General features: G+C 39.6%; 1 pseudogene; it reads left to right on the top strand.

Annotated features, from left to right (window-relative positions):
* Positions 1-20,270: 20,270 nt before the first annotated feature.
* On the top strand, positions 20,271-47,438 carry LOC123460238 (annotated as a pseudogene).
* Positions 47,439-72,089: the final 24,651 nt, after the last annotated feature.

Raw genomic sequence — 72,089 nt, 5'->3', positions numbered from 1 at the left:
ACAAAAAAGTGAGAGTAGCATTGATATATGGGTATGAACATTAAGAGAAGTGCTTACTGGGTAGTTTGGTGAACATAGTATATACTTTTAGCCAGACAGCAGCAGAGGTTACACCCCTAGGGCTCATGACTACCCCTGTTGTAGGCTTTCAGTATCAGGGATGTATTCCCTCCCATCGAGTGGGCCTCCAGTCAATTTAGAGGGCAGCTGGTTTCTCCCATAACAGACATGTTGCTATTTCACCCATTGGCTCATTTGGCCTGGCTGGCCAAATATAAGGCTTGCAGTGTCCACTATTGAGTATCTTCACTGGTGATTTCTCTCTTTCCAATTGACCTGTATGCAGTGTGGCTTTTCCCAGCTTTCTGTCAGCTGGTCTACATGGAGGAGCTTTTCAGCTCAGTTCCAACAGGATTTCTCAGTTATCTTGCAGCCCAAGTATGAGGAGTCATAAGCAATAGGGTCTTACCATCTCTTCCTGGTGGGAGACCAAGGGCCTTGGCAATGGCCTATAATGTTTTATGGGCATCAGGGACCTCCCTGGCCATCAACTCACTGGAATTATCCCATCCCTGGCACTAAAAATTTTCTAGTAACAATCTATGGCTCCTGAGTGTTCCATTGTCCAAAAAAGCAGGTTTCCATATGATTTACTTATATCCTCTTAGATTTTGATTAGCCCTCCCTCCACCTTTCCTTTACTCAATCTCTTCCCCTGACCTCACTTAGGCCTTTTAAATCTGTTCTTCTCCTTACATATATACAATACTATCCTATTAAGCTCCCCTCCCTTCCTTTCTATTTCCTTCATATCTCCTTTATAGCTTACTTGCTTCTTCTATTTTATATTTTTATGATCTCTCTGGGGTAGTCTGTTTTCTGTTACTATAATGATATGCCTAAAGCTGAGTGAGTACCATACAGAACAGAAAAAAAAAAATTTGTCTGTGTGGGAGGAGTTTTGCTGTTGGGTCTCATTCTAGCCCAGACTGACCTGAAATTGATTATGTAGTTCTGAGGGGTAGGGGAGGGCTTGAACTCACACTTACCTCTGCCTTCCAAGTGCTGGGATTAAAGTCATGTGCTGTACCACGAAAAGAACTTTATTTATGTCATAGGTTCCAGAGGGTTACCTTGGCTCTGGTGAAGACCTTTAAGAAGACAGAATCAACCTGGTGCATGGGGATGGTACCTTAAGAGACCACCTTGCCTGATAGGAAGTTAGAGCAAGGGTGGAGCCATATGAATTTCCTCTCCAAGGACAGTGTTCTCTGAACCCTGAGCATGTCCTACAGTCCTGTGTCTTTATGGCTCTGCCACTTCTTATATCAGCCACTGAATACCAAACTTCCAGCACATGATCCCTGGAGATAAATCATATCCAAACCACAGTAATGACTCTGCCTTTCTTGAAAAGTAAGTACAGGGCAGCAGGGTGGAGATATGCATGATGGGGTAACTGCAGAAATGTAGGTGTGGGATAGTGGCTCATTTCATACTGTGGAGTGAGGACAGTCAGAGCAAAGCCATGTGCCTGCTCTAGAGATATCTTCTTTTACTTGAGTAGAAATTCTATGTATGTTTAGGGTTCACTATGGCTGTGCCATGCTCATCAGAAAGATGCTTCAAAGTACATTCTGAGATGAGAGATTATAACCTAGTTCTACTGACAATCTTGTAATGTGCCTTTTCCAAAAATTGATGAAATATTTCCTTAATTTAGCATTTTACATTTGAAACATGGAGAAATAGCGCTATGTGATAGGCATCTTAAAACCAAATCTTGTATCTGAATTCATGTTCTTCTCTAAGAATAAAATGATTTTTTAAAATTTATAGTAGAGTATGAACTTTATGTAATGTGACTCCTCCAAGCAAAAGATTGGAAATTTTGTGTGTTTTAGCGTGAGGGCTTGCTTCTGGCTCCCCACTTACAAGCTGTGGGTTAGATATGTTGCTGTGAGTAGTAGAGTCATGTGGAGGAAGCTGGAGAGATGGCTTGGCGGTTAAAGGACTTACCTGCAAAGCCGAATGCTCTGGGTTGGACTCCCAAGTACCCATGTAAAGCCAGATACACAAAGTGGTACATGAATCTGGAGTTTGTCTGCAGTGGCTGGAGGCCCTAGTGTGCCCAATTTCTCGTTCTCTGCTCCCCCCCCATCTCCCCATCTCTCTATATATGTATCTATTATCTATCATATTTCTATCTATCTCTCTGTATATATAAATCTTCTAGCATTAGTGGCTTAGATGTAAAGCGAACTATTTAACAGTGAAAAAATACGGCTGTTCAGCTTCCAACAAAATATGAAAACAGAATGTTATTTTCCTTCCATAAAGTAGAAGAATAACAGGGCATTTCTTTCTGTCTCAGAGAAGCCTAAACATATTTGAGGATCTTTGTAATTTTCTATGGTAACATAGGGCTTCTACCAAGTTTGTAGATAGGATTTTCCCCATTACATGAAGGCTATGTAAGTATGTGGGTCCTCAAGGCCTCTGAAAGCTATATATACCTCTGAGTCCTAGTTTGCTCAGTCTCTTCCAATTCAGTCAACTTGAAATCTTCAAAGAAACCCTGTGCAAGTGCTGTGGTTCCAAAGCTTGTGTTCACTCCTAACAAGTAACTGTTGAAAGCTAATGTCCAATATAGTCATATTAAGAGTAAGGAACTTACCTACAAAAGCAAGCCCATCAGGATTACAGCAGATTATTCAACACAAACTTTTAAAGCCAGAAGGGCTTGGAGTGATATATTCCAAGTTCTGAAAGATAACAACTGTCAACCAAGGTTACTTTATCCTGCAAAGTTATCCATCCAAATAGATTGAGAAATAAAGACAATCCATGACAAAAGCAGGTTAAAGGAGTATCTGAAGACAAAACCAGCTCTACAGAAAATACTTGATAGAATCCTCCATGCTGAACAAAAGGAAAAGCACACATATAAGGAACCTAGAAAAAACCAGCTATACTCAAATACCAGTTAACAGAAGAGAGCACAGGTAGAACAAGTATCACACACACACACACACACAAATGGCAAACATAAATACACAACTTTCAAGAATATCTCTTAATATCAACGGTCTCAATGCCCCAACGAAAAGACATAGATTTGCAGACTGGGTTAAAAAGCAGGATCCTACAATTTGTTGTCTCCAAGAAACTCACCTTTCTACAAAGGATAGACATTATCTTAGGGTGAAAGGTTGGAAGACGGTGTTTCAAGCAAATGGGCCTAGAAAACAAGCAGGGGTTGCTATCCTAATATCAGACAGGGTAGACTTTAGTCCGACGTTAGTCAAAAAAGATAAGGAAGGTCACTTTATATTGATTAAGGGCACACTCCAACAGGAGGACATTACAATCCTAAACATATATGCACCTAACATGGGGGCTCCCAAATTCGTCAAACAAACACTATTAGAACTAAGGTCACAGATAACACCAAACACAGTGGTGGTGGGTGACTTTAACACCCCACTCTCATCAATTGACAGGTCATCCAGGGAAAGAATAAACAGAGAGGCATCTGGACTAAATGAGGTCATAGAAGGAATGGACCTAACAGATATATACAGGACATTTCATCCAAAGGCTGCAGAATATACATTCTTTTCAGCAGCACATGGAACATTCTCTAAAATAGACCATATATTAGGACACAAAGTGAATCTTAACAAATTCAGGAAAATTGAAATAATTCCTTGCATTCTATCTGACCACAATGGAATTAAACTACACATCAGTAGCAAGAAAGGCTATAGAGCATACACAAAATCATGGAAACTAAACAATACACTACTAAATGATGAGTGGGTCAATGAAGAAATCCAAAAGGAAATCAAAAAATTTATAGAGTCAAATGATAATGAGAACACAACATACCAAAATCTCTGGGACACAATGAAGGCAGTTCTAAGAGGTAAATTTATAGCCTTAAGTGCCTATATTAAGAAATTAGAAAGGTCGCAAGTAAACGACCTAATGCTTCGCCTTAAAGCCTTGGAAAAAGAAGAACAAGGCAAACCAAAAAGTAGTAGACGGGAAGAAATAATAAAGATTAGGGCAGAAATTAATGAAACAAAGAGTTGGTTCTTTGAAAGGATAAACAAGATTGATAAACCCTTAGCAAATCTGACCAAAAGAAAGAGAGAAGAGACACAAATTAATAAAATCAGAGATGAACAAGGTAACATCACAACAGATTCCAGAGAAATTCAAAAAATTATAGGGACATACTATAAAAGCATATACTCCACAAAGTATGAAAATCTGAAAGAAATGGATGATTTCCTTGATCTATATGACCTACCTAAATTAAATCAAAATGAGATTAATCACTTAAATAGACCTATAACAAACATGGAGATCCGAGCAGTTATCAATAATCTCCCAACTAAAAAAAGCCCAGGCCCGGATGGATTCACTGCTGAATTTTACCAGACTTTTAAGGAAGAGCTAACACCATTGCTTCTTAAGCTTTTCCAGGAAATAGAAAAAGAAGGAATCCTACCAAACTCCTTCTATGAGGCCAGCGTCACCCTGATACCAAAACCAGGCAAAGATAGAACAAAAAAAGAAAATTACAGACCAATCTCCCTCATGAACATAGATGCAAAAATTCTCAACAAAATATTGGCAAACAGAATACAAGAGTATATCAAAAAGATCATTCACCCTGACCAAGTAGGCTTTATCCCAGAGATGCAGGGATGGTTCAACATACGCAAATCTATAAATGTAATACATTACATAAATGGGTTGAAGGACAAAAATCACATGATCATCTCATTAGATGCAGAGAAAGCATTTGACAAGATCCAACATCCCTTCATGATAAAAGTCCTACAGAGACTGGGAATAGAAGTAACATATCTCAATATAATAAAGGCTATTTATGACAAGCCTACAGCCAACATATTACTAAATGGGGAAAAACTGGAAGCTTTTCCACTAAAATCAGGAACAAGACAAGGGTGTCCACTGTCTCCACTTCTATTTAATATAGTTTTGGAAGTCTTAGCCATAGCAATAAGGCAAGAGACACACATAAAAGGGATACAAATTGGAAAGGAAGAAATCAAGTTATCATTATTTGCAGATGACATGATTCTATACATAAAGGACCCTAAAGACTCTACTAGCAAGCTGTTAGAGCTGATCAAAACCTACAGCAATGTAGCAGGATACAAAATAAATACACAGAAATCAGTAGCCTTCGTATATGCTAACAACAAGCACACAGAGGATGAAATCAGAGAATCACTCCCATTCACAATTGCATCAAAAAAAATAAAATACCTTGGAATAAACCTAACCAAGGAAGTAAAGAATCTATACAATGAGAACTTTAAAACACTCAAGCGAGAAATTGCAGAAGATACTAGAAAGTGGAGAAACATCCCTTGTTCCTGGCTTGGAAGAATCAATATCGTGAAAATGGCAATCTTACCTAAAGCAATCTACACATTTAATGCAATCCCTATCAAAATTCCAAAGGCTTTCTTCATGGAAATAGAAAAAACAATCCAAAAATTCATTTGGAATCACAAAAAACCTCGAATATCTAAAATAATACTGAGCAACAAAAAAGAGGCTGGTGGTATCACCATACCTGATTTTAACCTATATTACAGAGCCATAGTAACAAAAACAGCATGGCACTGGCACAAAACCAGACATGTAGATCAGTGGAACAGAATAGAGGACCCAGATGTAAGCCCAAGTAGCTATAGCCACCTGATATTCGATAAAAATGCCAAAAATACTCATTGGAGAAGAGACAGCCTCTTCAGCAAATTGTGTTTTGAAAACTGGATAAATATCTGCAGAAGGATGAAAATAGATTCTTCTCTCTCGCCATGCACAAGAATTAAGTCCAAATGGATTAAAGACCTTAACATCAGACTGGAAACTTTGAAACTGCTAGAGGAAAAAGTAGGGGAAACCCTTCAACATATTGGTCTTGGCAAAGACTTTCTGAATACAACCCCAATTGCTCAGGCAATAAAACCACAGATTAACCACTGGGACCTAATGAAATTACAAAGATTTTGCACCGCAAAGGACACAGTGAAAAAAGCAAAGAGGCAACCTACAGAATGGGAAAAAATCTTTGCCAGCTATATATCTGATAGAGGATTAATATCTAGGATATACAAAGAACTCAAAAAGTTAACTAATAAAGAATCAAACAAGCCAATCAAAAAATGGGCTAAGGAGCTAAATAGAGAGTTCTCAAAGGAAGAAATACGAATGGCATATAAGCACCTAAAAAAATGTTCTACATCACTAGTCATCAGGGAAATGCAGATTAAAACTACATTGAGATTCCATCTCACTCCTGTCAGATTGGCCACCATCATGAAAACAAATGATCATAAATGTTGGCGGGGATGTGGAAAAAAAGGAACCCTTCTGCACTGCTGGTGGGAATGCAATCTGGTCCAGCCATTGTGGAAAACAGTGTGGAGGTTCCTAAAGCAGCTAGAGATTGATCTACCATATGACCCAGCTATAGCACTCCTAGGCATATATCCAAAGGACTCATCTCATTTCCTTAGAAGTACATGCTCAACCATGTTTATTGCTGCTCAATTTATAATAGCTGGGAAATGGAACCAGCCTAGATGTCCCTCAACAGATGAGTGGATAATGAAGATGTGGTACATTTATACAATGGAGTTCTACTCAGCGGTAAAGAAAAATGAAGTTATGAAATTTGCAGAAAAATGGATGGACCTGGAAAGTATTATACTAAGTCAGGTAACCCAGGCCCAGAAAGCCAAGCGCCACATGTTCTCTCTCATATGGGGATCCTAGCTACAGATGACTGGTCTTCTGTGTGAGAATGAAAATACTTAGTAGCAGAGGCCAGTAAGTTAAAAAGGAGACATAAAGGGTGGAGAAAGGAAGGGAGGAGGATACTTAATAGGTTGATATTGTATATATGTAATTACAATGATTGTAATGGGGAGGTAATATGATTGAGAATGGAATTTCAAATGGGAAAGTGTGGGGGTGGGGAGGGAGGGAATTACCATGGGATATATTTTATAATCATGGAAAATGTTAATAAAAATTAAAAAAGAAAAAGAAAAAAAAGCTGGACGTGGTGGCGCATGCCTTTAATCCCAGCACTTGGGAGGCAGAGGTAGGAGGATTACTCAGAGTTCAAGGCCACCCTGAGACTCCATAGTGAATTCCAGGTCGGCCTGGGCTACAGTGAGACCCTACCTCGGAAAAAAAAAAAAAAAAGAGTAAGGAACTGGGGAAGTGATTGGGTTAAGGGGGCAGAGTCCTCCTGAATGGGATCATTGCCCTTATAAAAAAGGTCTCAAGATGCTTCTTCAACACATCTGCCATGTGAAGATGCAATGAGAAGGTCCCATTTGCAAAACAGACAGAGCCCTCAGGCTTGTGTGCTCTAGAACTGTGAGAAATAAATTTATGATGTTTATAAAGTACCCAGTCTAAAGTATAGCTATAGCAGCCCAATGAACCAAAATAGTTGGATGTCATAAAATTCAGACCTGCATCTATCCTTATAGCTACATATATGTGCAAGTATGCAACAGACTTGGATAAATAAAAACAATGCTTTTAATCTTTAAAAAAAAAAAAAAAAAACTTTTGGCCAGGCGTGGTGGCACAAGCCTTTAAGCCTTTAATCCCAACACTCGGGAGGCAGAAGTAGCAGGATTGCCATGAGTTTGAGACCACCCTAGAGTACATAGTGAATTTCAGATCAGCCTGAGATAGAGTGAGACCCTAACTCAAAAAAACAAACAAACAAACAAAACCAATCCTTTGAAGGAGGAGAGCACAGACAAATAGACAATAATTTTTATATTTTCAGGTCATAACTGTAAGTTAAAATTGATCTAAAAATTACAAGATATTAGTTAAAGACTTAACAGCACAGCCATATCTTTAAAAAAAAAAAAAAAAACAACAAATAGGCCTACACAGAGTTTGCATGCCACTGCTTTCTGAGATTTCATCTTCTGTAATCTCCACTGTAGAAAGATTTAACATAACATAATCCCCCCAAAACACATAAAATGTAAACTATACATTTATTTGGAACTTGGACATCAATTCTAAAAAATAAATCCACTGTAATCAATCTAATTAAAGGACCTTCAGAGTATATTATTTATAGGTATTTTGATGTATTATTATTATTATTGTTATTGTTTTTTCAAGGTAGGGTCTCAATTTAGTCCAGGCTGACCTGGAATTCACTCTGTAGTGTCAGAGTGACCTGGAACTAATGGTAATCCTATTACCTCTGTCTTCCATATGCTAGGATTAAAGGTGTGCACCACCCCTTCTGGCTGATGTATTGTTTTTATCAACTGAAAAATGAAATAGAATTGTAAAATCTTTTTTTCTTTTGTTTGGTTTTTCAAGGTTGGGTCTCACTCTAGCCCAGGCTGACCTGGAATTCACTATGTAGTCTTAGGGTGGCCCTGAACTCATGGTGATCCTCCTACCTCTGTCTCCCTTGTACTGGGATTAAAGGCATGCACTATCATGCCCAGCCTGTAAACTCTTTTTTTAAAGTGCACTGATTTTTGAATATTTTATTTATTTGTTATTTATTTATCTATTTGACAAAGAAAGAGGGAGAGAGAGAGAGAGAGAGAGAGAGAGAGAGAGAGAGAGAGTGAGAATGGGCATGCCAGGGCCTCCAGCCACTGCAAATGAACTTCAGATGCATGTGCCCCCTTGTGTATCTGGCTTACGTGGTTCCTGGGGAATCGAACCTGGGTCCTTTGACTTTGCAGGCAAATGCCTTAAACACTAAGCCATCCCTCCAGCCCTGTAAACTCTTTTTGGAAGGAAATCACCGTCAAAATCTATGCATCCAATGCTAATCTCTGTAGCTTAATGAAACTTCTGTCTTAAGATTCCAATGACTATTATGTCACCCAAACAAATAGCACTTAGGGTTTCATGAAACATTTGCTGGATCTAAAAATAACAGTTTTATAGGTTTTAAGACATCAAGAGTACTTAAGCTTATAAATATGTACCTATAAGGCCCTTTAATATATCATCAAAACATTCACATTCACACTCTAAATGGATATACCAACATTACATTAAAGCAAAAATAAGAATAATGAAAATTGGAGTGGCCACAAGTTATATATATTTGTAATTTTATGTTATCTTTCTGTTTCTTTGATCATGAGTTGCTGACTCATGCTTATTGTATCAGGAAAATTAGGAGAAGCTGTTGAGTTCCTCATGTCCTAGGAGCTCTACACACAAGACTCACAGTTGTCCATGTCCCCAGGCTTAGCTTGTGCAAAGATTAACCTGTTGTGGACAAGTATAATTTCCACCTTGGAGGACACTTTATACTTATACCACAAATGGCATGAAAACAAGCAGCAAAATTTCTGCTTCAGAGCAACTTTATTTACAGCACCATCCAGAAGGTTTGGTTTGAACGATTGATTGTTTCTCAGTGAACCCAACATTAGATCACTGCTGCACTAAGTACTAGCAGGAAAGCTGGACGGGTGACAGAATTGATTGGCTTAACTCGTTTTGTGCCCCATTCTCTTCTAAGGTACTGAGAACATGGGGTGAACAAAATACCAATTTCTGTCCACAGGCATTTGTTGTTCTAGGAAAATTTAAAATACAAATGCTACCATATACTTTATATATTCATTAGGAAAGGGAGATAAATAGGTTGATGTGGGGAAATAGATACATAATATGCATTTTAGGGGGCTGAGTAGATGAGTTAGCCATTAAAGGTGCTTGCTTGCAAGACTTCCATCCTGAGTCAATTCCCCAGCACCCATCCATGTAAGGCTGAGCACAAAGTGATACCTGTGTCTGTAATCGCATTGTGCTTATAGCAATGGGAAGCAGAGCCAAGAGAATCCAGAAGCCTGTGGGCCAGCTAGACGAGTATACATACAGTGGCAAAAGCAAGGGAGGCCCTGACTCGGGAAAGACAGAACAGGATAAATACCTTCTGATATTGTCCTCAGACCACCACATGTGCACCATGTGCATACTCCTGTATTCCCACGTACATAACAAACATCCACACATGCATACATATATACACAAATAATCAAAACAGAATATGCCTTTTAAGTTAGAATTGTGTGAAAAGCACAGGGTTGATTAGGACAGATTCTGCTTTATACATTGACTTGTTTTTCAGTCCATAAATCTATGTTGCAATGCTGCTTTCTGCCCAATGCAGTAATAATAAAGTAATCAGTATACCTAATAAAATATTTCCATATGAACCATCTGAAGCCTCGGTCAGAAAATTAATTTGTACTGGTTGAATAGTGTGACCATACAGTGAACTGTACAAGAACTACATAATAAATATCATAAAGTGGTGCTTCTTTTCATCCATGGTAAACATGAAGCTGTTCCTCTGGGTCAAATGGTAATGGTCACCAAAATGATGGTGTGATTTCCTCTCTTCCTATGGGAGATGGGAGGGGATTTCAAGTTATTAGAAACATTTGATTGCTTCTTTAATGTTGAGCTTCGCCAGTATTCTGTTGTGTCTGGCCTTACATTTAGGCTGCCAGGTAAGGAAGGTGCTTTATCATGAGTAATTAGGAACAATAGGGAAATAATGTAATAAGAATGTACAGGAGGCTTGTTTCCAAATGTGGCATATATTGTGGGTATGAAGAAGATTAACCATGTAAGATGATGACAAGCTATGACCTGTATGGAAAGAGAGAGGACTGGCAGTCAGCTCTGTGACCTTTTCATCCCCTTGGCCACATCCAGAAAATAATTGCAGGCTTCATGATTGTTCTTCAATAAGCCTACAATTTATTTTATATAAAACATTGCTGTGTGTGGTGGTGCACACCTTTAATCCCAGCACTAAAGAGGCAGAGGTAGGAGGATCTCTGAGTGTTTCAGACCATCCTGAGACTACATAGTGAATTTCAGGTCAGCCTGAGCCAGAGACCCTACCTCAAAGAACAAAAAACAACAACAAAAAAGAATCAACAAAAATATTCACTGTTAATGATCCAAGATGGAGTCCACCTAACCTCATCTCACTTCAAGGGGAAGAAAAGGCAAGACCCCTAAGGTTTGGGGTGGGAGGGGATATTTTTTGTTTATGGGTTTTCTAATCCTAGTAGGCTTCAGTGGGAGGTTTATGGAGGAGCAAAATAGGGAATCCCCTGATTTCCACATTCTCGGGTAGCCCACCAGTCCACCCTCAAGCAGCGGTCCTAGCCACAGTCCCAGTAGGAGGTCCCTCCTGCACTAACTGCAGGCCAAGGGGACCTAAGCCAGCAGGCTAGGTCCTCTGCCCTAGGCTTTTCTGCCACCGGGCACAGTGCCACAGGCACGATAGATATCCCATCGGTACCTCCTAGCCTTGCTGACCCTTGCACATGATCACTGTTAACACCAAGCCTTGCTGTCCCTCGCCCATGCACATGATAGCCATTCCCACTCAGTCTTGCAGTCCCTCACCAGCACCGTGATTGCTGTTCTGCCTCCAGTCTTACTGTCCCCCAGCCGTGTGCTTGATCGCTGTTCCACCCCAGCCTTGCTGTCCCCAGCATATGCACAATAACCATTCTCCCCAGCCTTTCTGTCCCCATTGGCATGTGTGTGATTGCTCTTCTTGCCCAGGCTTGCAATCCCCCATTCATGATTGGGTGGCTCAGTTGCCATTACCACCCAGCCCATCTGAGCCCAGCATGCAATTGCCATCCCACTTGCTGCTGCCCCCTCCCACCACTGAACAGGGACCAAGCTAGTGTCCCACCCTAGCCTTTCTGAATTCCATAGGTGATCAACATCTCACTCACCATCCCCCCACCCCTGGTGAGCAGGCTAGCATCCCACTCCCTAGGCTTTCTGAAACATTGTGATGGGCAGAACACAGAAAAAAGGAATAGCATGAAAAATCAGATGCAAGTAAATCCAGCTAGATTGCCCAGTCCCACAATGGAGGTCTCTAATCAAAACATGCAAGAGACAATGGGATCAGAACCCCAAAATGAAAAAAGAAACTATATAACCCTGGTCAAGCAAATAGAAGAACTTGTCTAATCTAGTGACATACTAGAGAAGAACTAGGAAGGGTTTTGAAGATAGTTAAAATATCTGAAGGAGAGTGATAAAAAAGAGTAACCAGTTGGCTAAGCTCAATGAAGACACAAAAAGAAAAAAAAAAAAAAATAGAAGGATGAACTCCAAGAAGCATTAAGATAATCAGAAAATGATGTGAAAGGGAACTTGACAGAGGGTTGGAAACTATAAATAAAAAAGTAGAAAATATGAACCAAATGGAACAAGCCCAAAACTCTATAAATGCTCTCCAGAATAATAAGCCATGTGGAGGAAAGAAACTCAGAAATGGAAGACAAAACAGAAGAAACAGTTCATGAATCCAAAAGTTTCAACAAGTTCAAAAATTTCTATGAACAGATCATCAGGAAGCTGTGGGATACCCATAAGCATCCCAACATTTGATCATGGGAATGATGAAGGGAAAGAAATTCAAAACTTATTCAACAAAATTATTGAAGAATATTTTACCCAAACTCTCAGGAAAAAGTCCCATCAAGTTACAAGAAGCTAGCATAACTTCAAACAGACTGGACCAAAGCAGAAATCCTCCAAGACATATTATCATTAAGACTCTAAACATCAATCACAGAGAAAGTCCTAAAGGCAGGGAGAAAAAATACATTACATATAAAGGAAAACCCATCATAATTACTTCAGATTTCTCAATGGAAACCCTAAGTGCCAGAAAGGCCTGGAATGGAACACTGCAAACTAAGAACTTATGGCTTCCAACCCAAACTACTCTACCCAGCAAAAGTATCCCTCATAATATATGGTGAAAGAAAATCTTTCCACAATAAAACTCAGCTATACAACTATATGAGCACAAAGCCAAACCTACAGAGAGTTCTTCAGGGACTGCTCCACACAGAAGAATCAAATAACCAACCTCAAGTGCCTATGAGAAGCAGACCACAATAACCAAACATCAAGAAGGCACAAAAACTACAAAGGCCAAGAAAACACCAAACCACATAAACCAAGACATTATGGCAGATAGTAAATCAAACCTCAAAGTTATTACCCTAAATACTAATGGCCTTAACTCACCCATCAAGAGAAATAAGCTAACAAGGCTGATCATGAAATTAGACCCTTAAATCTGCTGTCTTCAAGAAACCCACCTCACCAAAAAAGAAGACACCTCCTCAGGGCAAAGGGGTGAAAAATGATATTCCAAGCAAATGGAAATAAGAAGCAAGCTGGTGTAGCTATACTTGTATCAGATAAAATATACTTCAAACCAAAAGTAATCAAAAAAGTCAAAGAAGGCCATTTTTTACTTATCAAGGGAATGATCGCACAAGAAGATATCACAATCATTAATCTTTATGCACCAAATACAGGTGCACAACAATTTATAACACAAAACATACTTGACAATAAAACAGAAATAACCACCAACACCATCATAGTTGGGAACTTCAATACTCCACTATTATCAGAGATCATCCAAACATAAAATTAACAGGGAAGTAAGAGAGCTCAATAATGCCATAGATCAAATGTGATGGACATCTACAGAACATTCTACCCCAAATCCACATTACTCATTACACACAGATTACACATTTTTCTTAGCAGCCCATGGAACCTTCTCTAAAATAGATCATATGCTGGGTCACAAAGCCTGCCTCCATATATTTAGGAGGATTGACAAAATTTCCTGCCTGATATCAGATCACAATGTTGTATTGTTAGAAATCAACAACAAAAGATGTGCCAAGAATACAACCAACTCCTGGAAAATGAACAACACACTCTTAAACAATAAGTGGGTAGTGGACAAAATTAAAAATGAAATTGCAAAATTTGTAGAAATGAATGACAATGAGAACACAACATACCAAATCTTATGGAACACTATGAAGGCAGTTATCAGGGGAAAATTCATTGTGCTAAATGTCTCTATAACAAAGACAGAGAGATCTCAAATCAATAATCTAACAATCCACCCACAGGCATTGGAAAAAGAAGAAGTATCCAACTACAAAAGCTCCAGATGGAAAGAAATAATGAATATTAAAGCAGAAATTAATGAATTAGGAACTAAGAAAACAATTAAGAAAATTGATGAAACAAAGAGCTTGTTATTTGAAAAAATAAACAATATTGATAAACCCCTAGGCCATTTGATCAAGCAAAAAAAAAGAAATGCTTCAAATTAACAAACTTAAAAATGAAAAAGAGAGAGCACAACAGACATAAGCAAAATTGGAAGAATCATCAGGACTTAACTACAAAAATCTCTACTCCATAAAACTGGATAATATGGATGAAATGGATGAATTTCTGGACACATACCACCTACCAAAGCTAAATTCAGAGCAGATTAATCTCCTAAACAAACCCATCATATACACTGAGATTGAAAGGTTAATCAAGAAACCTCTCTAAAAGGAAGAGTCCAGGACCAAATGGCTTCTCAGCTGAATTCTATCAAACCTTCTTGGAAGAACTGAAACCAATTTTTCTTAAATTTTTCCCACATAGTTGGAGAACAGGGAAAGCTCCCCAACTCCTTCTATGAAGCTAGTATCACTCTAATACCAAAACCAGGCAGAAATGCCACAAGAAAAGAAAACTACAGGCCTATTTCCCTGATGAACTTAGATGCAAAGATCCTGAACAAAATCCTCACAAACTGAATTCAACAGCACATCAAAAGCATTATCTAACTGGATCAAGTAGGCTTCATCCCAGGAAGACAGGGATGGTTCAACATATGGAAAAATGTCAATGTAATACACCACATAAATAAGCTTAAACACAAAAACCACATAATCATCTCAATAGATGCAGAAAAAGTCTTTGACAAAATACAACATCACTTCATGATCAAAACATTGGAGAGAATAGGCATGTGTGGTCTATATCTCAACATAGTAAAGGCTATATATAAAGTTCCTAAAGCCCAAATAATACTTAATTGGGAGAGACTGGAAGGAATTCCCATTGTGATCAGAAACAAGACAGGATGTCTACTCTCATGTCTGCTGTTCAACATAGTACAGAAAGTTCTAGCTCAAGCAAGAAGACAGAATAAAAAAAGTAAAAGGGATACAAATTGGAAAGGAAAAAGTTAAGTTGGTCTTATTTGCAGACCCCAAACCCTCCATCTCAAAACTCTTTAAAGTGATTAACTCCTTCTGTAAAGTAGCCAGATACAAAATCAGTGCACAAAAATCAGGAGTCTTTCTCTATGCAAAGGATAAAGATACAGAGAAAGAAATAATTGACATTGTCCAATTTTCAATAGCATCAGAAAATAAATAAACAAATAACAACATGGTGCTGGCGTAAAAACAGGAATATAGACCAATGGAACAGATTTGAGGACCCAGCTTTGGATCAAGTAACCACAGCTACTTGATGTTTGACAAAGGCCCTAACGATGTAGGCAGGAAAAAAGACATCATCTTCAAGAAATGGTGCTGGACAAACTGGATTACCACATGCAGAAAATTGAAACTCAATCCACACATCTCACCATGCACAAAAATCAAGTCCAAGTGAATCAAAGTCCTCATTATAAGACTGGAAACTCTGCTACTACTGGAAGACAAAATAGGAGGAACTTTCCATGATATAGGAGTGGGAAAAGACTTGCTGAATGAACCCCACCAATCCAGGAAATTAAACAATCACCCAGACATTGGGATCTCAGGAAGCTGAAAAGCTTATTAGCAGACAAACAAATAATAAGCAGGGCCAATAGATTTCCCACATAATGGGAGAAAATATTTTCCAGATACACATTGGACTGAGGCCTAATTTTTAGAATCTACAAAGAATTCAAAAACCTAAGCAATAAGAAGTCAAACAACCCACACAGAAAATGGGGCAGAGAACTGTACAGCAACACAGGAAGAAATACACAAGGCAAACACACACTTAAGAAAATGTTCATCATCCCTAATCATCAGGGAAATGCAAATTTAAGAAACTATGAGATTCTACCTTACCCCAGTAAGGATAGCAAACATTAAAACATCTAATGACAACAAATGCTGAGGTTGTGGAGAAATAGGAACCTCAATTTATTGTTGGTGAGAATACAAGCTAGTATAACCACTATAGAAAGAAATATGGAGACTCCTGAAAAGGATGACTATAGAGGTACCAACAGACCCAGTTATTCCCTTACTGGACATTTATCCTAAAATCTCCAAACCTCAGCTAAGAGAGATTTTCTCAACCATGTTTATTGATGCTCAATTCATAATAGCTAAGAGATGGAATCAACCCAGATGTCCATCATTAGACAAATGGATAACTAAGATGTGGGATATCTACATGATGGACCTCTATGCAACAGTAAGGAAAAATGACACAATGAAATTAGAAGAAAAATGTTCAAACTTGGAATAGATCATTCTCAGCCAACTCACCCAATCACAGGAAAATAATTGTCACATGGTCTCACTCATCTGTAGCTCCTAACCTATTCTGCCCATGATGATGACATACCTAATAAACCTTGAGAGGAATGGACAATAGGGATGATGGGGCATAAGGGATGGTAAGGTGGGGGGGGGGGACAAAAGTATGGACCCAAATGTAAATGATACAATAATGGCCTACATCATGAAAGACATACTAAAGAGTCAAACCTTCATTAGGTGCTAAGAGAGAATACCTGACTCACAGTATCCTGGAGAGGGTATGACAAAGACTATCTTCAAGCTTCTCCTGTTTCCCCCTCTCTCTTTTTTCTCTTTCTCTTTTATATTACCTATATTTTTCTTACTTCTTCTCCCTTGGCACTGACGTGTAACTCCCAGTACCAGCATGTGGGTAACATCCACAATGAGCTGTTAATCAGAGAGACCTATAAGATTTCCCAAAAGAAGACAGAATTCTGTCAGTGTACTTGATGACTCATAAAAGGTTTATGGTAGGACCCTACTGCTGAAGACACCATATGTTGTTGGGATGGAATATGGAGAGACCTGGCTGGCAACTGAAAGATAGTTGATCCTCAGACAGCTTGTCTAGTGACAGAAGGTTAGTGTTACATGAGTGATTGTAAGAAAATGACCAACATCTGTCTAAGCAACTCATGGTCTAAGCTACTCAACAGCAAACTGCGGGGCTCCTTCCTGGTCAGGTAGTGCCGAGGGAAGGACCAGGCCTGCTGGTTCCTCCCTAGGGGTTGAAGGAGGATGATGAATGTTGGACAACTCAGAAACCTCTCCTGGCCACCAGAGAAAAACCACACTGAGTTGGGAGTCTTTTCAATGCAGAAACTCGCAGAAAACAACTCGCTTTATTACTCTGAGCAGTTGCCTATATCATGTTGGGGACGAAGGCGGGGATTTCAGGATGGGGGAAGAGGTAAGGGCCAATAGTAAACTTTTACTATTGAAATGGTAATTACGATTGCCATGCAGAGGTAGCAGGCCAGAAGCCATTAGGTGTCTTGCTGAGTCCTAGCTGGCCAGAGACAGGTCGCCAAACTTTAGCTAGGCTCAGAAAATTCCACTAGGCCTCACAGCTGGGCCTTTCAGAGCCCAACACCTCCCCCTTTTGTTTTTGTAAGAGCATTAGTTACCATGGCCCCTGTCTTAGGTTGTTCCCCTCTGGGGATCTTACCTCTCATTGGTCACATGGAGGGTAAGGGAGGTGGCAGTGGGTCATCTGAGGAACTTAATTCCTGAGTTGCCAGCCTGTGGTAATGTATTTTGACCTGATGAAGTTTTATTGCCTCTAGCCGCTGGTGAATAAATTGTGTAATTTTGTTAATTACATAAGGCCTGACAGTGAGGATAAGGAGGAGGGGAAAGAGAAGGAGGGGGAGGGGTCCAGGTAGAGGGAGAAGGTAGGGTAAGAAGTCATGTAAGCCCATCTGCAGCAGATTATCCTGGGGGGTCCCATCACCTTCTCTCCAAGTCTTCCTGGAGCCTCTTTATCATGTCCTGGACAATTCCTGATTTATTGGCGTAAAAGCGACATTTTTCCTGTAAAAAACATACGCCTCCCTTTTTGGCCATTAATAGGTCTAGTCCTTTCCTGTTTTGTTTAGCCAGGAAATCTAGCTTCCAGGAATGATATCTACATCTGGGATTAAGGTGGCTGGGACACAAAGGTCCATCCAATTGGTGGGCAGAAAGTCATAGGCCATCTTGTCTCCACAAGCATAAACCATTTCAGAAGGTGGGCAGCATTGAGCATTGGGCTCAGTTGTATTAAAAGTACAGAAGGAAGGATGAATGTATCTCACATCTATACTGGAATTATTAGGGGAAGGTGGGGCCCAAATGCCCAGAGGAAACATTGGGAAAAGCTGGACAGGGATAGGGAAGGTGGCTGAGTAGTTTTTTAAGGTTGTATGGACAACTGTACTGTAATTAGCCATGGTGGCAAAGCCAGCAATCCTCTGCAAGGGAGGGAGTTATTTAGTTTAGCAGGGTGAAGAACCATTTTAGGAACAGTCCTCAGGGGCGGGACACTCCCTAGAAGTGATTGTCAGTGTCCCCTTGTTGGTGCAAATATTTTAGGTCTCTTGCTGGTACCCAAATGAGTCTTTTTTTTTTTTTATAAAGTTTTTCCATGGACAAAAATTTTATGAGTTTCATACAAGTTTCTATCAAAAAAAAAAAAAAAACCTCCTTTCTGTTACAGAGCTTTTGTATTTTAATTACTTCTCAGTACAAAAGACTATTAAGGCCAGCCAAATGGCTTCCGGCACTGAATATAAATAATCTTGCTTACTGTAGGTGCTAGTTTTGCTAAAGCCTTGCTATAGTTTTGCTAAAGTGTTGCAGCCGAAAGCCCAGAGCTACGGATACAAGTCCAGCCAAAATGGCTCCTGACAATTCCCCCTTTTTTATTTATTATTTGTTATGAACTGGGCCCTTCCGGGCCTCGGTGCAGAAAGACTGTGTCTGTCTTAGGTTGTTCTCTATGATATTTAGGCCTTACCCATCATTGGTACATGAATTCCATCATTCATGCCCTGTCTTAGGTAGACCTAACTTGAGAGAATCTTGCCTGTCTTTGACTACCAGCCTCTGCAGGGGCTTTAAGATAATGTCTCAGGAAGCTGGGGTCGGGTCTGTAGCTGTATCCCATGTATTTCTGTATGGATATCCATAAGGGATCTTAAAAGGCTTTTAACGAGTATGGGCAGCAGACACAGAATGAGCAAAAGACAAACACCTGTAGCAGCAAAGCTTCCTATCCAAGAAGTGAGAGAAATTTATCTAGGCAAGGCAGACTTAAAAATAGATATTAAGTCATCAGCAGCTTTAGCTGTATCAAAAGTAAGATGATTATTTTGTAAAGACAAAAATCTCTGAATATAACTGAATCAGATCTAAGGAAATATTATCATTGTGCAAAATATCTCTTAATGTATTTTCCCAACGCTGTTAGCTATTATTATATTTTTTTGGAAGTAACACAAATCCATTGAAAATCTACATGACACTCCAAACAAGTTCTAACTTTTAACCCTAGTATATAGAGCATTTAACAGGTATCTATGTATGTATCTATGATAAGGATCAAGCCGAAGATCCTAAAGGGAGGTACAGTTTGAACTTTCTCAGGAACTACTTTAAAGCTTGAGTATGAAGGATAGTTAGACATTAAAAGTACAAGCCTAAAGCCTAAAGCCACAGCACACTTTAGGAACTCATTATAGGCACACTTTGTATATCTTTAGATTGAAATCTGAAACCCACCATCACACCTTAAGATAAACAATTGAATATATTGGGGTCCATTTATTTAAATTATCACATTCTGCCCCTGTAGCCCAATAGATTTATAACCATTACACATTATAAATTGTTAGAAAAAACTAAAAATATTTAGGGTAAATAAGGCCCTTTTTAGTTGGTCCTGTGGGGTAAGGATTCCTCCTTTTGTTTTTGTAATTGAGACTTGAGAGTTTGATTATGTCTTTTAACAATAGCCTGGCCCCAGGGGTTGTATGGGATGCCAGTGGAATATGAGATTTTCCAGGTCTGGAGAAAATCTACAAAGGCCTTGCTTATGAAGTAGGGGCCATTATCTGTTTTAATTTGATCAGGCAGCCCAAGAGTGGCAAAACATTGAAGCATATAACTAATGGAATGTTTAGATTTTTTTTTTTTCTGGCATGTGCCAATGCCCAGTAGGCATGGGAAAAGGTCAGTGAGCCCAGTCACCACGAGATGGCGGACGTTTCCCCTGTCCCCACCTGGGTCAGTCCAAGGGGGCCACATGGAAGTCTCCCAGAAGGTGGATTGCCAGCCATTTTCCAGTAGGGGAGGGCTGGGCGCAAGCTGCCAGGAGGGGGCATCTATTTAAATTACCAAATTCTGTCCCTGGCTCCCAATGGATTTATAACTATCATATACTATAAACTGTACTTAGTTTAATTTTAAAGGTCCCCACAGTCTTCACCAATTTAAGATATTGAGATTTGTAAAATTAAACAAGTTAAACAGTTTTAACTTATAAAGGCACAGAGTAAATATTTTTAACTGGTATAAGGCATAGCAAGGAGAGACTAAAACAATGTAAATTGAACCATTATAACCTAAAATTAGTCTAAGTGTCTGTAATTTTAATTTGCTTGCGGATTTTAGCTTAAAATCTTAAGTCTTAGCCGGGCATGGTGGTGTACACCTTTAATCCCAGCACTTGGGAGGTGGAGGTAGGAGGATTACTATGAGTTTTAGGCCACCCTGGGGCTCCATAGGGAATTCCAGGTCAGCCTGGGCTAAAGTGAAATCCTACCTCAAAAATCCAAAACAAAGAAAAAACAAATCCTAAATCTTTTAATCCAATATCTCTAGCTAAGCGTATCAGTCTATTACAAATTTAACCTTGATTAAACTCTTTGGGCCTGGGCAGCAGGATGTAGCCAGCCCTTATGCCAGTAGCCCAGCTCCAACAAAGTTCCCTGTAGTCTTTTTTTCCTCTTAGAAAGCTTATAAGCTAAGCCTCGAAGTTTAATGTTGTCTGTATTTAGAATTTTTTAAATTTTCATCTGAATAGTCCATAAAATTTGGCTTACCACTCCAGAAGACACCTTCAGTTGTAGGCATCAAGTCCATGTCTATTTCCTTAAAACAAAGATTCCAAAAGATTAACATCCACATGGTCAGGTTTATCTCAGCTCATTAGACAGCTTTAGGTTTGCTGAGATAAACTTCCAGACCAGGTACAGTTATGGAGGAAGGAATATCTATTGTGAAGCTTACAGATCCAGGGGAAGTTTCATAATGGCAGAAAAGCAGGCCTACCTTCACAGGCCCAAGCAGAGAGAGAGAGAAGCACAAGCCTTTAGAAATACAAAAGCTGCCATCGAATCACAGGTGAAGGGGAAGAGAAAGGGAACGAAGAGATGTCGACAAGAAGTACAGGGTATAGGAGCAAAATTTAGTGTATTAAATATGAAGACTGCTTCATAACTCATGAGGGTATGCTCACCCGCACACACCGATTACCTCCTCAATGACTGCCTCTCACAGGGTGCAGTAGTCAGTTGGGGTCTTAGAGCCCCACATTGGGCGCCAGATGCAGGGCTCCTTCTGGGTCAGGTAGTGTCGAGGGAAGGACCAGGCCTGCTGGTTCCTCCCTAGGGGTTGAAGGAGGATGACGAATGTCGAACAATTCAGAAACCTCTCCTGGCCACTGGAGAAAAACCACACTGAGTCAGGAGTCTTTTCAATGCAGGAACTCACAGAAAACAACTCGCTTTATTACTCTGAGAAGTTGCCTATATCATGTTGTGGACGAAGGTGGGGATTTTAGGATGGGGGAAGAGGTAAGGGCCAATAGTAAACTTTAACTATTGAAATGGTAATTACAATTGCCACGCAGAAGTAGCAGGCCAGAAGCCATTAGGCATCTTGCTGAGTCTTAGCTGGCCAGAGACAGGTCACCAAACTTTAGCTGGGCTCAGGAAGTTCCATTAGGCCTCACAGCTGGGCCTTTCAGAGCCCAACAGCAAACAACCTGACATGATGCTTACACAAGTGCAATAGTGGCACACAGCCATGGTGGGTTACCAACCTCTTCTTGATTTGGCTAACTCAGTGGAATGGAAACAATATCTGAAATGGGGAAACACATCATAGCCATATGCAAAAACAAGCTTGCTCACCAATATCAAGCTCCCAGTAATGGTGGGCTATAAGAGGGCCTACACCTATTAAATTCGCTCTAAAATAAGAATGGATATCCATAGATCTTTCACTGACCTCACTCTCCATTGGAGAATTTGCTTCTCTTTTTCTTTTTTTTTTTTTCTCAATTTTTATTAACATTTTCCACGATTATAGAGAGTAACCCCATGGTAATACCATCCTTCCCCCCCCCCCCAACTTTCCCCTTTGAAACTCCATTCTCCATCATATCCCCTCCCCATCTCAGTCTCTCTTTTATTTTGATGTCATTGACCTTGAACTTTTTAACTTTTTTCTTTTTTTTTTTTCTGTTTTTTGTTTGTTTTTGAGGTAGGGTCTCTCTAGCTCAGGCTGACCTGGAATTCACTAAATAGTCTTATGGTGGCCTCAAACTCATGGCGAGCCTCTTACCTCTGCCACCTGAGTGGGAGTAAAGGTGTGCACCACCATGCCTGGCTTGCTCTGTCCTTTTTACTCTTCTCTTATATTTTCATGAAGGCCAGCGATGCACCAGATACTGTCCCTCTTTAATCTATTTTGAGTGACCTCTGCAGCCTCAAGGTAACGTCCAGGCAAAGTCAGAGAGGACCGGACAGAGGACCACGGGCTGCCTGAGGTCAGGAGGCTTCCTGCAGGCAGTGCCAACCCCTGCTGGCATGGCTCATGGCTGCTCCTTGCTGCCTCGAGTTATGGGGTCTTCAAAGCCACTTTTCCTTGATGCGTCAGTGGGATCTGTCCTAGAAACCTTTGTCATTCCGTGTGGATCTAGGGTCTGGGAAACCACCTTTCCTTGCTTCCTCAGATAGGGCTGGAATCCTGAAAACCGCTTTTTCCTTGGGGTTCTGGAAAGTGCCTTAGGCGTGGGCGGAGGGCCCAGGTGGGAGGTTGAGTCTGCTGCCTCCCCCAGGTTCTACTGGGACTTCACCATGCTTCTGTTCATGGTGGGAAACCTCATCATCATCCCAGTGGGCATCACCTTCTTCAAGGACGAGACCACAGCGCCGTGGATCGTGTTCAACGTGGTGTCTGACACCTTCTTCCTCATGGACTTGGTGCTGAACTTCCGCAGGGGCATCGTGATAGAAGACAACACGGAGATCATCCTGGACCCTGAGAAGATCAAGAAGAAGTACCTGCGCACGTGGTTCGTGGTGGACTTCGTGTTGTCCATCCCTGTGGACTACATCTTCCTCATCGTGGAGAAGGGCATCGACTCCGAGGTGTACAAGCGCGCATCGTGCGCTTCATCAAGATCCTCAGCCTCCTGCGGCTGCTGCGCCTGTCGCGGCTCATCCGCTACATCCACCAGTGGGAGGAGGTGAGGGCGGGGCCTAAGGCACGGGACGTGAAGACCAAAGGTAAAGGGACCTGAGCACAACTAGTTGTGGTGGCGCACGCCTTTAATCCCAGCGCTCGAGAGGCTGAGGTGGGAGGAGCGCCATGAGTTCGAGGCCAGCCTGGAGCTACGGAGGGAGTTCCAGGTCAGCCTGGGCTAGAGTGAGACCAGGAATCATGGATCCCATGTCTGCCGGGGACCAGGCTGTGAGATGTGGGTGGAGACCTGGCCAGGGGCGGGGTCTTGGGAGAAATGGAGCTGTTTATAGGTGGGCAGAGAACTCTGCTTCTCTTTTTCAAAAGGAAACAGAACCTGAAGAGAGTATCAGCCCATCACAACCTACCTGAGCACCGGGTGAAGCCATAGAGTTAGTGGGGTAATGAGCAAGAGATGCTTTATCAGTGAACCTAGTACCAGCACAAGGGTGAAGGAGACACACATAGAGAACACTCAACTCCTATCAAATCAGATATCCAGAGACACAGAGACTCCCAAGACCCCCTGTGACTAAAATAGACCTAAAATGAACCAAACATAGCTCAAGGAAATTTGCAGAAGAGGGGGCAAAAAGATGGTTGGAGCCATAAGTTGGGTCATTATGCACAGAGACTTTACCTCTCCCCCACAACTAAAGGGCACCCTCACAATGCAACACCTATAGCCTATATTGGGAGCAACAGGGAGAAGGCTAACAATGGTACCATCATGGCTATATACTCACTATATATATAACTAATACAAAAACATCAAAATAATGCAACATAGTCTGCCACTTCTCTGATAAAAAAAAAAATCCTTTAAAATTCTTTTTTTTTTTAAATTATTTATTTATTTATTTGAGAGCGACAGACACAGAAAGACAGATAGCAGGAGAGAGACAGAATGGGCGCGCCAGGGCTTCCAGCCTCTGCAAACGAACTCCAGATGCTTGCGCCCCCTTGTGCATCTGGCTAACGTGGGACCTGGGGAACTGAGCCTCGAACCGGGGTCCTTAGGCTTCACAGGCAAGTGCTTAACCGCTAAGCCATCTCTCCAGCCCCATCCTTTAAAATTCTTAGTGGCAGTGTCCAGGAATAAGAGGGTGTTATTCCTATCTGGTTGCAGGATTGTTATTCTTCTTGGGTGCATGTGTGTGTTTAAATACATAATTCAACATAGGATGTGTGTGTGTGTGCTTTCTATGTTTTCATCTTAGAAGCATTAGCACATTTCATTAGGATTTTGTTAATGTGACTCAAGGTTCAAGAACAGTGCAGAGCATGGGGAGAATCTAAGTCTGTCAGAGCTCTCTACAGCAACAAAGTATGTCTCCAGATGAGTTGGTCTCCATGAAGGCCAAACAGACCATGTTCTCTGAACTTACATTTTCAGTGTGAGGGAAACCAGAGAAAGCTTTCTTTTACCCAGCAATTATTCTTTAGTTGCATTATTTTAAATAGCTGCTACCCATACTATATGGGCAGTTAGAATTCAATATGAGAGACTTACACCTTTCTAAGGAGAGGGATATCCACAAAGACAGAGGTGGAAGAATTTCCCTGACTGGGAAAGGTCCAGAGTAAAGAACTAAGATAAAATCTATTGCTATCACTGTTACTGCTGGTTGGTATCCAGTATCTGCTCTGTTTTCTTTTCCTAGCAGAACACCAATTTGTTGAAGCATCCGTGCTTGCCTTCAATGACTCAGAGGAGCTGACCTCATCTCAACTCAGTTTTGGATTGTGATACATCTACAGGATATCTACTGATTAGAAGACTCGCCTGAGAAGCAGTTGAATATTATCAGACTCTTCAGAAATGCCCAGTCACTTTGGCTCAATTGGGCTTTCAGAAATCTATGATTTTACTAAATGCTGCAGATATTTCAAAGTATTAGGGAAGTTGCAATGAACACTGATTCAGGCTCACTGGTGCATGGCAGAACTGGTGGCTTATAATCATTTAGAGGTGAACTACTGACTTAATTGATTCATGCTGATTGATGGGAAAGTGATTTATTTCATGGTTTTTGCAAGAGGCTTTTTTCATTATTGAAAGCAAGGGTAATTAGGCTTAGGATAAAGCCAATGTTTGTTTCTGGAAGTGGAAAAGGGAAATGAACCTGGGATCTTAATCAAAATAAGCCATCAATCAACTGACCCCCAAACCTGTCCTGCCTCTGCACTTTGTTATCCGCCCATCAATATCCTTATTTCTTAAGCAAGTTGCATTGCTTGTTCCTTGCATATGGAAGCCTTCTAATTTCTCCTGTTTGTGATGTTTCTCAAGAAGCATATTCACACCATTAGAAGAAAAAATCTTGGAAAATTATTTACCAAATGTTATGTGTGTGTGTGTGTGTGTGTGTGTGTGTGTGTGTGTGTGTGTGTATACATATGTTCAAGTGTTTGTGGAGGCCAGAAGACAACCTTAGGTGACCCAATCTCAGTGGTTGTAATCTCTCATACAATTATAGCTGAACAAGCAGATGTGTCAGCCCAAAGATTTTCTTCTGTGCTATATCCATCTGCTCACACCAGTCCATTTCTCTGCAATGCAATCCTCCACAACTTCTCGGGACATGGGCATAATAGCAAGCCTCTCACACAAACTACTTTTAGCCCAGTGCAGGAATAGCTCTGTCTCACCCTCAGTAGCCAAACTTCACAGTCCATAGTTTTTCATTCAGGTCTTTCAACACTGACCAGAATAGTCCATCAAGCTGTACTTACAACACTGCAAGGCATCGCTTAGTTGTCAAGGTTTCAAATCCTTCAATATTCCTCTTGAAAATCAGCTCCAAAAGGCCAAAGCCACAAATTCAGGTGTCTAGCAGCAAATAACCCCACTCCTCAGTACCAACTTTACTGTTGCAGTCAGCTTCACATTGCTGACAGAAATCACCTAACCCAAGAGCAGCTTGTGGGATAAAAGAGTTTATTTTGGCTTATAGACTCAATGGGGAGCTCCATGATAGCAGGGAAAAAGGATGGCATGAACAGATGATGAATATCACCTTTTGGCCAACATCAGGTAGACAACAGCAGGTGAGTATGACAAATACTGGCAAGGGGAAACTGGTATTAATATCCATAAGCCTGCCTCCAAAAATACACTGCCTCCAACTATTGATTTCTGAATCTCCATCAGGTGGGAACCTAACATTCATAACACTTAAGTTTATGGGGGACACCTTAATTAAACCACCATACTTCTATAAGTATAATTTCAGTAAACTATCAATTTATATAATTTCTCTCTGATAATAAATTTGGAACTCAGAAAAAATGAATAATTGGGCTGGAGAGATGGCTTAGCAGTTAATTGCTTGCCTGTGAAGCCTAAGGACCCTGGTTTGAGGCTCGATTCCCCAGGACCCACATAAGCCAGATGCACAAGGGGGCGCACACATCTGGAGTTCTTTTGCAGTGGCTAGAGGCCCAGGTATGCCCATTCTCTCTCTCTCTCTCTCTCTCTCTCTCTCTCTGTGTGTGTGTCTGTCACTCTCAGATAAATAAATAAAAATAAATTTAAAAAATGACTAATTATTTGTACTATTGTGATGAGTACCATTACAAGATCAATAGCTAGAACACTTAGGTCTTTCATAGTAGAGACTATGTAAAATAACTTATTGGTTAAAAAATACATGAAAGTGTGATAAGAGCTAAAATATAAGACCTTATTGCTGAAGCCACCACAGCCTGTGTCCACAGGACATCAAGTGACCATGCTGGAACTGAGGAAATCAATTTTCCTGCCTTCCCAACCCCCACTGGCCCTCACAGTACTATAATATGCTGTGAGAGCTCCTGGATAATTACTTACTAATAGAGTAAATAAACAGGGGAGCCTACCAGATTAAAAAAAAAAAAATCAAACAGCCTAGCAAAAGTACACACATGCAATAGTGGCACACAGTTGATGCAGATAACAAACTGCTCATGGATTGGACATGAGACCCACTCAGGGCAGGAAGGGGTAACTCCTATCTAGCTTTTGAAACCACCTCATATGCCCTTCGAAAAGATACCAACAGGCTTGAGAGAAACTTTCACTGCTCTTTAAGAAGAGTGCGTATGCACATCAATAATTCTCTCTAATAACTATACTTATCTCTTTTAGATCAAACTGCTCTTACTTTTTTTTTTGGTGAATCCATTTTCTTATAGATGCTGGAGAACACTGGGAAGAATCAGGTAACATCAATTCATCATAACTGGCTAAATCTATACCATGAAATGGGTCACCTTTACCTAATCTGCCTGAACCTAGAAGCCACTGCATGGCTAGACATGAAGCTTTCCTGAAAACCAGTTCCAAGGAAATGAAAACAGACACTATAGTCACTCAAACCTCATCAAAACAGCGAACCACAGCCTATAGAGAGCACAACACTAAATGAGATCTCTATCTTGTCTGTCACAGCTCAGGAAACATAGCAGAAGAAGGGACAGAAGGATTTTAAGAGACTTAGGGTAGGTTGGAAGAGCCTGAGGTACCATGTGCCCCTCCACATAGAGACTGATTGACAATACTTAGTCCCCACAATGAATACCAATAACCCCACTGAAGAAGACCCTCAGCATAATTGAGGAAGAAAAGAGAAGCTATCACAGTAGAACCTTTTTATAAAAGATTAATTAAAAAGTGCTCAGTAGGGCTTGCGAGATAGCTTAATAGTTAAGGTGTTTGCCTGCAAAGCCTAAGGACCCAGGTTCAATGCCCCAGGACTAATGTAAAGCCAGACTCACAAGGTGATACATGCATATGGAGTTCATCTGTAGCAGTTAGAGACCCTAGTGTTCCTATTCTCTCTCTCTCTCTCTCTCTCTCTCTCTCTCTCTCTCTCTCTCTCTCTCTATATATATATATATATATATATATGTAATTAAATATATATATAATATATATCCAAAAAATAAATCATAATAAAAACTCTCAAATAAATAAATAACTTCAGTAGACAGAACTTCCCAATGTTAACATATTAAACATTTCTAGCCTACAGTTTTAAATACTAGAATTAATTTTCCCATGGAAAAATGAAATGACATATTTTATATTATTATCCAAATATGTGTGACACTCAGTTTAGGTGTGGGGTAGCCTTCTAGGGATGAACATCTGTTGGCTCAGAACATCATAATTTTTAAGGATATTTGGTTGAATTGGGTGTGTATTTGCTGCTAGTAGGCAGGATTTTTGTGTCCTTCCTTTGAAATACCCTTTTATATGAAATAGGTTATATATAAGACTTGTAAGTTTCTCTGAAAATAGCATGGTGCTGCAAATTTGGTCCCTTCTCCATCTGTTTATGTATAAATAGTATACATGCTAGACAGGAGTGGCTGCTGCTGATTGTACACAGTTTACAAGAAGGACAAAATAGGTCTTTGCAAAAGGATTTAAACTATAAGAAGATTGGGAAGTAATGTTTGCAGTCTGTTTCTTGTTTTATATGAAGTGGACACCATGACTTACCTTGGTTGATGTGACTGCAACAGTGCATCTTAGGGGAAATTGTGTGTGTGTATGTGTGCGCGTGTGCATACACATGTGCACTTTTGTATCCAGAGGTGTCTCATAACACTTTGGAGCCTTTGTTACAGGGGCCTTCCTGGACTGGGTATGATATGGAGGGAGTGTTCTAACTCATTTAGGATCAGTCTTCATAGTTAACTGTTGCTGAGATACTTCCTTGAAATTGTCTTTGATGCTGTTGTTTTGGAAATGTTTTCTAGAAGGATAGATAAATTCCTATTCTCTCAATACTCACTTTTGTGAAAACTTTTTCTCTGGGTCTACTTCGATGAACATCCATTTATCCCAGATAAGACACATATGACAGACAAAAGTATGATTACACCAAAACTAGCTTTAGTGAACCAATGATTTTATTGGGGTTACTTACAGAGCAGGTTGAGGACTTGTTTACAGGAGCAATGACTCAAAGTCACCACCAAAAAGCCTACCCAAGTATAGATGATGATTCACAGATGCTGCATCTCTGGAGCATATTGAAAAACTTGCAGGTAGCTTGGTTAGACAGAGACTTTTGCACACTGCACCACTTGCAGGCAGCTCCAAGAGCCTCCTACTCAAGTAGTTGTTTTTGTCCCTTAATATCGCCTTGTGGAGAGGGGTTGTAACCTTCTCCCCAGACTTGTTGATTTCCTGAATCTCCGGACATTCCTTCCCTTATGTCCGAGCCCAGGAAGGCATGCTTCAATTCCTAAAGAATATTGGTCAAAGTCTGCCTTAATCTTTCCTATAAGCTCAAGGAGGAGTTGTCATGTGACTGTTTAAGTTTCTGGTCTCTCAGCCTTGACTTCCTGAATCCCTGGAGCCTCCTTCCTCTCTTTAGGCTGGAGTATTTCAATTTGGAGGAATCTGCTATACAACAGCACTGAGAAAGACTAGAAATGATTTATAGGCATGAGTTCTGAGAAAACACTGAAAATAAAAATCTTAAGCAAATAATGGAACATCAAACTCTGTAAAAGTAAAAGAAAAGATTCTGAAGAACTGCTATCAGTATGATATATATGAAGTAAATATTATCACGTTAACCAATAAATCAAGAATTTAATAATTATGCTTACAGCACAATGTTGTTGTTATGACTAAATACCCCTTATAGCCTTTTAGCACTTTCACTGTCCTTCAACTCAGACCTTCACCCTGGCGTTGCCCCTAGGAGTGAATAATATACGAGAATCCACTTACAGGGTTTGAGAGCACAGCTCCTTACACGGTTGGGTCATGACCCCATATGAAAGTCATGTAAATGAATGTGGTGGTTGTGAAAAATTCGTCATCAGTAAAAGCTTCCTAAACATGTAATAACTAAGAATAAATTCAAAATCAAACACATGTTGAATCTGAGGCACTTCTGTCAGCATGCACTCACGCGTGTCACATGACATCATGACAGCTTTGCTTGTGAGCACGCAACATGAGCACTTTGCACTGCACATGCCCTCATGCCACTCAACATTGTTGGAAAAACCTCTGCTAAGATTTAAGACTGTTGTCTGTAATGAATTAAAGAGTCTTTATTGTGCATACAAAGTTTTCTACTTTTGTAGAAACATAATGGTTTAATTACAGAAAGCAAAGACTTTCTATATCAGCAGGAATCTAGTTAATATCTTTGGGTTGCATTGTGTTACAATGTTTGATTTTAAAAACTGTGTTACTGATTGAGTTTCATTTAAAAAAGAAGTTAATTGAGTTTTGGCTTGGGAATAGAACAAAATTTCCAACAATTTCTGGAAAAGCCATAAACTTATTTCTGGGACGCAGTATTCTAAACACTGAAGATTATAAAATCAAAATATCAAACACGTCTGAAAATGTTAGAGATGCATTATATGCTCAGTACCAAATATTCATCCATTATTTAAGCATTTATGTAAAAATTAACAAGCATATCATGTCACTAGTATATAAGTTTGCTTGTGTCTTTATTAAATGGTAAGAATCTATGTATAATAAAGAATTGGTTGAATGAAATTTCTTCATGATTTATTAACATTAAATGTTTAAGTTATATAAATTTATATACTCAGAGTCGCATATAAGTTTTTTAGGCAAAAATAGGTAGAAAACAGGTTAAAGAGTTCTTTTCCAGAGGGCCACACACAGTTTTAAGTGTGAGGAAGGTAAGATTGACAGGTGATATAAGCAAGCAGGACAGGAGATCCCACTGTGATCCCTGAGTTAAGGAAAGAGAAAGCTACTAGAAGGGAAAAAATAGAAGCAGCATGTGATCAAAGCATATATATATGTATATATATATATATATATATATATATATATATATATATATATATATATAGTGTTCAAATACAGAGGAACACAAAGATGGCACTTAGGGAATTTAGTTTGAGCTTGACATCTTCAAAGGCAACTTTTGCACACACAAATGTTTATCTGGAGTCAGGTTCTTTTTGGAAAAAATCATTACCTCTTTTATTGATATTTGAAATTAAATCCTATCTCTTTTTATTAAAAATATTTTATTTATTTATTTGAGAGAGAGAAAGAGAGGCAGATAGAAAAAAAAATGTGTGCTCTGGGGCCTCCAGGCACTGCAAATGAACTTCAGATACATGTACACTCATGTACATCTGGCTTACGTGGGTCCTGGGGAATAGAACCAAGTTCTTTTGGCTTTGCATGCAAATGCTTTAACAGCTAAGCCATTTCACCAGCCTGAGGGCTAGCCATTCTTTTTTTTTATTTTAATTTTCTTATTAATTAGTTTTGTATTCTAAATCTCATTTCTTTCAACTATGAAATCCTAGTTTAAAGTCTCATAATTTTATTTATGTTTACTAACATTAAAATTTTTAACAGCACATTTAAGGTAACATTTACAATGTGGCTAATTAAATTTTCTCAAGTACTGCAATTTAAATTTATAAATTTACTATATGAAGTTATATTTTTAAGTAGGCTTTAAACATATTTATTTATTTGCAAAGAGAGGGGGCACAAGGGATTTCTGCTACCACAAATGCACTCCAGATGCATGTACAACTCTGCACCTGGACTTATGTGGGTACTGGAGAATTGATACCAGGCCATCAGACTTTGAAAGCAAGTACCTAAACCCCTGAGCCATCTCTGCAGTCCAGCCACTTAAAAAGGAAATAATAAAAGAGGAATATATTTTCGTTTACAGACTTGAGCGGAAGCTTCTGGATGGCAGGTGAAACAATCACATGAGCAGAGGTTAGACATTACCTCCTTGCCACCATTAGTTAGCTAACAGTAACAAGAGAATGCCAAACAATGGTGTTTCAGTAAGGTCTGCATTGCTGACAGAAATCACCTGACCAAGAGCAGCTTGTGGGGAAAAAACAAAAGTCTTATTTTGGCTTACAAACTTGAGGGGAAGCACCATGATGGCTGGGGGAAATGCTAACATGAGCAGAGGGTGGACGTCACTCCCTCACTAACATCAGGTGGACAACAACAGCAATAGGAGTGTGTCAAACACTGGAAAGGGGGAACTGGCTGTGGTGGTTTGATTCTTGTGTCCCCCATAAACTTAGGTGTCCTGAATGCTAGGTTCCCAGCTGATGAAGATTTGGGAGTTAACACCCATAGAGGCAGTGCTATTGTTGGGGGCTGGCTTACAGGTATTATAGCCAGTGTCCCCTTGCCAGTGTGTGGCAAATGCTCCTGTTGTTATTGTCTACTTTATGTTGGCCAGGGTGTGATATCCACACTCTGCTCATGATATCACTTTCCCCTATTATCATGGAGCTTCCCCTTGAATCTGTAAACCAAATTAAATCCTTTTCCCCACACAAACTGCTCTTCGGTTGGGTGATTTCTACCAGCAATGTGAAACTGGCAGCAACAGTATAGTGGTACCGAGGAGTGGGATTGCTGCTTCACACCTGACTGTGTGGCGTTGGCCTTTTGGAGCTGATTTTCAAGAGGAATATGGAAGGATTTGAAATATCAGCCTAAGATATGCATTATAATGCTGTAACAGCTGGATGGACTATTCTGTTAAGAGTTGAAAGGCCTGAATGCAGTAAGAACTATGGACTATGAGATTGGGCTTCTGAGGGTCAGAAAGAGTTTTGCTTGTACTGGGTTAGAAGCAATTTGTGCGAGAAGCTTGCTGTTATGCCCATGTCCTGAGAAGTTGGGCAGGGTTGCTTTGCATAGAAATGAACTGGTGTGAGCAGAGGAATATGGCACAGGAAAAATCAATTACTTGGGCCTAAACTGCTCGTGTTTACCTGCAAATTGTTTGAGAGAGTACAACTATTGGGAATGGGGCAGCTGACCTGCACTGGGGAAACAGGAAGAATGTAGACTCTTTTGAAGGGGCCTGAGTGCTCAAGGAGTGCCCTGTTCTTCAAAGTTGGCTTTATCTCCCACTGAATTAACAAATTGGCACCCTACCTGGTATCGTGGAGTATAAGAAATGCAAGAAAGAGAGGGTCATTGAGTTTGCAACATGGTCTTTTGTTTTGGAAATGGCCGTGAGCAGTGTGAAACAGGTTTGTTGGATGCCTCCATGGAGACCCACCCCATGGAGCCATGACTATGAACCACCGGTTGCAATGAAGACCCAGTGGAGATGCTGGGCCCACATGATGGCTGCTAAGCAGAGCTGCTGGCCCACACAAAGTTTTCTGGGACTGTGAGTAGCCTAGCTGGAGGGACAGAATTGGATCTCCAGAGACTTGTTGCTGGTTAGAATTATCGGACTTGGAGATTTGTCACTGACTAGAGTTGTTAGACTTGAAGCTACCGAGTTTGATGTTTGCCCTGATTATTTTAAATCTTGTATTAGATGAATATTTGGTCTACCCAATACCATATTTTGCAGTGTGAATGTTTATTCTGTGCTATTATGAATTTTGGGGGAGATTATTATTATTATTTTGGTATTATGGCTCAGTTAAAAGACCTTGGACTATAGGGATGTTTTAACATCATTGGGATTGATAAAAACAAAAATGTGGGGACTTTTCAAGTTAGACTGAATGCATTGTATTTTACATGATGTATGGTTATTAATTTATGGTGGCCATGGGTGGAATGTGGTGATTTGATTCAGAGGTCCTCCATAAATTTAGGTGTTCTGAATGCCAGGTTCCCAGATGATGAAGATTTGGGAGTGGGCAGGCTTATGGGTATTATAGCCAGTGTCCCCTTGCTATTGTTTGACATATACTCCTGTTGCTATTGTCCACTTTATGTTGGTCAGGGGGTGATTTCCACCTCTGCTTATGTCATTGTTTTCCCCTGCCATTGCAGAGCTTACCCTTGAGCCTATAAGCCAAAATAAATCCTTTTTTCCCCACAAGCTGCTCTTGTTTGGGTGATTTCTACCAATAATGTGAACCTGATTGCAACACTGGCTATAACACCCATAAACCTGCCTTCAAAAACACCCTGCCTTGAAGTGGTATTAATCCCCAAATCTCCACCAACTGGGAACCTAGCATTCAGAACACCTAAGTTTATGGGGGATACCCAAATCAACACACCAAAATTGGTAAGGGGAAGCTGGCTATAATACCCACAAGCCTGCCCCCGATAATACATTAGGTGCCACCTATAAATTTATGTGTTCTGAATGCTAGGTTCCCTGCTGGTGGCAATTCAGGAATTGGATCCTCCTGGAGGCTCTCATAAAACACAAGCATACATTATGTAAAATGCAATGAATTCTTCCAACTTTAAGTCCCCATCATTTTTACCAATCCCTAGGATGTTCAAGCATCTCCATAGTCCAAGTTCCTTTAACTAAGCCATAATACTAAACAATAACAACAGAAATAAAAAAAATGCACAGAATAAACATTCACATTGTAAAAGATGGTATTGGTTATGGCAAAGAAATATTCAACCAGTATAAGACTTGAGCAGGGCAAATATCAAACTCTTTAGCTCCACATCCAACAACTCTGACCAATGATGAGTATCCAAGTCAATTCTAACCAGTGATAGTCTCTTGAGTTCAATTACACCACTCTAGATAGGCTACTCATAGTCTTGGAAAAATTCATCCACTGATGGCAGCTCTCCTTGGCAACCATCCCATAGTTTGGGAATCTCTACTGGGTCTCCAACTGCAATCCATGGCTTATCTTCATGGTTCCATTGGACATCCATGCAGGTAATAATCCTACTTCACACTGTCCATGGCCATTTCCAAAAAAACCAAAACCATGTTGCATATTCAATGACCCCCTCTATAGTCCAAAAATTAGGTGGGCTATCAATTTCTTAACCCATGGTGGTGAATAAAGCCTATTTTGAAAGCCAGGACCCTCCTTCAACATTCAGACTCCTTCAAAAAACTACAGTATTCTTGTTGTCCCAATGCAGGTCAACTGGCCCAATCTCAATGGTTGTAATCTCTCAAACAATTGTAGCTGAATGGACAGCAGTTTTGGCCCAAAGCTTTCATTTCTCCCATGCTATATCCCTCGGCTTACACCAGTCCATTTCTATGCAATGCAACCCTGAACAAGTTCTCAGGACACAAGCAAGCAGAACAAAGCAAGCCTCTCCCACAAACCACTTCTAACCCAGTCCAGGCAAAGCTCTTTTCATCCTCATAAGTCAAACCTCACATGCCATATTTCTTACTTCATTCAAGTCTTTCAACTTTGACCAGATAGACAGAACCTTAGGGTAAAAGGATGGAAAAAGCTGTTCCAAGCTAATGGAAATAAGAAACAATCACAGGTGGCTATACTGATATCAGACAAAGAAATTTCAACCAAAAGAGATAAAGAATTTCATACTTATCAAAGGAACAATACAAGAGGATATTGCAATTATAAGACTATATGTACCAAAAAAAGAAGTACAAAATATTATAAAGCAACTTCTCTTAGATAGTGAAACATAACCCCAACACAACTATAATAGGAGACTTTAATACTCTAATACCATCATTAGATCATCTAAGCAAAAAATTAGCAATGTAATAAAAGAGTTAAATAATACCATAGATCAACTGGTCTTAACATACATCTATAAAGTATTCTACAGAATACACATTCTTCACAACAATTTATGGTACATTCTCTAAAACAGATCATATATTGAGGCATAAAACATGTCTCAACAAATTCAGGAACATTAACATAATTCTATGCATTTTATTGAATCATAACACAATAAAGCTAAAGATTAAAAACAAGGAGAATGGTGCTGGTTAAGTGCTTGCCTGTGAAGCCTAATGACCCCTGTTCAAGGCTCAATTCCCCAGGACCTACATTAGCCAGATGCACAAGGGGGTGCATACATATGGAGTTTTTTTTGCAGTGGCTGGAGGCCTTGGCAGCCCATTCTCTATCTGCCTCTTTCTCTCTCTTTCTGTCACTTTCAAATAAATAAATAAAAATAAACCAAAACATAATAAATAAATAAAAGCAAGGAAAACAACAGGGACTCCACCAACCCCTGGAGGCTGAACAATTCACTATTACATTAGGCATGAATAGCCAAAGTAATCAAAAAGGAAACTAAAAATTTTCTGGAATGGAATGTTAATGAAAATACTACATATCAAAACATATGAGATACAGTGAAGGCAGTATTAAGAAGAATGTTTGCTTTCATTACAAAAACAAAGAGATATCAAATCAACAACCTAACTATCCATCTGAATGCATTGGAAAAAAGGGAACAATCCAAACTCAATAGTGTCAGATGTAAAGAAATAAAGAAACAAGACATGGTGGCCCATGCCTTTAATCCCATCACTTGGGCGGCAGAGGTTGGATGATTGCTGTGAGTTCGAAGCCACTCTGAGAATTCAGAGTGAATTCCAGGTCAGCCTGGGCTAGAGTGAGACCCTACCTTTAAAAACCAAAACACCAAAACACCAAACAAAAAAAAAAAAAAAGAAAGAAAGAAATAAAAAGAAAAGAATCAAAATCAGAGCAAAAAAAATCTATGAATTGGTAATAAAAAATAATTTAAAATTGAAAAATCAAAGAGCTAGTTCTTCAACAGAGAAATAAGCAAGGTTGATAAACCCTACAAAATGTGATCAAAAGGGGGAAAAAAGAGAAGGCTCAAATCAAGAAGATCATAAACGAAAAGGGATATGTTAAAACAAACCTTAATGAATTTGGGAGAATCATCAGGATGTAGTTCAAGGATCCATACTCTACAAAATTGGAAAACCTGGAAGAAATGGATGAATTCCTTAACTAATGCCACCTACTAAAACTAAGTACAGATGAGATAAATCAACTGAATATATATATAACATTAAATGAGACTGGAGCTGTGATTAAAACTCTCCCAAGAAATAAAAGTCCAGGCCCTGATGGTTTCACTACTGAGTTCCACCTAACCTTCATCAAAGAACTAAGCCAATTTTTCTCTTTATTTTACCCAATCGAAAACATGGGAACACTCCTTGATTCTTTCTATGAAGACAGCATTGAACTAATAACAAAACCAGACACACAAGAAAAGTGAACTACAGACCAATATTCATGATGAATTTAGATGTAAAAATTCTCAATAAAATTCTTGCAAACTGAAATGAAGTACTTATCAAAAACATTATCCACCTCAATCAAGAAGGTTTCATCCCAGGAATATAGGGTTGGTTCAACATATGAAAATTTATAAACTTTAAACATCACAAAACAGATTCAAAGTCAGTAACCACATGTTCATCTCAATAGATGCAGAAAAGGCCTTCAATAAAATTCAACATCCATTCATGATTAAAACACTGGAGAAAATTTGGATAGAGAGCACATGTTTCAACATAATAAAGGCAATATACAATAGACCAAAAGCCTATGTCATGCTAAATAGGAAAAAACTTGAAATGTTCCCATTAAGGTCTATATCTTTGCAGGGGTGGCCACTCTCATCACTGCATTTTAACACTGTTAGCTCAAGTAACAACAGCAAGATATAAAAGGGATACAAATTGGAAAAGGAGAGATCAAACTAGCCCTATTTGCAGATGACATGATTCTATACTTAAGAGATTAAAAACCTCTTAGAAGTGATAAACCCTTTCAGCAAAGTGGAAGGATACAAAATCAACACACAAAAATCACTAGTCTTTGTATATATGACTGTCCTATTTTTAGTAGCCACAAACAAACAAACAAAAAAAAACATCAAATACCATTGAATCTTCCTAACCAACGAAATAAAAGACCTTTACAAGTAAACCATAAAAACATTGAAGAAAGAACTGGAAAAAGATGTGAGAAGATGGAATTATCTTCTACACTCATGGATTAGAAGAATTAATATTTTTAAATGGCCATCCATGGGTTTGGAGTGATGGCTCAGAGGTTATGGCACTTGCCTGAAAAGCCAATGGGTACAGGTAAAATTCCCCAGTACCCACATAAAGCCTTGTGCACAAGGTGGTACATGTATCTGGAGTTCATTTGTATTGGCTAGAGACCCTAGGATGCCCATTCTCTCTCTCTCTCTCTCTCTCTGTCTCTCTCTCTCTCTCTCTCTCTCCCTTTCTCTCTCTCCCCCTTTCTCTCTTTTTATTGCTCTTTGCCTCTTTCTCTTTCTTACTCTCTCAAATAAATAATAAATAAAATAAAAATGAAGTGGCCACCTACCAAAAGCAATACATGGATTAATCAAAATCCCAGCAGCATTCTTAACAGAATTAGAAAGAAAAATAGTCCCAAAAATTATAAGGGGGCTGGACAGATGGTTTAGCAGTTAAGCGCTTGCCTGTGAAGCTTAAGGACCCTGGTTCGAGGCTCTATTCCCCAGGACCCATGTTAGCCAGATGCACAAGGGGGCGCACAGAGTTCGTTTGCAGTAGCTGGAGGTCCTGGTATGCCCATTCTCTCTCTCTCTCTATATATATATATATCAGTCTGCCTCTTTCTCTCTGTCTGTCACTCTCAAATAAATAAATAAAAATTAATTTAAAAAATTTTAAAAAAAATATAAGGAAGCACAAAAGGCCCTGGATAGTCAAGAATATACTCAGCAAAAGGAACACCTCTGGTGGTATCATCATACCTGATTTAAGGTTATAATATGAGCCATAGTAATAAAAATAGCATTATTCTGGCATTAAAAGAGGCACCTATATCATTGAAATAGAACTGAAGGTCCAGGTATGAGTTTGAGTAACTACAGTTGCCTAATCTTTGACAAAGGGGCCAAAAACACTCACTGGAGCAAGACAGCATCTTCAGCAAATGGTGCTGGAGAAACTTGGTAGCCACATGTAAAAGACTGAAGTTGGACTCTTCATCTCACCTTGCACTAAAATCAACTCCAAATAGATCAAGGACCTCAAAAGAACTGAAAATCTAAATCAAGTAGAAGATAAAATAGGGAGAAAACCCCAAGATATAGGCATAAGGAAAGATTTTTTTTTTTTTTTTTCCTGAGTAAAGACTCCAGTAGCCCAGGGAATTAGGCAAACTCTCAATAATAGGGACCTCATGAACATAAAGTTATTGCACAAACAAGCAAACCATCAACAGGGTCAATAGGCAACATACTGAATGAGATAAAATCTTCACCAGCTAACTCTCTGACAAAGGTTTAAGATCTAAAATCTATAAAGAACTCAAAAACTTAAACAATAAAATCAAGTATTCCACTTGAAAAATGGGGCAGGAAATTGAACAGAAAGTTTTCAAAGGAAGAAATACAAATGTCCACTAAACACCTAAAGAGATGTTCAACTTCTCTACTTATCAGGGGAATGCAAATTTAAAACCACTATGAGATTCCATCTCATTGCTATCAGAATGACAATCATCAAAAAATCAAATTACAGCTTATTCTGGTGAGGATGTGGGGGAAGAGCAATGCTGGTGAGAGTGAAAATTTGGAAAGGCACTATGGAAATCAATATAGAGAATCCTCAAAATGCTGAAAATAGTACTACCATTAGATCCAGCTATAGCACTTTTAAGCATATACCCTAAAGACTTTACTATATATCACAGAGACATTTGCTCAACCATTTTTATTGCTGCACTATTCATAATAACCAGAAATGGGAGTTATCCCAGATGCCCACCAACAAAAAATGGTTAATAAATATGTGGTACATATTCACAATGGAATTCTACTCAGCAGTCAGGAGAAATGGAATAATCAACTTTGTAGGAAAAGGGGGAGGGCTTGGAAAAAGTCATGGTAAGTGAGGTTACACAAGCTCAGAAAGAAAAAATGCCTCATCATGTCTCCTGACCTAGAACAGCATCAGTTAACTGTAAGCCACAGTAAATATCAACAATATGGACATGGTACTAGAATGAAGATAGAAAAAAGGCCAACTAGGGAAGGAAAGGACAAATGGCTACTTGATCAAAAGTTGATGGTCAAAATAAGAAAGAGAGATCGAGAGAAGATATGGAAAGATCTTGGGAGCATAGGAGGGGGTTTAGGGGAGGGGAATACATAAAATAATAGCAACATGAACCAATTCCATAGAAACATTCTTCCTGCATACCATTATACAAGTCATTACCTTTATTAAGGGGGAGGGAGACCAGAACAGAAGAGCTCCATAAAAGAGGGAGAAAGCATAACCCTCAAACCATGAGCTCTGGCCAGAATTTGGTACTCCCTACACAAAGAGCTCTTGGCTAGGGAGACATGAAGTCCCCACAATAATATAGGCCATTGCCTAAACAATTGTTTACCTGTAAGAGTAAGGAACTAAAAGGTAAGTTTCTATTGCTGAAAACACCACCAGCTCTGGCCAAAGGATGTCATATGACCATGCTGGAACTGAAAGGGAATCCAGGTTAGCACTCATGGTATTGGGAGGTGCTATGAGAGTGGCTAGAGAATAATGGTTATCAACAGATTGAATAAGCAGGAGATCCTGCTAGTTACAAAATCAACCATCTGAGCAAGAAGTATACACTTGTTCAATAGCAGCAAAAAAGCTGATGTAGGTAAACAACTGCTCATAGACTGGACATAAGACCCATTCAGTGGGGAGAACTCATATCTAGCTCTGGAAACCAAACCAGACTCTCTAGGACAGAAAACCAATAGGCTCAAGAGAGAATCCCACTGCTCTTTAACTAAGAAGAATGGTTATACACATCAATATATCTCTCTACTGACTAGGCTTATCCTTTTTTATTCAAACTACTCACTTTTAGTTGGAGAATCTATTCTATTTTACAGATGGAGGAAAGAGTATACTTTCAGGGGTCATTTCTATAGTTCCTTACAGATGGAGGAGAAAATTGGAAAGAACCAGGATATGTCAATATCAGTGTGGTAGTTTAATCAATGGCCCCCAATATATTCATGATTTTATTATAGTTTGTGATTTAGATCTGCAACCACATGGGTGAAGGAGGTGTTGCTAGGTGGATCTTAGGGTCCACCCCTATGTCATGGTGGTGGATTTGAAATTCCAGTCTAAACATATGCAAAGTGCTTAAATAATTCCTGCTGGAGTTCCTGAAGTGTGCTATGTGGTGTGGCTTTTTGTTTTTTTGGCTTGGGGTTTCTGTTTGGACCTGTGAAAGCAGGCTAGCTTCTTCTGCCATTATGGAACTTCCCATGGATCTGTAAGCTTCAATAAATATTCCTCCTTCCATACCTGTGCCTGGTTTGGAAGTTTATATCAGTGATCTGAAGCTGTTTATTACAATCAAAAACAGAGAATCCACTGTCTACCATGAGATAGGTCACCTCCACCTCAACTGCCTCAGCCCACCTGTATTACAAAGGAAGACATGAATGTGAAACAACTACTCTCATGGATAGCCTGAAAAACAGTTCCAGGGAAACAACAACAGGCACTGTGGTCACTCAAACCTCATCAAAACAGAGATCCAGAGCATACAGGGAAAGCTACACTAAATCAGATCTTTATCTTACCTGCCAAGGCTCAGGAAACCTTGCCAAGGAGGAGATAGAAATACTGTAAGAGCCTCAGGGAGGGTAAGAATGACCTGAGGCCCTAGTGTTTCCCCACCCCTGAAGAGACAGACTGAGGCCTCTTGGTCTTCACAATGAATACCAATAACTCCACTGATAAAGAAAATTGGGGCAGGGGAAGGGGATTTAAGCACACAACAATTTCATAAAAGTTCAACCAATAAAAATACATCATGTAAGTGTAATGATTTGAGTGTATAAATGTCCTAATAATTCAATATAACATTTTTAAAGTCACTTAAATATCTCAATACATTCATACACATATGTTAATACTTGTATTTAATAACCTAAGACTGTCTAAATTAGTAAGTTAATATAATAACTCAATTACACATTTAAATTAAAATGTAATCCTCATCTTTCAGGTGCTCTAATATTCTAATTCTCTTAAAATAAAATCATTGCTAAAGACACACATGTACAAACCTAACAGAAGATGTTATTATTATAACTATTATTTTAATTTCTACTTTTTGGTTCCCAAATTAGAAATTGTTGGATACTCAAAATCTCAGGTGTCACTAGAGACCTCCTAAATCAGAATCACAGAGATGGAGCCTAGCAATTGTGTTTAATAAAACCTGCGGGTATCCTGATGCATGTTAAAGTCTGATAAGTGTTGCATATTAAATTTTGAAGTGTTTCAAGGGTAAGGCATTGGGGACATAAAGATAATTTAACCATCCTAAGCATTTGGATTGCCTTTCCAAATGAGTTTGAGGTTAAACCCTCCAATTGAAGGGGGTGGAGTTAGGGTGACTGGACCCCTGAAGGTAAAAAGGGCAAGAAAATTTGCACTTGATAAAAATACATGATCATCTGACTTTTTATCACTCTTGCCTAGCTCTGTAGAACTGTTTTTCCACAGTCAGGATCTCTCCTAACAATGAGGTCTTCTAAACATTGTGGTTGGTCAAATTCAGCCCCTGGGACTCAGGTGCCAGAGCTAATCTCTTCCTGAGACAGCCCCTAGCCCTAACCAACCAGCTGGTCCTCTGGTTCACCTGGGCCAAAAGACAGCCCACCACCCTAAGGTTATATGCACCTTTGCAAGGAGAGGGAAGGGAATCTCTCTCTGATCACTTAGAAACTGCCAGCTGTGGGTGAGTTTTTCCCTCAGCTGGGCCTGGGATGGCTCAGTCCAGACCGAGCTGGGAGGGCCCCTAGCCCTTACTCTCCCCATGGGTTCCTTATCTGCTCCAGTTCCCCACGTGGCAAAAGCTCCTTGAACTTTTTTTCTCTTTTTCTTTCCATGCTTTTCCCCCAGATCCATATCTGGCCACATGGATTCCTGAGCTACCTGTGGTCCATATGGGCTTTTGGACTCCATGTAGTGTACTTCTCTTCTTCCCACTTTATCTCCCATTACCTCCCAGCCTTCCCCTTTCTTCATTCCTTTGTAAAATCTGAATAAAATGTGGTATTTTAAAAACATTCTCTTGAATATGGAATTGCCAATTCTTTGGTTAGTTTGAAGATATGAACTCAGGGCTTGGGGTCCCAGGAAGCACCCTAGAACTTCAATTTACCCATTACACAATGTCTGAAATTGCATATTAATGAGATTTTTGTCTAGAAAGGAAATTTTGTACATGAACTATCCCGGGTTGTCTTTCTAAAGACAATGGATTATATATAGGGACTTTGTATAAAATACTCTGTGACCTTCAAAGAATTATTGCATAGCTTACATTGGCTAGGCTCACACATTATTTATTTTTCAAATATGATTATAACTCCTATCTAAGTAGCTTCAACTGTGGACTATATATGTTTGTTTAAACCTATTCTGCAAAGTGTGTATGTGTGTGTGTGTGTGTGTGTTTACTGGAAGGACTTTAGTTATTTACAGGTTTTAATGTAATATCTTCCTGTATTCTTATATCATACGTACTTTGATTCTTTGATTTTATCTCACAAGTTGTGTTTGGGGACAAGTTGTGTTAGTATTAAGATCATGTTAGTAACAGGAAGATTTAATATTCAAGGATGAGTGTCTGCACACATATAACCCAGACCACAGGAAAAGAAAAAGTACAAGCAGTGATGTAGCATTGGTGTAATGTACCCAAAGGTATTATTTACAATGTAGGACATGAAATAAATTGTGTAAAAGCAGACCTACTCCTCACCAGGAGTGGGTAGAAGACCCAGCATTTTTCTTATCTCCTAATGAGCTGCTGGAAGACACAGAGACTAGTTGACAGACTACCCACACACAAGGGTGAGCTGGAGAAGTCACTCATGCTATAGAGAGCTAACCATGAGCTGTGGGGGGAAAGAATATGGCTCATCTCAGGAATTTCAGGACACCAATTTGACTTCTTCTTAATAATATAAAACACAGGGAAGGAAGAAGTTAGTAAATCTCTCTATTGAGGCTCTGAGAAATTTAACATACTACTGCTAGACTCCAAGAAGTCTATCCCTACCACTGGCCCCTGGCTATTTTAATGACCCCAGGGGAAATATATACGAAGTTGGAAAGGAGATCAAAGAAGTTCCCCTCTTTACACTTCCTATCCTTCTCCCACTGTCCCTGCCAAAATAATCCCAATCTTCTGATATAAACCCTCTTGTCAAGTGCTCCACATACACCTTAGATGTACAGAGTTTGACTGCTGAGATGTGAATTATCCCTCTAGAATTCACCTCCAATAAAGTATAATTACTTTTATTTGAGAGAGAGAGAGAGAGAGAGAGAGAGGGAACCAGGGCCTCCAGCCACTGCAAAAGAACACCAGATGTATGCACCACCATGTGCTTACATGGGTCCTGGGGAATCAAACCCAGGTCCTTTGGATTTGCAGGCAAGCTCATTAAATGTTAAGGTATCTCTCTAACCCAGAGTCTAATTTATTTGTTGTACAGATTCTTACTTGCTTCTAACATTTTCTAATAGGTCAGGCCTGGTTCAAGATGTTTGTATATTGAGAAATATTTGTGTGAAAGAGATGACAAAACATACAAAGATATATGTACATATATATATGTATGTTACTAAACTAGGACAGAATAATGCTGTAGTACATAAACAAGAGAAAATAAGCAAAAAACTATAAATAAAGAAGAGAAGAAGGAGGGAGGGAGGACAGGAAGCATGGAGACAACAAAATAGCATAAGTAGATAGCCCTGTCAATCTCCACCTTTAGTACAATTTTTTGGTTTTTGAAATCACAGAGCTCTTGGTCACTGGCTTATTCTCATTACATACCTGAAAATAGATGCAGAGAAGGTCTTTGATAAAATGCAACGTCGCTTCATGATCAAAACACTGGAGAGAATATGCATGGAGAGTTGATATCACAACACAATAAAGGCTGTATGTAAAGCACCTAAAGCCCAAATGATGCTTAAGGGGGAAAGAATCAAGGAGTTACTACTGAGATCTGGAATTAGAAAGGGTGCCCACTCTCACCACTGCTCTTCAGCATAGTACTAGAAATCCTAGCCCAAGTAATAAGACAGGTGAAATAAATAAAAGCATACAAACTAGAAAGGAAGAATTAAAATTAGCCCTATTTGCAAATGACATGATCCTATACATAAGTGGCCCAAAAGTCTCTATGTTAACTCTTCTAAAGGTGATTAATTCCTTCAGTAAAATAACAGGATATAAAATCAATGCAAAAAGGTATCCTTTCTATATGGAAAGGACAAATATAAAAAAAAAATCAGTAAGGCAGACCCACTTTCAATAGCCACAAAATAATTAAATACCTTGGAATAGTACTAACCAAGGATGTGAGAGCCCTATATAATAAAAACATAATAACAACCAAGAAATAAATTAAGGGGGATATGAGAAAATGGAAAAACCTCCCATGATCCTGGGTAGGTAGAATTAATACTATGCAAATGGAAATTCTACCAAAAGAAATATACAAATTTAATGCAATACCAAAAAAAATCCTAGCATCTTTCTACACAGAGATAGAAAATATGATCTCAGGCTAGGCATGGTGGTGCATGCCTTTAATCCAGCAGTTGGGAGGCAGAGGTAGGAGGATTTCTAAGAGTTCTAGGCCACCCTGAGACTATGTAGTGAGTTACAGGTGAGCCAAGAACCTATCTTGATATACAAAAATTAATACATAAAAATAATTCATGTGGCAGGACAGCAGGTCTCAGATATCTAAACATATCCTCAGCAAAAGAAACACATCTGGAGGTATCACCATACCTGATCTAAAGCTATACTACAAAGCCATAGTAATAATAACAGCATGGTAATGGCATAAAAACAGAAGGTAGTAAGACCCAAGGAGATAAACTATCCCTTGCATCTCAGTCAAGGCCCAGGCAAAATCACAGAGGAAGTGGGGAGATGAACAAGGGTGCTGCTTCCGTGGTGAGCCTGACAATCAGCACCAGGGTAAATGAGACAGGCACTGAAGATACTCAAACATACACAAAAATAGAGATCCAGAGGTTAAGAGCTCATCACTGAAGTAGATTGAAAACATACCCACCAAGGCTTAGGGAATTTTGTGGGAGAGGGGAAGATATATTGTACGAGCTACCAGCAACCCCACTGAGGAGGGCCCCTAGCAGAATTGTGGCAGGGAGGAGGGCAAAGGTGGTACCAACACATGATAAATCCATACAAAATATGATCTTAAAAATCAAATTAAAAATAATAACAAATAAATGGAGAAAAGAAACTGCTATTAGTCCAGTCTGGGTAAAGGGCAAAGCTCCTTCTCACACTCATCAGCCCTCACAGTCCATAGTTCTTACTGCATTCAGGTCTTCCAAGTCTGACCAGAATCCATCAAGCTGTACTTCAAGCACTGCAAGGTGTCTTTTAGGCCAAGGTTTCAAATATTTCCCCATTCCTTCCTCAGGTCAGTTCCAAATGACCAAAGCCACAGTAATATTTCTAGTAGCAATGACACCACTTCTGGTGCCAGTTTGTCGCAGTAAGCTTCCCACTGCTGTCAGGAAAACACCAGACCAAAAGCAGCCTTTGGGAGGAAAGTGTTTATTCTGGCTTACTGACTAAAGGGGAAGCTCCATGATGGCAGGGGAAAATGATAGCATGAGCAGAGGGTGGACATCACTTCCTGGCCAATACCAGGTGAAAAACAGTAGCAGAAAAGTATGCCAAGCACTGCCAAAGGGAAATTGGCTATAACACCTATAAGCCCACCCTCAGTAATACACTGCTTCCATGAGGTTTCAATTCCTGAATTGTCACCAGCTGGGGACCTAAGCATTCAGAACACATAAGTTGATGGGGGACACCTGAATCAAAACACCACAGGGGAGAAAAGATGAACCTGGAGACAAGCTAATGTTCTTCGTGCCTGTTTTTCTAGCTGATCTTGAAGCAAAGGTGCCCAAAACTTTTGCACAAAGAGCAGAAACTGGCATGATAGAGTCACATATTAGAAAGCCAACTCAACTTCTGGATGAGCATAGTGATACAGTTCCTGTTCAAGTTCGATAAAGATTTTCTATCAAGAATTTATTCAATGTAGCTTCTGTTAGAAAAAAAGTTTCTATTTTGTAATTTGGGGCTCAAAACTCAGCTCTGTAACTAGCCATGAGATTACTTAACCCCTTTGAGCCTCAGTATCCCTGTCCTGAGGAGAAAAATGAAAATAGTATTATCTTCCTACAGGGCTTTTGTGGAGTCAGGAGTTACAAATGGGAAATTAATGGGAAAACATTAAACACAGTGCTGGCTGTGCAAAGGGTCTTTTGTTCCAAGAACTGAAGTTCATCTTGAACTGGATGAAGTCAGAGGGAGGGAGCTGTAACAGATCATGGAAATGTCTCTCATAAGCCAGGCAAGAGATTGATGCCTAGCCTCAGGAACAAGTAGAATTAGAAATTTGAAAATTGTGAAGGATCTGTGCCTCTCTTTTAACACTGGTTCCCTCTCAGTAGCTAGGGGCTAAATTCTCATTTCTGCTATAAAAGCTTGGAGATGACCTCTTTTCTGTTAAAGAATTGTCAGATGGAGTTGTGATTTCTTAGTTCCATTTCAGTGTCTAGAGAGGGACACTACTGTGTCATCTTAGGTCTCTTGTGTTCATTTCTCATATACTGAACTGTGGCACTGTGAAATCAGGTATTGTTGCTGAAGTGAAGTCACTATCCAAGAGAGTAGCACTTTCTCATGCGACAGAATAATAGGGACTCCACAAAATCATATGGCTCCCAGGAAATAGAATAATTTAGAAACACAAAAATGGGTCAAGTTGAAGTAGAACAATAAACAGAACTTTATTTTTTCTTTTCCTTTTTTTTTATGTCAGAGAGAGAGAGAGAAAGAGAGAGAGAGAGAGAGAGAGAGAGAGAAAAGATTGGAGTGCCAAGGCCTCCAGCCACTGAAATTGAACTCCAGATGTGTGTGCCCCCTGTGTGCATGTGTGACTTGTGCTTGTGTCACTGTGTGTCTGGTTTACATGGGACCTGGAGAGTTAAACATGAGTCTTTAGGCTTCACAGGCAAGTACTTTTACTGCTAAGCCATCTCTCCAGCCCCAAATCATTTTACTAAATGTTTTTTACTTTATTTTATTTTTTGAGAAGGAGAGAGAGAGAGAGAGAGAGAGGAAGAGGCAGATAAAGAGAGAGAGATAGAATGGGCATTCCAGGGCCTTTAGCCACTGCAAGTGAACTCCAGGCACATGTGCCACCTTGTGCATTTGGCTTACGTGGGTACTGGGGAATTGGAGCTGGGTCCTTTAGCTTTGCAGGCATATGCATTAACCATTAAGCCATTTCTCCAGCCCCATAAACAGATCTTGTACAAATATAGGGATACCTTACATGGCCAGCTATAAAGGGTGACAAAAGAGATTTTGTCAGTGCTTAGGAGAAGGCTAAATAGTTCAAGTGGTCTTGAGAAGAGTGGTATACCTCTCTGTGGGAACAGAAAGCTGAAGCTTCCTCATGAGGAGGAATGGGAAATATATACCCTGACACCAACCATTTTCTTCCTTATCCCATCTGAGCTACCACTTGGCCAATACTGCACAGAAGCCTTAGAGTACAGAAATGTGTGGATGCCACCCATTTGGTTCAGCTTCCAGGAACCAATTGCCAAGGCAAGAGGTGGAGTGGCAATGCAGAGGCAAAGACCAAGGTGTCTAGTATAGAGGCTTTTGATAGACTGTGGTGGTTTGATTCAGGTGTCCCCCATAAACTTAGGTGTTCTGAATGCTAGGTTCCCAGCTGATGGAGATTTGGGCATTAATATTGCCTGGAGGGAGTGTTTGGTTGGGGGAAGGCTTATGGGTATTATAGCCCACTTCCCCATGCCAGTGTTTGGCACACTCTTCTGTTCCTGTTGTCTGCTTTATGTTGGTCAGGAGGTGATGTCCACCCTCTGCTCATGCCATCATTTCCCCTGCCATCATGGAGCCACCCCTTTGAGACTGTAAGCCAAAATAAACCTCTTTTGTCCACAAGCTGCTCTTGGTTGGGTGATTGCTATCAGCAATGTGAATCTGACTGCAACACAGATATAGTAGTAAGAACTGAACACATTGTGAAATATCACTTTACTTGCCGATTTCCTGAACAGAATCCATATTACATTCATTATAAGTCCATGTAATCTCTTCCTTGGATACTGACTAGTTTTGCCTGTTGACTGCTAAATGATAATTTTCTTTAGAAATTGGTTCTCTTGTTTTATTAAGTTTTAGCATAGACTTTTCTGATTCTATTCTTTAATAGTATAGCATCTAAATGTTACTGTCAGTTGATTTAGAATATCTATAAATATAGGCTTCATTACATATTTAGGACAAGTCTATACATTCTGTAACTATTCTAAAAATAAAAAAAAAAATCATGAGAATAGAATAACAAAGAGCTAGAAGCCTTAAAGTGATTTTCCTTTTAGAATAAAATACATTACAAATTTAAAACAGCCTTTATCTCTTTAAAAACAATATAGTGTCTTTTTAAATTAAGTTTGATAAAATTTTCAGCATCTTAGTTAGATGTGCTCACTCAGAATGTATGAGGGGGGGAGCACAGGGGTGTTATAATTTCCTGGGAACACAGGAATAAGCATCTATTCACCCCAGATAGAGTATCATTGACAGACAGAAGAAATAATTTCACCTTAAACTAGTTTACTGAACTAGTGAGGTTATTGGGATTAATTATGGGAGTGTGTATGACTCTAAAGCAGCTTAATTTCCAAAAGCCACCTCAGCATGGTGAATATTCAGAAAATACTCCCTACAGGAAAGAATATTTTAATTTGGAAATAGCTACATAACAATGTGTAAGTGTATTCATGTCTGATCCATCTCTGCAGCTGACACAAAACTGAAAGATGAAAGTGGTGATAAGACCCACTAAAGGATATCCAAGCAAGCAATTCAATGGGAAGTGCTATAAAAAGCCAAGGGCTTGGCTTGTATGGAAAGGAAGGTAACTATTCATACAAAGGTTCTGAAGGAATGCTTAAAGATTATGAATTGAGAAATTCAAATTTAATAATTTAATGACTAGCCTTTCCCATTAACCCCGGGGATTCTTCATAGTTCTAAATATACACACCTGTAAAGGTTTGAATCTGTGCTTTGCTTACAACCCTTGAAAGGTTATGTTGTGGCATTTTCCTCAGATCAACTATTTATGTTAACAGCAAAAGTTTATTTTTAAAATGTTTAGGACAATGAGGGAACAGAATCCTGGTGAAGAGAGGGCAATGTTCTTCCCTGGGAGTACAGAGAATTTTAACATTATTGTTTGTTATAATTGCTTTCTTGCCCCAAGCAGTAAAAATTTGAGATGTTTCTGGGAATCATTGGTATGGTATTATCTACAATATTGGCTCCTTATATTTAAGTTCATCCTATGTATAAAATTAGGTACTTATTTGTTGCTGTTGTTTTCAAGGTAGGGTCTTGCTGTATCCCAGGTTTACCTGGAATTCACTATGTAGCTCAGGATGGCCTTGAACTCATGGTGATCCTCTGACTTCTGCCTCATAAGTGCTGGAATTAAAGGCATTCACCACCACACCTGGAAATACTTACAGTTTTACAAAGTTTTTAGAGCTGATGTCCCTCTGAGCCATAGGCTGTTGATTTGGTTTTCAGCATCAGACACAATTTTTTTTAATTATTTATTTATTTGAGAGCAACAGACCTAGAGAGAAAGACAGATAGAGGAAGAGAGAGAATGGGTGTGCCAGGGCTTCCAGCCTCTGCAAACGAACTCCAGATGCGTGCGCCCCCTTGTGCATCTGGCTAACGTGGGACCTGGGGAACCGAGCCTCGAACTGGGGTCCATAGGCTTCACAGGCAAGCGCTTAACCGCTAAGCCATCTCTCCAGCCCCAGACACAAATTTTCTCTCAGTGAGTAGGCTTCAAATTTATCTGGCACTTGGTTACCTCCTTAACTTATGTGCCAATCTTGTACCTATAGGTACATTTTTTATATTAGTTATATACATAGTGTGTATCCAGTCATATTGGTATCACTGTTAGCTCCCTCCATGTACCCCCTCTTCCACAGGGAGCCTCCTTGTTGGTAATATGGTTTGTGCATTGTTGAGTTAGTGATCAGTTATGCATAAAAGGCATTGTCTCTGTGCATAATTACCCAACATGTGGCTCTAACAATTTTTCCATCCCCTCTCCTGCAAATTTTCCTGAGTCATGTGGGTTGGGTTTAGGTCTACTTCAGTGATGAATTCTTGGGAGCCTCTGTGTGTCTGGATATCTGGTTTGGAAAGAGTTGAATGTTCTCTGTGTCTATTATCTTCACCCTTGTGCTGGTATCAGGATCACCAAGAAAGCAGCACTCTTGCTTATTTTCCCAATTACTCTTGATTTCAGCTAGGGCCCTGGTGAGGTGCAATGGGATAATTCTTTCTTCAGGATCTGCATCCATCTGAAAAAAAGAAGAGTGAAGGAGAGTGAAGTTAGCACCAGATAAGTGGATAACTATGGTTATTTGTGAGAGAATTTAATAGGTGCAGGCCCTTTTGTAGCCCACAACTGGTGAGAGCTTAATAATGAAGAGTGGGATCGCTGGGCGTGGTGGCGCACGCCTTTAATCCCAGCACTCAGGAGGCAGAGGTAGGAGGATCACCGTGAGTTCAAGGCCACCCTGAGACTACAGAGTTAATTCCAGGTCAGCGTGGACCAGAGTGAGACCCCACCTCGAAAAAAAAAAAAAACAAACAAAAAAAAAACAAAAAAAAATAAAATAAAAAAGAAGAGTGGGCTCATTTTTTTGGATATGGTCCTCACTTGTTCTCACTTACATGAGCTTCATGTCAGGTTGTTTGCTGCTGAGTAGCCTAGACCACAAGTTGCTTGAACATAGATTGGTCATTTTCCCCCAGTCACTCATGTAGCACCTTCTAGAACTAGATGAGCTAACTGTCTGGGGACTGACTCTTTTCCAGATTCCAGCCAGATCACTCCAAGTTCAATACCAACAGCATGTGGGGTCTTCAGCAGTAAGGTCGTCCCTCTAAACTTTGGCGGGACTTCAATTACTCAGATAGAAGTCTATCTTCTTTAGGGAAAACTTGTAGGTCTCATGATACTGTTGATTCTGATACCATGATCAACAGCTCATGATAACTGCATGCTGGTACTGGGAGTTACAGGCCAGCACTGAGGGAAAAGCAAGAGGATAAAGATAAGTAATATAAAAGAGAAAAAGAGAAGAGGGAGGGGGAAGGGAGGGAGAGAGGGGGAGAGAGAGAGAAACAGAAGAATATTAAAGTCAGCTTTCATCATACCCTCTTCAGAGCCCTGTGATTCAGGTGTTTCCCTAAGGATCTGATGAAGGGTAAACCATTTAGTCTGTCTTTTACAAAATAGAATTTTATGGTACCATTGCCATTTGGGTCTGTTTTGTGTCCCCTATCCTCACCCATACTCTCCCCTCCAGCCCTACCCTCCATATTGGCTGGTCCTGGAGATGCTTATTAGGTATGTCAGCATCTTGGACAGATCCAGGTTAGGAGCCACAGATGAATGAGACTATGTGACAATTATCTCTATGTGATTGGGTGAATTCGCTAAGAGTGGTATGTTCCAAATTTGACCACTTTTCTTCAAATTACATTGTGTCACTTTTCCTTATTGCAGTGTAGAATTTCATCATATAGATATAACACATCTTGATTATCTATTCATCTAATGATGGACATTTGGGTTGATTCCAGTTCTTAGATATTATGAATTGAGCAGCTATGACCATGGTTGAGCAAATCTCTCTGAACTGAGGCATGGGACTTTTGGGGTAAATGCCTAGTAAGGGAATAACTGAGTCTGTTGGTAACACTATAGTCATCCTTTTTAGGAGTCTACATATTGCTTTCCATAGTAGTTATATATCTTACATACCCACTAACAGTGAATAAGGGTTCCTATATCTCCACAACCTCACCAGCATTTGTTTCCATTTGATTTTTTTAATGTTTGCTGTCCTTACTGGGGTAAGGTGGAATATCATAGTTTTTTTTAATTTGCATTTCCCTGATGATTAGGGATGTCAAACATTTTGATTGTGTATCTTCCATTTGTATTTCTTCCTCTGAGCACTCCCTGTACAGTTTTCTGCTCCATTTTGAGAGTGGGTTCTTTGACTTTTGATTGTTTAGGTTTTTAAGTTCTTTGTAGATCCTAGAAATCAGGCCTTTGTCAGTTATATAGATGGCAATTGTTTTTTCCTCATTCTATGGGTAATCTATTGGCTCTGCTTATTGTATGTTTGTGAAAAAACTTTCTAGCTTCATGAGATCCCAGTGGTTGAATGATTGTTTAAGTTCCTGAGCTACTGGGGTTTTGTTAAGGAACTCTTTTCCCATTCCTATATCATGGAAAATTCCTTCTAATTTTTCTTCCAGTAGTAGCCAAGTTTCTGGTCTTATATTGAGGTCTTGGCTCCATGTGGACTCAATTTTTGTGCATGGTGAGATGTGTGTATCGAGTTCCATCTTCCTGCATATGGTTATCCAGTTTGTCCAGCACCATTTCTTGAAGATGTTGTCTTCTTTCCAGCCTACATTGTTAGGTGCTTTGTCAAATATCAAGTAGCTATAGTTATTTGACCCAAAGTCTTGATCCTCACTTCTGTTCTATTGGTCTATAATCTTATTTTTATGCCAGTGTCATGTATTTTTATTACTATGGCTTTGTAATTAAGCTTTAGATTAGGTATGGTGATGCCTCTAGAGGTTTTCTTTTGCTGAGGAGATGCTTGAATATCTGAGGTCTTCTACCATTCCATATAGATTTTGAGATCACTTTTTCTATCTCTGTAAAGAACAGTGTTGTGATTTTTATTGGTATTGCATTAAGTCTGTGTATTGCTTTTGTTAAGATTTCCATTTTCACAATGTTAATTCTGCCTGTACGGGAGCATGGGAGGTCTTTCCATTTTTCTCAGGTCCTCCTCTATTTCTTTCTTGAGTGTTTTTGTATTTTCATTTTATAGGTCTTTGGCATCCTACATCTTTGGTTAATGTTATTCTAAGTATGTTATTTTTTTGTTGCTATTGAAAACAGGACAATGTCACTTATTTTTTTTTCTATATCTTTGACTTTTGCATATAGAAAGGGTACTGTTTTTTAGTGTATTAATTTTGTATCCTGCTACATTGCTGAAGGAGTTAGTCACCTTTAAGAGTTTTGAGATTTGTCCGTGAATAGAGCTAACTTAACTTTTTCCTTTCCAATTTATATTCCTTTTATTTCTTTTTCCTGTCTTATTGCTTGAGCTAGGACTTCCAGTACTATGTTGAAGAGCAGAGGTAAGAGTTGAAACCCCTGTCTTGTTCTTGATCTCACTGGAATTTCCCTCAGTCTTTCTCCTTTGAGTATTTTTTTGGGCTTTAGGAGCTTTATATATAGCATTTATTTTGTTGAGATATTAACCATCCATACCTATTCTCTTTAATGTTTTGATCATGAAGTGATGTTGTATTTTGTCAAAGGCATTTTTTGCATCTGTTTAAATGATCCTGTGGTTTTTGTGCTTAAGCTTATTTATGTGGTATATTTCATTGACAGATTTCTATATGTTGAACCATCCCTGCATTCCTAGAATGAAGCCTACTTGATCAAGGTGGATAATGATTTTGATTTGTTGGTGGATTTGGTTAGTGAGGATTTTGTTCAGGATCTTTGCATCTAAGTTCATCAGGGAAATAGGCCTTTAGTTTTTTGTTTTTTTCCCTTGGGGCATTTCTGCATGGCTTTGGTATTAGGGTGATACTAGCTTCATAGAAGGATTTGGGGAGCTTTCCCTGTTCTCCAATTGTGTGGCACAGTTTGAGAAAGATTGGTTTCAGTTCTTCCATGAAGGTTTGATAAACTTCAGCTGAGAAGCCATTTGGTCCTGGACTCTTCTTTCTCAGGAGGTATTTGATTACCTTTTCAATCTCAATGGGTGTATGTTTGTTTAGGAGATTAATCTGCTTTGAGTTTAACTTTGGTAGGTGGTATGTGTCCAGGAAATCATTCATTTCCTCCATATTATCCATATTTGTGGAGTAGAGGTTTTTGAAGTAAGTCCTGATGATTCTCCCACTTTCACTTATGTCGGTTGTAATAGCTCCATTGTCATTTCTAATTTTGTTAACTGGAAGTATTTATTTTTTTTTTCACTTGAGTAAATTGGCCAGGGGTTTATTAATCTGGTTTATTTTTTAAAAGAACCAGCTCTTTGTTTCATCAGTTTTTTTGATTGTTTTCTTAGTTTCCAAATCATTAATTTCTGCTCTGATCTTAATTATTTCTTTTCATCTGGAACTTTTGGGGTTTGATACTTCTTGTCTTTCCTATGGTTTTAAATGGGTGGTTAATTTATTGATTTGGGATCTCTCTGTCTTTGTTACAAAGGCACTTATTGCTATGAATTTTCTTCTGAGGACCACCTTCATTGTGCCCATAAATTTTGGTATGATGTTTCTCATTGTCATTCATTTCTAGAATTTCACAATTTCAGTTTTTATTTCATCCACTACCCATTTATTGTATAAAAGTGTGTCATTCAATTTTCAGGAGCTGATGGGATTCCTGGTGCATCTTTTGTTGTTAACTTCTAGCAATACAGCATTGTGATCTGTTATCATGCAGTAAATTATGCCAATCTTCTTAAATATATAGGCAGGCTTTACACTTTATAACCCAGTATATGATCTATTTTAGAGAAGGCTCTGTGGAATGCTGAGAAGAATGTGCACTCTGTGGATTTGAGGTAGAATGTTTTGTAGATGTCCATTAGGTCTAATTGTTCTTTAGTTTTGTTGAGCTCTCTCCCATCTCTGTTGATTTTATTTTTGGATGATCTATCTATTGCTGATAGTGGAGTATTGAAAACCCAAACTATGATGGTGTTAGTGGTTATTTCTGTTTTTCTGTCAGGTAGGTTTTGTTTTATTAATTGTGATGCACCTGTGTTTGGTACATAAAGATTCATGATTGTGATATCTTCTTGTTGAATAATTCCCTTGATAAGTAGGAAGTGGCCTTCTTTGTCTTTTTTGATTACTTTTGTTTTGAAGTCCATTTTATTTTATATTAGAATAGCTACACCTGCTTGTTTTGTATTTCTGTTTGCTTGGAATATCATTTTCCACCCTTTCACCCTGAGGAGGTATCTGTCATTAATGGTGAGATTAATGGTAAGGCAGGTTTCAAAGACAACAGATTGAGGGGTCTAATTTTCTGATCCACCCTGTTAGCTTATATCTCTTGATGGGCAAATTAAGGCCATTAATATTTAGGGTAATGATTGTGAAATTTGATTTAATGCTGCCATACTGTGGTGGTTTATGTGGTTTGGTGTTTTCTTGTACTTTGTAGTTTTTTTGTACCTTCTCTGAGTTTTGTTATTGTGATCTGCTTCTTGTAGACACTTGAGGTTGACTATTTGATTCTTCCGTGTGGAGAATTTCCTGGGGTACTCTACAGGTTTGGCTTCTGTTCATATAGTTGTAACACTGAGTTTTATCATGGAAAGATTTTCTTTCACCATAAAGGACACTTTTGCTGGGTGCAGTAGTTTGGGTAGGAAGCCTAAGTTCTCAGACTTTGCAGTGTTCCAATCCAAGCTTTTCTGTTTCTTAGGGTTTCCATTGTGAAGTCTAAAGTAATGCTGATGGGGTTACCTTTATACGTAATGTGTTGTTTTTCCCTAGCTTATTTTTGGACTTTCTTTTTGGTATTTGTGTCTTAATGATAATATGTCTTGGAGAATTTCTCTCCTTTGGTCCCATTTATTTGGAGTTCTGTTAGCTTCTTGTAACTTGATGGGACTTTCGTTTGGTAGAGTGGGGAAGTTTTCTTTGATAATAATTTTTGTTGAGTAAGTTCTATATGTCTTTGCTCTAAATTTCTTCCCTTTCTGGTATTCCCATAACCCAATATTGGGATGTTTAAGGGTATCCCAAGTTCCCTCATGTTCTGTTCACAAAAATTTTTGAACTTATTGAAACTTTTGGACTCATGATCTATTTCTTTGGTTTTTATCTTCCAGTTCTGAGTTTCTATCTTCCACATGACTGATTCTATACTTGAGAGCGAGTTTCTATAGAGGTGTGGGCTTGTTCAGTTTGGTTTGTATTTTCTACTACTTTTTAAATGTATAGTTTCCATTTGTCTTTCAAGTTCCCTTTTCACATCATTTTCTGATTTTTTTTTAATGCTTCTTGGAATTCATCCTTGCTTTTCTTTATGTCTTCATTGAGCTTAGCCAGCTTGTTATTGTGATCCTCTTTTTAACACTCCCCTTCAGAGCATTTAATAGTCTTTGGAACCCTTCCTCGTTAATTTCTATTTGGTCTCATCTAATGAGGATAGCATTCATACAATTATTGACCCTTTATTGTTTTTCTGCAAGTTCTGCTATTTACTTGGCTAGGGTTGTATAGCTTGTATCTTCATTTTGGGGTTCTGATTAGCGGCATCTGATTAGAGACATCCATTGTGGGACTGGGAAATCTTACAGGATTTACTTGCATTTGATTTTTCGTGTTATTGCTTTTGTGCTGTGGTCTGCCCATCACAGTGTAGCAGTCTTACTTAATTTAGGAGGAAGCTGTAGTCTACCCTTGAAGTGTCTTCAGTGATTATTTCCTTTTATGTTTGTTTACATTAGGCTTCTGATAGCAATTGGGCCTAAATGCTCAGTGAGAAGGAGCCAGTGAGGCTCTGGTGAGGGCCCAGGGACCTGATGTAGGGGCTGGTTTTTCTGTGATTTGTGGTATGGGACTACCTGTTCATGTGGCCTGAGGGGACAGGGGTTAGGGGAGGATGGAACAAAGCAGACTGGTGATGCAACTGGGCTGTGGAAGGAGGAAGGATGGTAATACAAGGTGGCTCTTTGATGCTGAAGGGTAGGGACAGTGAGTTCCTTGGAACTCTGTAGCAGGGGTGGTTGGTATTTCCGGGTCCTGTGACAGGACAGGGAAGGGCAGGGATATGGGACTGCTACTGGTCAGTGACACAAGGGTTGTATGTGTGGAGGACTCCTGTGGTGGGAAAGCCTAGGGAAGGGGGAACCCTAGCCTGCTGCCCTGGGTCATGCACTGAGGGGCAATGGTGTGTAGAGGTCCCTGGTGGTGTTTGGGGTGTGCTAAACTGCTGACTTGGGTCTAAGTAGAGAGGTGGGGGATGGCAGTGAGTGGGAAGGTGTTCACATGTGGAGCTCCCCTGGGGAAACACTAGCCTCCTGGCCTGGGTTGGTGCACTGGGGTGGGGGACAGTGGAGAGTGGGAAGGTGTTTCTGCATGGAGAACCCCTGGGGGAAGACTAGCCTGCTGGTCTGGGTCTGCACAAAGGGGTAAGAGAGAGGCAGAGTTCTCCTGTGGAGCTCTGTGGTGACGAAGATGCCTCTGAGAGGACATTAGCCTACTAGCTTGGGTCTGAACACTGGGGTAGGGGGGTAGCAGTGAATGGGATGGCGTTCCTGAGCCTGGATGCATGGAAGGAGCTATAATGGCCTGCTGGCCTGGGCCCATGCACAGGGGTGGGGAGCAGTGGAGAGTGGAAAGGTGGTCTGAAGCCTGGAGACATGGGAGGAGCTATGCTGGCCTGCTGGCTTGAATCCACACATGGGGGTGGGGTGGCTGTGAGTAAGACAGCATTCATGAGCCTGGAGGTGTGGATGTAGCTCTGCTACCTGGCTGGCCTGGGTCCAGGCACAGGGGTGGGGGGCAGTGGCCAGTGGGAAGCATTCTGAGCATGGAGGAATGCGTGGAGCTATGCTGGCCTGCTGGCCTGTGTCCGCTTGCTTGCTGTTAGTGCAGGAGGAACATGTGGCTGGGACTATAGCTAGGACGGATGCTTGAGGGGGTTGGGGGTTAGGGGCTGGTGGGCTACACAAGAGTGTGGGAATCAGCAGATTCCCTTTTCTGCTCCTCTGAGCCCTCCCAGTGGAGGTCTATTAGAGCCTGCTCCCCCCTACAAGACCCATTGAACCCTCAATGTCTTGCCTTTCCTTCCTCCAAGATGTGGCGTGGTTAGGTGGATGCCATCTTTACCAGAAGTCCTATAGGTACATTTTGCTTGGATGGTTGATACATAGGTCTAGAGGACACTGGTCTTGGGCTAAATGGATATTTTGAACACATCTGCTGATGGGTTAGTGCTGTTCTCACATTTGGTTTGAGAAGCTTCCTTTTAGAGTTGATGGTGGGTACTGGAGAGATCTAAGACTCATCAAGGTGAAAAGAAGAGAATGCCCAATGCTTAGATCTGGGTGAGTCGTCTCTAGCACATCCATAAGACCTCAGGGAACAATCAGAGAAAAAGGCAGAAAGAATGTAAGTGCTCTTCTCAAGGCTAGACAGGGAAGCTTCTCTGTGGAGATAGTGATATACACTGAGGAGACTCAAGACTCAACACAGCTGAAAATAAGTACTTGGTAAGAGCCCAACACTAGAGATGACATTCCTGTCACAACCTCCAAAGCTTATTGCCGAAGAGGAATAGAAAGAATGTAAGTACATCAGGATAGGAAGGAGCACTATGGCACTGTCATCTGGACATTAATTTATTAGTGCATTAATGACATCACAGCAGCTGTCATTACTTCCACACAACCTGCACAATTCTGAGATCATCAATATTTATTATTATTATTATTATCATTATTTTTTATTAATTAGTTTTGTACTCAGCGAATACAGTCAATTTGGTACAAGTGTTAGGCTCATCCATGTCCTACCCCTCCCTTTGGCCCCTCCTTGTTGAGGTATGTGGGTCATGCATTCTGGAGTTAGCCCACAGTTATGGGTAGGATAAATGTCTCTGCATATCATGACCCAACATGTGGCTCTGACATTCTTTCTGCCTCCTGTTCTGCAAAATTTCCTTGAGCCATGTTGTGTTCATTTTTGGTCTGCTTCAGTGATGAAGTGTTGGAGGCCTCTGGGTTTCTGGATCTCTGATTTGGTAGGAGTTGATTTTTCTCTGTGTTGATCTCCTTTACCCTTGTGCTGGTACCCAGTTCACCAAGAAACAGCACCCTTGATTGTTTTGCCAATTGTTCTTAGTTTCAGCTGGGGCCCTTTTGAATATTTTGACATACAAAATGGAGGAGGGCAGAAACAATCAGACATCACAACAGAAGGAGTGTTTGAAAAGAGAAAGGTGCTTAATAGAATTGGGATGGGGGTTTAAATAGAGTAATAGGGTGGGAATATAACCAAATCTCAGCATATGCATGCATTAAAATTCTCAATAAAAGGCTGGGTGTTGTGGCACATACCTTTAATTCCAGCAGTTGGGAGGCAAAAGTAGGGGGATCACTGTGAGTTTGAGGCCAGCCTGAGACTATATAATAAATTCCAGGTCAGTCTGGGCTGAAGTGAGACACTATCTCGAAAAACTATAAATTAATAAATACATAAATAAATAAAATCTCAATAAAAATGAAATGAAAACTGAGCAAAACAAACAAATGAAAAAAAAAAAAAGCCTTTAGTATCCAGAAGGCCTTGGAAATGCGCTGGCTATCAACTCTCTAACAGGTAGTAGAAAAGCCATGCTCAGTCCTGCTTATGTAGGCACACCCTCTAAGCCCAAGCTGATGTGTAACTCCATCATGAACAAGAGGTAAGTTGGTTAAGCCAGAGTATATCATTTTATTTGTAAAGTACAGTAATTCACAGCTTTAATAAACAGTCACACTAGACTGAGAGACACAAAAGACCAAAGATTTGGTGTGTTTTAAGCAAATGAACCAGCCTCTTGTATTGCGGGTGAAGCAATTTAGTGAAAGGGATTCTTATTCTGGTATCATCGAATGAAACACTTGTTTCTAGTTACTTATAGACTGTTGTGCTGAACCTCATTTGAGGAATGGAGTAATAGCTCAGTGCTCAGTGTTTAAAGGTGCTTTCTTGCAAAGCTTGTTGGGCCAGATTCAATTCCACAGTACACATGTAAAGCCAGATGTGTGTGGATTTTGGATGTAGTGGTAATAGGCCCTGATATGCCCATTATCTCTATTTTTCTCTCTCAAATATATATTTTGGATTTTTGACGCAGGCTCTCACTCTAGCCTAAGCTGATCTGGAATTCACTATGCAGTCTCAGGCTGGCCTCAAACTCACAATGATCCTCCTACCTCTCCCTCCTGAGTGCTTGGATTAAAGGTGTCTGCCACCACTCCCAGCTTTTATTGAATGATCATTTAAACAACCTTAGTTGGTTCCACTTAAGTTTATATAACATTATTAATATTTGGCAGCATTAGTATATAAACCAAATAAAATTTGTTTCTAAAATTAAATTTATGAGTTGAAACTTTTTTAAATAACCTATAATAGGATTAAAAAATATTCACAATATGATGTTAAGTTATAAAAGAAGCAATATAATTTAGAAAACAAGATCCCAGAATTGCTAGGGTATATTTTAAATTATAAAATAAATATTCAAAAATAGAAGGCATTTTCTCAGGAAAATGGTCTTCTTTACATTTCTGCATATATTATTACTTATTTTTAAAATGAACATAAATTACTTAATAGTTATAAAAATATTAGGTAAATGTTTCTAAAAAGAAAATAACAAAATAACAAAGTTCTGCCAAAACAGCCGCCACATCCCACTTAACACTACTTAGTCATTTTAGGTAACTATTAAAGACCATCTGCTATAAATAAATATTCTTACCACTAGTTCTTTTGGAATTGGTACCTATATTAAGATAAGTATAAGAATATTGCTTATAATTAAGACTGTGGCACAAAAGCAGTCTCATGGTTTGTGATTCATAACCAGTCATTTTTCTTATTCATCATTAATAAATAGCCATTGCATTATTATTGTCTTAAAGAAAGGGAATGTACTTGTGTGAGCCTAGAGACAGACGAAGACTAAAGACTTGTGACTACGTTATTTAGCAGCATCTAGTATCTCAATGGTCTGCTTCAGACATGCTGGAATAGAGTCAACAAAAAATACTAAGATGAGTGAGAGCTTAGCCAAGTAATGTAGTTTTTACTTGAGCTATTCTTGTTCATTATTTATTTATTTATTTGAGAGTGACAGACACAGAGAGAAAGACAGATAGAGGGAGAGAGAGAGAATGGGCGAGCCAGGGCTTCCAGCCACTGCAAACGAACTCCAGACGCGTGCGCCCCCTTGTGCATCTGGCTAATGTGGGACCTGGAGAACCGAGCCTTGAACTGGGGTCCTTAGGCTTCACAGGCAAGCGCTCAGCCGCTAAGCCATCTCTCCAGCCCACTTGAGCTATTCTTTTCAAACTATAGGAATCTTTTTTCCTAGGACCCAATGGTACCTCTTCACTAAACGTGGTACATTGTTGTTTACAGAGTTTTTGCTAGAATATTTCATGTTTGACTTTTTCTTTTACATGGACCTTTGTTCTTATAAATTTCTTGTTGATTTGTATATTAAAGACATTAAACTTTGGACCATCATGAATTGTTGATTAAAATTTAATGCTATTTAAAGTATTTTGGAAATACTTCAGTTATTTCAATTATGGGGTTTTTTATCTACTATCCCTTTCTGTGAATTTTTGCTGATCTTATTAATTGATTCAATAAATATTCATAATGTACTGTGTTCCAATATTCTTCCAAATGCTGTGGACATCACAGTGTTCCAAAATGCCAAAACTCTTCATGGAGCTTGTACCTTTATGAGGAAGTCAAACAAACACCATGTAAAATAAATAAATAAATAAAATGGTAAGTATGTCCAAGTGAGTTAGTACTTGGACCATAGAAAAGTTAGAGCTTATTTTTAAGAAAGAGCACAAACTGAGACAGGACCGTGGGAATGAGAGCTGTGGAGACAAATGGAATGGTGAAGGCTAGTAAGTGCTAGGGTGCAGATGGGGATCATGGCTTCTTAGAAGCCTCACCCATTTTAAAAAGGAGATAAGAGATAAAGGATCATGGCAAGGATGTATCAGTGGAAAAGCATGTCAGGAAAGGAAAGAGATGGCTGGAGAGATGGCTTAGTGGTTAAAGAGCTTCCCTCTAAAGCCTAAGGAGTCAGGTTTGATTCTCCAGAACCCATGTAAGATGCACATGGTGACACATGCCTCTGCAGTTCATTTGTAGTAGATAGAGGCCCTGGCATACCCTCCTCTTTATCTCTCTCTCTCTTTCTGTCTCATACACACACTTTCTCTCTATATATCTCTCTCTCATAAATAAATAAGTAAAAATGAATTATTTTTTTTTAAAGGGAAGAGAAAGTATAAACTATCTCTAGGGAGAATCATCCTGATGGTGTTTGTGCAGTAGAAGGGGCCTGGTAAAATGAAATAGAGGGAGCCAAGGAGAAATTAATAAAATGAGTTAAACTGACACCAATAGAAGGCAGTAATAGAGGATGGGAGTCAAATGATGGTAAGGTCTTTTAGGTTTGTTCTTGGCTTCTCTCTCTAAGACAAAGAGAAAATCACTAGAAGTGAAATGGTTCAATGCATGTTTTCACTAAGTTGTCTATATTAAGAACAAATCATGAGGGAAAAGAATACAGATAGGGAGATGAGGGAAAAGGTATTGTAATAATCTAGGCAAAAGTGCATGGTGATGTGAGTTATCTTTTGGTGGGAATGAAGAAATGTTATTTGATTCTAAATATATTTTGCAGATAAAACAGGCATTTTAATCAATTGATGTATATTTTAGAGAAGACAAGTGTCAAGAAGTCTATGCATTTTGATCAGAGTATATAAATCATTATAAATTAATGAGATGAGAAATGTATACATGGATGCCCATAAGAACCAGTAAAAAATGAATTAATATCAATGATTTCTAGTATTATCAGCTTTTAGGTGATGATATGGTATTGTCATGCTGCCATTTGCAGGAACAACATGAAGGTTATATTTCAAAGCTTCCTATGAATGTACAATTATCTTTAAAAAATTTAATACAGGGCTGGAGAGATGGCTTAGCGGTTAAGCACTTGTCTGTGAAGCCTAAGGACCCCGGTTCAAGGCTCGGTTCCCCAGGTCCCACGTTAGCCAGATGCACAAGGGGGCGCAATTGTCTGGAGTTCGTTTGCAGTGGCTGGAAGCCCTGGCGTGCCCATTCTCTCTCTCTCCCTCTATCTGTCTTTCTCTCCGTGTCTGTCGCTCTCAAATAAATAAATAAATGAACAAAAAGCAAAAGAAACACAAATAGCAAAGGTCTAAAATATTTAAAAAAATTTTAAACATATTGTATTTTATTTTAGAGAGAGAGGGGGAAAGAGAGAGAGATAAAATGGGTATGCCAGGGCCTCTAGCTACTGAAAACAAACTCCAGATGCATGCACCACCTTGTGCATCATGCTTACATGGGTACTGGGGAATTGAACCTGGGTCTTTAGGCTTCACAGGCAAGCACCTTAACTGGCAAACCATCTCTCCAGCCCTATTATTATTTTTAAAGTTAGAGTATATAATATATATTTATATATAATTACATAATTATCTCATATTTATATATAATTATCTGATATAATTATATACGTATATAATTATCTTCACAGATAGAATGGTAGAAACAAATTGAAAGTAAACAGAGCAAACTTGCCAATAAATGAAGCAAATTCTAAGAAATTTTAAAAATTGCTAATATCACCTAATCAATAAATGGTCTGGATAAATGAACAGATAATCCTCAAGATATGGACTATAAATGTCCACTAAACAATTTAACAATATTCAATATCACTAGACATCAAAGAAATAGAAATTAAAGCCTCATTGAGAGTTTATCTGACCCCTACCAGAATGACCATCTTTGAGATATTGTTTGGAGATTCTAGCAGGGGAATGTAGCTGCTCTTATACCCTTGACTTTATTTAGGGTGAGGTCATCCAAGTGTGCAGCTTGGAGAGGGACATACATGGAGTGGTGATGGAGAAAGGGGACAATGATGAATAGAATCATTTGGTTAAAGAATAAAAAGTAACTGCATTATATGGGCTGAGAGTCAAAGAAAGATGTTCCTAAAAAAATTCAACTAAACACTAGATATGATAATGCAGGCCCATAATCCCAGAACTCAGAAGGTTAAGGCAGCAGAATGGTGAATTTGAGACCAACCTGATTTCAATAAACAAAAGGTAGGAATTAATGAAGTATAACATGGCTAAAATGTGTTTAAGTGTGATTTATTACATTAACACATAATTTTTTAAAACACAAGCTTATCCTACTACATGCACTTGTTAAACTCAAGCCACATTCACAACACTAACATCTAGCAAAAAGGTAAAAGGACTCAAGAAGTATTATTGAATATGCTAAGTGTAGTCACCAAATATTTTACATATAAACCACAGTACCTCATAATAAAATATAAAAAGCACTGCTTTGAAATCAGGAAACAAGAATTCAATGCCATCTTCAAAATCAACAAGGCATGCACAATACATCAATTTTATGGATTAGAAAGAAAACAACCTCATTTATCAAGATGATTGTTATGTATAGTAGATCCAAGAAATGCTATAGAGAATTAATAATTTAAAAATGGAAGAAACTCATGTATAGAAGCAGCAAGAAGTTAAAAATACGATCTGAAATTATTGAAGGCATAGCAGTGACAGTCATATTAGGAATATTAACAATAACACGGAGGCAAGTTTCTTTTTTTTACATATATATGAATGTGATGTTCCTATGTGTGTGGGCACATGTGCATGTGTGGGTGTATGTGCGTGGATATCAGAATTGACACTCAGTATTTTCTTCAGTCCCTCTCCAGATTTTCCTTTGAGACAAGTTCTCTTGCTGAACCTAGAGTTTGTGGATTTTACTGGACTGGCAGCAAATCCGTGAGCTCCAAGGTTTCCCCATCTCCACCAGTGCCCCTGTGCTAGGATTGCAAGCACAAGTCTCCAAGCCTGGCATTTTCTGCGAGTATTGGAGATTCAAACTCAAGTCATCATGCTTTTATAGGAAGCACTTTACCTACTGGACCATCTTCCCAGACCTATGTAAGAAGAAACTTCTAAGCCATTATTAAAAATCATTTATCAGTCCTGAATGCATGCAGATAGATACTATCACCACTAAGAATGGAATGACTTAACATCTCTCTTCTTACCTATAATATCAAAAAAGCCTTGGATGTTCTACACTTTATGGAGTATAATTAACTGATTCTAGAATTTATATTCAATTATGAAGTACTTAGGATATTTGACAGTGTATATTATTCAGTTTTTATTTACCAATGAAACTTTCATCATCTATAAATCAGTGAAATTTTTCCCTTTAAACTTGATGTGGTTTATCCAGAATGAGTATAAAAATGAATATAAAAGAATGAATACATTTTTCTCAGCTATGATCATAGTCACTAGTGTAATCAAATACAACATCTAGCTGGGGCTGTCTGAATGTCATCCATGACCATGGTGCCATCTTAAGTGCTTGGGATACTGACTAGGAGTGGCTCCACCTGAGGAGACTTCCTCCATCCAGTGTTTTGGAGAACACTGGAGGGCAGACGCTGCTCCATGGAATTCAGCACGTTGTCCTCAAGGAGAGAAGATATGATTAGCATTTTCTCAGCAGTAGCAACAAAACAAGTTAAACAGCACCATTACTTCAGACAGCAGAAACCAGAGAAGCAAAATAACACAGACAGGAAATCCACCCTGAGAACTGTTTGCCCCTTGATGCTGTGATTCTCTCCCAGAACACAAATATCATGGATTTACAAAAAAAAAAAGAATGGCAGGAGAGATGGCTTAGAGGTTAAGGGCTTGCCTGTGAAGCCTAAGGACACCGGTTCGAGGATCAATTCCCCAGGATCCACGTTAGCCAGATGCACAAGTGGGCTCGTGCGTCTGGAGTTCGTTTGCAGTGGCTGGAAGCCCTGGCGGGCCCATTCTCTCTCTCTCTCTCTCTCTCTCTCTCTCTCTCTCTCTCTTTCTCTCTCTCTGCCTCTTTCTCTGTCTGTTGCTCTCAAATAAATAAAATAAAATAAAATAAAATAAAATAATAAAATAAAATAAAAAGGAAATCTTTAGTTGAGAGAGGGGAGTTGATCTTTTGGGCATCAGTTTGATCAGTGTTACTGGTGACAGAAGGGGGCATATTTGGCATCTTGGGAACTGGTCCCCAGGGGCGGCTATAATTCTCGGCCCCTTCTGCAGAGCATCTGTGAAATCTGGCTTCCTTTGCTGGGGGCACCCTGTGTTAAGGTTGTATTTCTCTCTGTAAGTGGCTCAGCCTCATCATTTGGAGTTCCTTCTGTAGCCAGACAGTGGTACACAGGGTCCTCTGTGGCCTTGGAGATGACAACCCACTTCTGGCCCAACAGCCACAGCAGGTCAATGGGCATCTTGGCTGCTGCCACCACCTGGGCCCTCCGGCTCCACATGGCCTCCAGCTCTCTGCAGCGGGCGCATCTGCAGCCTAGCCGAGTGGTGACCTTTCTCCAGCTGGCGAAGCTTCTTGTCAACTGTGGCTGTGGTGGGCTCAGCAGCCCGTTGCTGGAACTCTTCCATCCTTTTCTGTACTCCCTCTAGGACTTGGTTCATGACCACATCATGATTTCTCTTTGGTTCCTCTCTTCCTTTAGTTTCTGTAGTTTAAACTGGTGATATTATAAGGAAAGTTCATATTCACTTCCGCTTTCTTTGAGTAGGAGGCATTTCCTTGCTTCAGCTGTCGCATTCCATGCTCTGAGGCTGTGTGGCAGACCACCTGCCCCTGCTGCAGGGCTGGAAGCTGGGTCCCCTAGCCCGCCTGTGGGTGTGCTCCCAGCACGGCAGCTGAGCCACTGCTCTGCTGGTATGCCGCATAGGCGCCTGCATCAGGGCTTGCCGGACAGCCCTGGTGTTCCCACTCTGCCTCAGCTGCTCCTCTGAGGTCCACAGGCTGTGCTCTGGGTCTTTCACCTGACTCTATAGGTCTAGCTGCTTCTGGCTGTCAAGAAATGCTGTCTGGGACCTTTCAAAGCCTCTGGACAACTGTGTTCTCTTCCGACAGTTCTTGCACACTCTCTTCCTCCTGATGAGTTCTGTTCTAGTCTTTTCTCTAAGGATGGAACTTTCTCTTGAAAATGTGTGCTGAATTCTTTGAGTTTCACCAGGGAACTTTTGCAAACAGGTTGAAAGCTACCCAATGAATGCTTGGTTCTCTTATTCCTTCAGTTCCTATGCACCTGTGTTTGAAGCTGCCACGTGATTTTTCTGCTCTTCCAGCATTGAATAGAATCTCTGCAGATGTCAGTCGCATTGGAAGTCAACACCACCTCCTGAGTGTGACTACATTATCGGGTGTATTAGTTTCTCTCTTGTTACTGGGACAAAATATCTGACCAGAAACAGCTTAAAGAAGAGAGTTGATTTTGGGTTTACAGTTTGGAGGGGAGTGCAATCATGGCAGGTGGAGGAAGCAAGTGTGGTGTTTGAGGTCACACTGGCTGGGAGCAAGTAGAAACATAAAGGGCTGTAAACAAGGCTGGCCTGAAAGGCCTTAAGGTCCCTCCCCAGTAACCCTTTCTCCAGTAAGTCTCCATCCACCAAAAGTCCTACAGTCTTCTCAAACAGTGCTAGCGTGCTGTGTATGGAGTGTTCAATTACATGGGGGTAATTCTACACTTAAACCATCTAATCTGTTGATGCCACCCACTCTTGTTACATTTCCCCAGACATTTTTTTTAAGTGTTTTACTGTGCTTATTTCCTGGAATCCTTCTAATTCTTCAATTTCATGTCTTTTGGAAAGGATTCAAACTAGTTCTTCACTTCTTGCAACAGAGTTGTCAAAAACATTTTTTCTTTTCATTAGGACCCATCTTTTTTTTTTTTTAATTAGTCATGTACATAGTGTATAGACAGCCATGTTGGTACCATCATTAGCCTCCTCCCTGTCCTTCACCCTCCTAAGGGACCCTATTTGTTAGGGAATGTGGGTCATGAATTGTGGGGTTAGCCATCAGTTATGTGGAAGAGGCACTATCTCTGTGTATAATGTCCCAACATATAGCTCTAACAATCTTTCTGCCCCCTCTTCTGTGAATTTCCCTCAGCCATGATGGGTTCATTTTAGGTCTACTTCAGTGATGAGGTCTTGGGAACCTCTGTGTCTCTGGATATCTGGTTTGGTGTGAGTTGAGTGTTCTCTTTTTCTGTCTCCTTCACCCTTGTGTTGGTACCAGGTTCACCAAGGAAGTAGCACTCTTGCTCATTTCCTCAATTACTCTTGGTTTCAGCTGGGGCCCTGGTGAGGTGTGATGGATTAATTCACTCCTCAGCTTCTACGTTCATCTGAAAAAAGAAGCACATTCTCCAACGGAGAGTGAAGTCAGCACCAGATAAGTGGGATAACCATTATTATTTTAGAGAGAATTTGATAGGTGTAGGGCCTCTTGAAGTCCACGACTTGTGGGAGCTTGATAATGGAGAGCGGCCTCAATTTTAGATATGGTTCTGAATTGTTTCCTAGATCCAGCTATGGGTTCCACTCTACTGAGTGGATCCATTAGCCAAATCAAGAGCAGTTACTTACTCAACATGGCTGTATGCCACTATTGCACTTGAGTGAGCATCACATTAGTTTGTTTGTTGCTGAGTAGTTTAGACCATGAGTTGCTTGGAAAGATGTTGGTCATTTTCCCCCAGTCATTCATGTAGCACCTTCTGGCACTGGATGAGCTGGGAACTGACTCTTTTCCAGATTCCAGACAGGTCACTCCATGTTCCATACCAATAGCATACAGCATCTTCAGCAGTAGGGTCTTATCACTGACATTTGGTGGGTAATTAAATACTCTGACAGAAATCTGTTTTCTTTTGAGAAAACTTGTAGGTCACTCTGATCAACAGCTCATGGTAACCGCATGCTGGTACTAGGAGTTATAGGCTAGCACCAAGGGAAAAGCAGGAGATAAAGATAGGTAATATAAAAGAGAAAGATTGAAGAGAGAGCCAGAGTGAGAGAGAGAGAAATAGGGGAAGATTAAGGTTAGTCTTCATCATACCCTCTCCAGGCCCGTGTAATTCAGGTGTTCCCCCTAAGGACCTGTTGAAGGGTCAACCATTTAGTCTATCTTTTACCATAGAGAATTTTATGGTACCATTGCCACTTGGGTCAGTTTTGTGTCCCTTACCCCCCACATTTTCCTTCCTCTCCAGCCCCACCATCTGTATTGTCTGGTCCTGGAAATGCTATTAGGTATGTCAGCATCTTGGGCAGATCCAGGTTAGGAGCCATAGATGAGTAAGAGCATGTGACAATTATCTTTATGTGATTGGGTGAATTCACTGAGAATCATCTGTTCAAAGTTTGACTTTTGATTGTTTAGGTTTTTGAGGTCTTTGTAGATCCTAGAAATTAGGCCTCTGTCAGTTTTGTAGCTGGCAAAAATTTTCTCCCATTTTGTAGGTAAGCTATTGGCTCTGTTTATGGTATGTTTTTCTGTGAAGAATTTTTTCAGCTTCTTGAAATCCCAATGGTTGAGTGATTGTTTTAGTTCCTGAGCTACTGGTGTTTTGTTCAGGGAAGTCTTTTCCCACTCCTGTATCATGGAAAGTTCCTTTTATTTTTTCTTCCAGTAGTAGCAGAGTTTCATCTTATATTGAAGTCTTTGATCCACTTGGACTTGACTTTTATGCATGGTGAGATGTGTGTACTGAGTTTCATATTTCTGCATATAGGTATCTAGTTTGTCCAGCACCATTTCTTGAAGATGCTGTCTTTTCCCCAGCCTACATTGTTAGGGCCTTTGTCAAATATCAAGTAGCTATAGTTATTTGACCCAAAGTCCAGGTCCTTAATTCTGTTCCATTAGACTATAATCCTGTTTTTATGCCAGTACCATGTTGTTTTTATTATTATAGCTTTGTAATATAGCTTTAGAACAGGCATTGTGATACCTCCAGATGTGTTTCTTTTGCTAAGGATATGCTTGTATATCTGAGACCTTCTGCCATTCCATATGAATTTTGAGACCATTTTTTCTATCTCTGTGAAGAAAAATGTTGGGATTTTTATTGGTATTGCATTAAATTCATATATTGCCTCTGGTAAGATTGCCATTTTCACAATGTTAATTCTGCCTATCCAGGAGCATGTGAGGTCTTTCCATTTACTCAAGTCCTCCTCAATTTCTTTCTTGAGCATTTTTATGTTTTCATTGTGTAGGTCTGTCACATCCTTGGTTGATGTCATTCCAAGGTGTTTTAGTTTTGTTGCTATTGAAAGTGGACAATGTCACTTATTTCTTTCTCTGTATCTTGTCTTTTGCATATAGAAAGGCTACTGAATTTTGTGCAGAGATTTCGTATCCTGCTACTTTGCTGAGGGAGCTAATCACCTTTAAGAATTTTGAGATGGAGGTTCTTGGGTCTCTTATATATAGAATCATGTCTGCAAATAGAGCTATCAACTTTTTCCTTTCCAATTTATATCCCTTTTATTTATTTCTCCTGTATTTTTGCTTGAGCTAGGACTTCCAATACTATGTTGAAGAGCAGAGGTGAGAGTTGATACCCCTGTATTTTTTTCTAATCTCAATGAAAATTTCCTTAGTCTCCCACCATTAAGTATTATTAGGGATTCAGGAGCTTTAAAATAACCTTTATTATGTTAAGATATAAACCATCCATACCTACTCTCTCCAATGTTTTGATCATGAAGTGATGTTGTCTTT

Source organism: Jaculus jaculus, chromosome 4 (genome assembly GCF_020740685.1).
Source record: "Jaculus jaculus isolate mJacJac1 chromosome 4, mJacJac1.mat.Y.cur, whole genome shotgun sequence".
Taxonomy (NCBI): Eukaryota; Metazoa; Chordata; class Mammalia; order Rodentia; family Dipodidae; genus Jaculus; species Jaculus jaculus.
The sequence above is the reverse complement of the archived record's forward strand: the minus strand, read 5'-3'. Positions and strand labels throughout refer to the sequence as shown.